The 72089-nt window shown below is 42.6% G+C and overlaps 1 protein-coding gene across 1 annotated transcript; it reads right to left on the bottom strand.

Moving 5' to 3' along the window:
• Positions 1-21649: 21649 nt before the first annotated feature.
• LNX2 (ligand of numb-protein X 2) lies at positions 21650-63298 on the bottom strand. The gene is made up of 9 exons (XM_065421073.1): positions 62898-63298; positions 56768-57015; positions 55535-55734; positions 42513-42881; positions 37750-37890; positions 32733-32910; positions 30572-30803; positions 24578-24736; positions 21650-21785 (listed from the first exon to the last, which is right to left on the bottom strand). The coding sequence occupies exons 1-9, from the start codon at positions 63296-63298 to the stop codon at positions 21650-21652; spliced, it is 2064 nt and encodes a 687-aa protein (XP_065277145.1).
• Positions 63299-72089: the final 8791 nt, after the last annotated feature.

Below are 72089 nucleotides of genomic sequence, written 5' to 3'. Positions count from 1 at the left end.
TCACTCTAATTTAAGGTTTCGCGTGCCAGTAATACATGTTAATGTTTTTAGAAGGTCTCTTTCTATAAGTCTATAATATATAACTTAACTATTGTTGTATGTAAAGCAAATAAGGTTTTTTAAATGTTTAAGAAGCTTCATTTAAAATTAAATTAAAATGCAGAGCCCCTTGGACCAGTGGCCGGGACCCGGACAGTATGAGTGCCACTGAAAATCAGCTCGTGTGCTGCCTTTGGCACACGTGCCATAGGTTGCCTACCCCTGGACTAGATGATCTCCTGAGGTCTCTTCCAACCCTAATCTTCTATGATTCTTGTGTCAACAATCCACATACTGAGGAGTAACCACATAGGCCTTGACAAGATCGTTGCAGTTGTGCTGTGCCATTATGGTCTTCTCTGTCAATAATCCACGGAGTCAGGAATCCAGAGAGAAAAGAATACATAGATAGTCATTGACGCAATCTGTCTGTTGAGTCAATGATACAGACCCTAAGAGCAGATTTACACAATAGACCATAATAGCTGTGCAGGAGCTTTTCTTTGTCTCAGTGGAAAAGCTGGAATACAGTAACATCTTAGATGGACACTCCGAAGTTTTTGCTGCTGTTCTATCTTGTTTCTAAATTTATTCTATTTCAAATAAACACATAAATCCAATTAAATGTAAAGATAGAACTGAAACCCATCGGTGCCCCAAAAAAGTATGGATTTGCTCCTCAAATGGGTTTGAGTAGCCCACATCCACCTATGTGCCTCTGTTACAGCTAACAGCATCATTTTCCCTAACTTTACTCTTGGGAGAGGGACCAGAAAAAGTTGTTTGTTCTTTTTGTCTCTTGTTCAGCCTTGAGCTGCAATTACTATTGATGAAAGCAAGAGTTCAGCCACACATCACTATAAAACTGAGAACTGCTGAAAACAAGACCTAGTTGTATGTGGGTGGCAACTGAGCTTGCTGATTCTTGAGAAACTGTTTACAGCCTTCAGCAGTTTTGCATAATAAATGGAAAATTATCAAAATGTAGGCCCCTCTCAAAGTTCCTGAGCCTTCCCACACCGACCCCCACACAGGCAGAAATTTTCAACTGGCCGTAGTAAGGGGGCATAAACTATTATTGATTTGTATTACTGTAGCACCTAGGAGCCCCAGTCATGGACCAGGACTCCACGGTGCTAGGTGCTGTACAAACGCAGAGCCCAAAGAGCTGACAGTCTAAGAATGAGGCAGGAGACAACAGATGGATACAGACAGGCCAACAAGGGAGCACATGGAAACAATGGGACAACCGTGGTCAGTATGCTAGGCAGTAGTCTCAGCACACCAGCAGCTTAACTTTTGTCAAGTTTTTTGTAGGTATCACGGCAAAGGAGAATTTGGAGGAGGATAATGAGGCAGCTCTGTGGATATTTACTGGGAGCTCTTCCTAAGCATGAAGGGCAGCATGAGAGAAACCACAAAGGTGCTGGTGTGAAAATGTATCCAGTGGGCGATGGAGGCTGGTCAGAGGCCAGGGTTGACAACTTGATAGTGAGTGAGAGATGATAGCTAGGATGGGGATAGGCTGAGAAGTGCCTAGACAGTGAAGATAAGTTACTTATGTTTGATGTGATGGAGAAGGGGGAACCAATGGAGGGATGCAAAGCGAGATGGGAACCAATGGAGGGATGCAAAGCGAGATGGGAACCAATGGAGGGATGGAAAGCGAGACGTGGTTTGGTCAAAGCAACAAGCTGGGAAACTGATCCATTTTGGATGGATACGAGTGAAGCAAGATGGAATTTGAATAGAGGATGTTGCAGATAAGGAGAGCCTGGATGAGAGTTATAGCTGCATGGATGGATCAGAAAGGCCATATCTTAGAAATGTTACGCAGAAAGAATCTGCAAGATTTAGACACAGTCTGGATGGGAGGACCTAGAGACAGGGTGGAGATGAAGATGACACCAAGGTACAAGCCTGAGTGCCAGGGAGATTGAGAGTGTTGTCCATAGTAATTGAGGATTGGGGAGGGGGATTAGGAGCTCTGTTTATGCCATGTTGAAAGACTTCAGTTGCCTTCAATGCCTTTGACTAAGGTACCAATTTCTTAAAATAAAATAAAAGATGCAGATTAAAAATAAGATGCACATAAGGGCTGAACTCACACCATTGGGACATATTCTCTCTTCAGTCTTTGCTCAGATCTCACATTGACGTGAAGAGGAATTCTACAGGCAGAGCAAGGGGGCAAAATAGCACATTGTGTCCTTGCACTGCAAACATCTTCGAACAGTGGGTGCCACCCAGGAGCATTCAAGATACCAAGATATAAAGTGGTCACTTGAGGTACCCAGAGGTGTACAGAAGCTGTAAAGCACTGGCTCTTCATCCAGCCATTTGAGCAGGCAAGAAATTCATGTAGCCCATTTACAATAAAGCTTCCTTTGGTTGGGCCAACCTTTGACGAGATGCAGAGGGGTAGGAAAGGGAGATTATATTCAAAGGAATTCTAGAGGAGCCAGTGTTTTGGTTCATTGGCAGATCTGAAAAATCAACAAAAGAGTTTGGGTCAGGTCAACTTAAACCAACATTTTTTTGGAATTTTCAGCAAATTGAAAACATTTCATTTCAGGTCGAATGAAAAGTTTTGTTTAGATTTCAGGCATTTTTCATAAAAGTAAAGGGAAAAGTACTGGAGTCACAAAACCAAGCAAGAGGAGAGTGTGGTGGGGCCCCTCTATACCCAATAGCCCAGCAGTTTGGGCACTCACCTGGGATGTGGAAGACCCACGTTTAAATTTCTGCTCTGGGGCAGGGACTGGAACTCAGGTCACCCCCCTGCCAGGGGAGTGTCTTAATCAGGTGGATGCTCTAATCACCGGGCTATTGAGTGTAAGGGGGGGCACCACGACTGCCGCCTCCTCCTCCATTTGGTAAATGGTCCCTAGCACCGCTTGCGAATCTAGCCTGAAAAAGTTAAACGTTTCATTTGGACAGTTCCCCATTTTAAAAAAACTTTCAACTGAACCAGTTTGCTGAAATCAAACACACATTTGCAAATTATTTCAATCGACCCAAATCTGCAAATTTTGGCAAAAAAGTTTTGGCCAAAAAAATTCACCTGCTCTACTTTAGAGCTCAGTGCTGAAAAGAAGGCAACATTGGAGCAATGCTGGATGCGACTGAAAATGCCACCCTCGCAGTACAGCTCACTGAAACGGGATGGAGAAGCAAAATCCGGCTCATCAACGGTCAGCAAAATCATATACAGTTCAATGAAAATATTTAGTTCCTTCCATCCCCTGTATTCTAGTGTAATGTTTCATTTGAAATATCTGCTTTGCAGCTGGGAGCCTGCTTCCGGGCTAGCTCTCTTGGAGCTAGTGGCGCACTAAACGTAACTGTGTAGCCAGGGTAGCACGAGCTCACTGCCCAAGTACGTACCCAGGGTATGGGGGAGTTTGTATTCAGGCTGTTAGCTTGAGCTTCCTCCTGCGCATGTCGGTCTGTCCATCTGCCCTGGGGAGCACACTCCCAGCTGTGGCCTAGACGTACCCAGGTTAGGGTTATCTTTGTGACTGGCAATCCCCACATAGCATGAGTGTGGAGGCTCTTCCCAGAGACTTTTAAGCAAATATTTGCGAGGGGTGTCTGCATCCATCCTGCCTTGCACTGTGGCCTCTCAACTCCCACAAGCTACAAAGACGGGGGCTAGGGCTGTTCGCTGATGGGAGCCTCTAAGGAACACAGGTGCTCACAGTTCTCAGCTCTTTCAGAGGCCTGGCTACTGAGGCGCTGCTGCGCAAGCATTCAGAGTGAGAGTCAGCGCGCTGAGCAAACTCGACAGGAAGCGGATTTTTTTTGGAGAGTTCAATACATAAAACGTGGAATTGTTTCTCAGTGTCAGCAAACTCCTGCAGAGCTGAAGTGCCCTGTACATTTCAACACCAGAGGACTCTCTAGACCAGGGGTAGGCAACCTATGGCACGCGTGCCAAAGGCGGCACGCGAGCTGATTTTCAGTGGCACTCACACTGCCCGGGTCCTGGCCACCAGTCCGGGGGAGGCTCTGCATTTTAATTTAAATGAATCTTCTTAAACATTTTAAAAACCTTATTTACTTTACATATAACAATAGTTTAGTTATATATTATAAACTTATAGAAAGAGACCTTCTAAAAATGTTAAAATGTATTATTGGCACACGAAACCTTACACTAGAGTGAATAAATGAAGACTCGGCACACCACTTCTGAAAGGTTGCCGACCCCTGCTCTAGACTCTAGCTACTTAGTGGGAAATGGGCTGCAATAAAAATCAGTGACTGAGCCAGCAGTGATGTCCAGAGTGTTTATGGGTTGTTTTTTAAGCACTTCATGGGCGGGTGGGGAAGAGAATGGGGGCCACAAGCCTCGTGGAGGATGCTTGGGAAGGCTAAGGCAGCATGATTTAGTGGATAAGACACAGAGTGAGAATCAGGACACCTAGGTTCTTTTCCTCGCGCTGCCACTGCCCTGCTCTGACACCTCAGGCAAGTCATGTCATTGCTCTGTGCCTCAGTTTCTTCCCCACCCTTTGTCTTGTCTATTTAGAATGTAATCTCTTTGGGACGAGGACTGTCTCTCACTATGTGTTTGTACAGCACCTAGCGCAATGGGGCTTGAGCTTGCGTAAGGCATCGAGGCAGAACCATAATGATTATAATCCTAGGCTTTGAAGGAGTGGAGGTTGGAAGCATGGTGAACACTGAGTGTCACAGATGGATAGTGCTTCTGAAACTCTTAAAACCATTTGCTGTTGAATGAAGCCTTGGGTGCATTATTGAAGGGCTGTGATGAGGAGCTGTCTCGCTAGACCACGTCCCCTAATGGTCAGAGCACTGGCTAGCAACACTGGCTAGTGGTTCAAGTCCTGGGTTGGCAGGAGAGGAACTGAGGCCTTCCCATGCCACCGGCTTCCAACCCAGGGCTCCAGGGCAGGCAATTCAGGTGTATGACCTGGGAAACAGTATCGCCTAGTCTCTAGGACCCACCAGAAAGGAAGCAGGAGATTCCCTCCTCCAGCCATGAGCAGATGCTCTGCTGTCTCTTCTGTGGTGGTTCTGAGATGAGGTCTGCTTTGTGGCGGCATGGGGCTCCTACTATATTCCAGCAGGAGCTACCAGTGCAGGTCTGCTCCATGGCACTGACGGCGCTTACTGAGCTGTGCTGCGCCCTTGTAAGCTCCACTCCCATTGAGAGCATGCCCAGCAGGCACGGCTGGGCAGAGCCTCCTGTGACCAGAGCTGCTCCTTAACCCCTCGTCCCCCAGTGTGGGATGAACAACTCATCACAAGGGTTAATCTTAGATCGCTTTAGTACTTCATATTCTTTTCCTTTAGGAGCTCAGCTAATTTCTGGGTAACGATCAGTCCTGAGGGTGTACAGTATTGTTCTGTCTTGGGACAAGTTTTTTCGATATGAACATTTTCATTGTGTCCTGAATGGTCTCTGAGTTGTTTTTTTGTTTTGTATCTATCTTTGTCTTGATGATGGTATTTTTCTTTTCTTTTTTTTAAAGCATCTCAATTTAATGTCCCATGGGAAATCTGCCACCCTGCCACAGACCAGCTGGAAAACTGTCTCAGAACTGAGAGTGGGGAAAATGCTACCTATTGAATCAAGGCTTCTTCCTTCAGCCCCAAAACATTTTCTTTGGAGGGCTCCCCTGAAAGTACTGGCCAGGCAGACTCATTCCTGTTTAACATGCAATATCTGGCCAGATAACATCCCAAAGTAATATGGCTGCAAGCTACACGGTGACTGTTACATTCCTCAACAATTTTGCATTCCTTTCCCTTGCATTGCATTTTCCAGTTAGAGATAAGCAAGTTGCAGAACACCAAGAAAAAGAAAATTTGCTGTCGATGGAGGTTGAGTTTCACTGGAGATACAGGAATTGGACACCACCAAGTCTCTTGAAACATCTCTTTTGCTCACACATTAACTCACTGGATTTTTCAAGATATACAGTGAAATCCATTTGTGCTTCTCGGGTCAGATTCCAGCTATTTTTCTCTGCATCACAATACTCTGGTTTAGTTTTCTTTTTCAATGTCACTTTTTTTGTAGGTCTCCTACCCCCAAACTACAGATAGGAAGAGAAAAGCTCATTGAAATAGTGAATGATTTGTTAAACCGTTACATGTTAAAACAAGATACACCCAGCATTTTAGGAAATACACACAAAAAGGGGTTGCATTGTGTGAATTATTTTCCTATTTGAAACACAGAATCTCTCTCAAATGGCTTTAAAACCCATATTGTGGTAATGTATCCAGTTTGTTCCATTAACTACTCACAGAATCAACTGGAGAACTGCTGTTATTAATTTCAATGGAAAGCTAAAATGTGGTTCATTTTCTGTAATTGCAGGCCCATAGCCTAAAGAGCCAGCAAAAGCTTTTAATCTGAGGCATTTTTAGAAGGGTCTGATCAGAATTACATTTAACATCTTCATAAGGTGAGTAATTATGAAAGCCTCAATAACAAAGATAGTCAAAGAGCTGCACTCGGTATGATCTAAACTTCCTATACTGTAACCAAATGGCTCTCTTACCCACCCATCCACCCACACATACATACAATTACATAGCACATGATCTGGAACATTCAGAAATATGGCTTTGTTCTGTTTTGGGATGAAGCGGTCTCCAGAAGATTATTAGCACATAACCTCAGCAGGCCTGGGAAATGCACCACCCTGAGGTAATTACTAGTAGAGAGATTTACCTGGGTCTATAGGTCATCCTAATGCTTTCACCCATCCTTCCTGCTGGGTCCTGTTACTCCCACATCAGTTGAGCTTTCTTACTTTCCACCTACTACTATCGTTATCCACCACTGCTTGGGCTGCAGAAGAAGCAAGGGTTCTCCAGGGAGATCAAACATTGCTCCATAACCAGCCACAAGAGGGTGCTAACGTATACTGCTTGGTGGCAGCACAGTTGCAGAGGCTGTGAATGTGGACTGAGCCATGTTGTCACCCCAAGTCTACCTGCTCTGCTGGACAACACTGGGTTTTGATGTGTGCTGCAGCAAACCCTCCAAGGTCTGGTTTCTTGTACAAGTGTGTGCTTTGGACAGAAGAAAGGAAAAAGAAATCCTTGAAGTTAATATACAGTTTGGAAAGGGTGAGCTAAAGCAAACAGCACAATAGACAAAAGTTACAGGTTGTCTAAAGGCAATAAAATACATTAAATCATCCTAAAACAATGCTATTTGCATATATTAAATCAGATCGCTTCATTAAAGTGTCATCCAGTAAAGGAATATAAGCGCAAGATTGCTAATAAATCTCACATGGCTGGAAATACACAAAGGAGAATTTCTTACCTACTAATTCCTTTCTGTGGCCAGGTAACTCCAGTCTACACCAATGGGTAATCCCTTCTTCATATGTCAGGTGGGTGTATTGATCCTGCATCTCTGAGTCTCTGATTAGTGCTTCCCCAGGTAGGAGCTGTGCTGTGCTGGAGAGAGCAGGCAGTGGCCAGACTGAATGGGAAGAGAGCAAAGCTGAAGATACAGAAGGGAGAGGGCAAACCAGAGGAAGCACTTTTGACTCCGGGGGATTGGGACATGCAAATAAGCATCCTTGAAAAAGCCACGGCTACATAGTCCCCTGGACTGATGGGCCTCAGGGTCTCCACTTTGGATTTCTCTCACCTCACCTATTGGTTCAGCCATTTTTAGTTTAGTTCTGGGCAAAGGCCCTGGGGTTCTGCTAGGACAAACAACAGCCCGGAGTCATCTACTTGTAACCACAGCGACTTCCAGAGTCTTGATGAGGAGCAATTGCTGTAGGGTCCCTATGGCAGGCAAGATGGGAAAGCTCCTGGAGTGGAGGGTGGCTGGGGGAAAGGAGAGTTCTGAAGAATCCTTCCCTTCTAACCAGCAGGGCCCAAGTGTGCTGTGCGATTAAAGCCAATCACTGGAGAAAACCCACAACCCTCACTCCTTCAGCAGCTGGCAGGGAGGGAAGGCAAAGACTGACTAAAAGAAGTGCTGGGCTTGCTGGTGCCATGGAAGGAGACGGGGAGGAATCTTTGACAGGAAACATTATCATGCCGGGCCCAGACTGGTTTTGCTGGCTGGGGGCGCTCTCAGTTTGAGAAATTAGATCTGGAAGAGGCTCTGAAGGAAGCGGGCCCCTGACACACTCACCTATGCTGGGAAGAAGTGCCAGGGAAGGCTTCTTTCATTCTGAAATTCAACATCCCTGAAGAGACAGTCCTTTAAAAGCAATTGCTGTCAGCTTCATTTGACCAGAAATGTCCCCAAACCAAGGACAAAGCCAAAGGCCACTCACAGCCAGTGCTGAGCAGCCCCTGCAGCTTGTAGCTAGTTTAATGGCATCCTGTGCAATCATAGAATCATAGGACTGGAAGGGACCTTGAGAGGTCATCTAGTCCAGTCCCCTGCACTCGTGGCAGGACTAAGTATTATCTAGACCATTCCTGAGAGGTGTTCTTTTGTAACTGGTGTTTGGGTTAGTAATGGCAGCTGGCCTTGGGTGACTGTTGTACTGTTATAATATGTTTACAAGTAAAGCATTTTATAGCATCAAGAAAGTATATTGCTATCAGTGTATCTCATCAGACAATCATGATTTGGAACAATAAAGCTAAACCCATGATCAGGAACAATTAGGAATTACTAAGCAACCAGAGGACCCAACCACATGAGCAACACCATCAGGGACTCATTCACCTGCATGTCTACTAATGTTATATGTGCCATCATGTGCCATCAATGCCCCTCTGCCATGTACATTGGCCAAACTGGACAGTCCCTACGTAAAAGAATAAATGGACACAAATCAGACATCAGGAATGGTAACATACAAAAGCCAGTAGGAGAACACTTCAATCTTCCCGGACATTCTATAACAGATTTTAAAGTAGCCATACTTGAACAAAAAACCTTCAGAAACAGACTTCAAAGAGAAACAGCAGAACTAAAATTCATTTGCAAATTTAACACCATTAATTTGGGCTTGAATAGGGACTGGGAGTGGCTGGTTCACTACAAAAGCAACTTTCCCTCTCCTGGAATTGACACCTCCTCATCTATTATTGGGAGTGGACTACAGCCATCCTGATTGAATTGGCCCTGTCAACACTGGTTCTTCACTTGTGAGGTAACTCCCTTCTCTTCATGTGTCACTATAATAATGCCTGCATCTGTAATTTTCACTCCATGCATGTGAAGAAGTGGTTTTTTACCCATGAAAGCTTATGGCCAAATAAATCTGTTAGTCCTTAAGGTGCTGCCGGACTCCTTGTTGTTTTTGTGGATACAGACTAACACGGCCACCCCCTGATACTAAGCAACCATTATTCCTCTAGACAGTTAGGTAGAGCAATTCACACGTCAGTAACTTCCTTATATGAAGCCATACTGTGAATCATCGCTCACCCCACCGCCATTTCATAAGTCGTCATGTCATTCATAAGTATGTTGCATAGTAATCAAGCCCCCACCCTCCCCAAGCACTTAACCCCACCCAAATCAATTAGCTCCATTCCCCCCACCCCCAAGCACAGCCATAGAGGTATTATTTCCTCTCTTCCATTGGGCCATGGAAGTCCAAATGTAGGAGCATGAAGCATCCCTGACTTCTGTTGCCCTGGTGCATCCAGGTCCAGCAGTGGTAGATGCACTTTCTGGCTGCGGGTGCTGATTCAGTGTCCCTTGATGTCATAGGTCCATTCAGGGGGGAAATGGCTGATCTCTTGCATCACAAAGATAATGAAGAGTGCAACAAGCCACAGTAATGAGGACAGCATTGATGACGTTGCAATACAAATGGGTCTGTAGACACCTCCAATAGGATTTCCATCTACCAAAAGCCCATGCAGCAACCACTCTACGCTTGATGAGAGTGTAATTAAACTGTCTTTTGCCAGGGCCTCTAAAATCCAGGTACAATTTCATAAGCCAAAGCTGAAAAGGAGTACATGGGTCCCAGAATAACGGTGGGGACAGTAACTCCATTTATAACAATGTCATTTGGTGGGAATAGTGTCCATGAATGTAGACTCCCGATCAACGAAAAGCCCTGGCACCATGAACTTTCTGAGTGCAGCTCACGTTGACGTTCACAAATCGCCCTCTGTAATCCATGAGGGTCTGCATAACACTGGAGTAGTACCCTTGGCAGTTTATGTACTCATGTGCTCCTTGAGAAGGGCAAACTATGGGCACATGAGCCCCATCAATGGCTCTGGTGCAGTTTGGAAAACCCCATTCTCTCAAAGCCAGCAATTACCTCAGGAATATCTTTTATGCCCAATACCCTTGGGTACACCACACACCTGATTGCCTCCAGGTCCGGTGTAACCACTAGGCGAACTAGGCGTCCGCCTAGGGCGCCAAGATTTGGGGGCGCCAAAAAGCGGTGTCCAGTGTCATGGGAGTCAGCTGAGCGGGGCAGGGTGGGGAGCAAGACCTCCATAACAAACCCACCCCCACAGCGAGGGCGCCACGCAGGATGGTCAGTGGGAGCCTGTGGCGGAGCAAGGAGGAAACAGCCGGCCGGGCGCGGCAACCAGTGCGGCCAAGGGACAGAGCCGTTGGGGGAGGGAGGATGCGGTCCTGAGCTCAGGTGAGCTTCGCCCTCCAATGCACTGTGCCTGGGGCCAGGTGCAGCCGCCTCCTGGGGCGAGGGAAAGTGAAACTAAACCCTGCAGCACGACGGAGGGGAAAGGGCTGGCACAGGTGCTGCTTCCAAACACCGACCCCCCCCCCCCCGGTGGCACTGTGCCAATGCGGGGAGCCGTCCCTGATCCCCAGGGAGATCCTCACCTGCTCCATGGGAGAGCCCGGCTCTGCCCTCCTTGCCCCTGGGTCCCTCCCGGAGGACAAAGTTCTCAGAGCCTGGGAATGTTTAGAGACCCTGCGAGCTGGGGGCATTCTCAGCCTCCTCCTTGCTCATAGGTTCCCCCGGGCCAGAAGGGACCGTTGTGATCATCTACTCTGACCCCCTTGTATTAATTCTAATGAACAATGCCACATTATGCAGTATTCATTTTTGAAGGGTTATAATAAGCGATGCTCCGGGGGGGAAAGTGTGTGGGTGGGGGCGGCGCAAGGTGGAAGTTTCGCCTAGGGCGCAAAATATCCTTGCACTGGCCCTGATTGCCTCAGAAATGTCTGCCACCACTTTTCACCCAGTCGACTCTTCAACACCAAACTGGTTGGCAATCAACCTGTAGCAGTCTGGGGTAGCCAGCTTCCTCAAGGCGATAGCAACCTGCTTCAGAACCAGCAAGGGTGCCCTCAGGCATGTCTTCAAGCTGGTTTGTCAGGGCAAGCTGCTCACAAAGCTCCAGAAACGTGTCTTTCTTCATGCAAAAGTTCTTCACTGCTGGTCATCTCAGGTCTGCATGACTATGTGATTCCACCAGTCTATGCTTGTGGCCCTGCACCAGACACGCAGGTCTATGTAGGGGGCATCAGTGGCTATACTGTGTACTGAGCAGCATCAGCCAGTGCAAGTCTGCCATGCCTGGGTACATGTCCTCCTCTGCCGCCTCCTCCTGCTCCATCCAAAGTGCTCTCAGGTGCCTTTGGTGGGTCGGAAAATGCTGCCGTAACGTCCACCATTACCTCATGGAAGCTCTGCCCATTTTCTGACACAGGAGAGAAAGCGCAAGCAAGAGATCTTCTTGAAAAGGGGCCTCCTCCACGTTGCTCAGCAGGCTGGGTTGGTGGCTGTTCCTGTAACATGGAGGGTGGGCAGTAAAGTTTTCCCACCAGAGCACTACCTTCAAAGGACGAGAGCAGCCACATTTCCGGAGAGTGCTAGGGAGTCTGAGATATGGTTGGTTTGACTCAGGTCTGTGTGCTGCAGTGTGGATGCCAGAAAACCAGGTTTGAGCCTGGGCTAGAAAATTCTTAACATAAGGTTAAGAATCAGTGTAGATGCTCAAGCCCTGGGTTCTCTAATGTGCATTAGCTGATGCGAGTCCCACTAACCCTGGGCTTACATTGCAATGTAGACATGCCAAGTATCATGTGACTACCTGTCAGGTAGATAGTGCAAAGTTTTTGGTTCCGTGAGAGAGACCAGGGCCTAGGACAGAACTGGCAGGCAGTGCTCCACAGAGATTAGCAGAAGGCAGCCACCTAGGGAAGATTAGCAGCCAAATCTCCAGACTGGGACCAGCAGACATCCCTGCGAGAAGGGGGGCTGCAGCAGGAGGAAGATCTGTGGGAGACTTTGCAAGGGAGGTGGTATGAAGCCCGGGGAAAAGATCCAGAAAGACCTTGGGAAGCCTGGTGTGAGGGTGAAGGGTGAATACTGTTTTGTTTATAAACCAGTCCCCGCAGCATGGGGCTGGAACAGCAGTCGTGCAGCGTGTGAATACCTGACAGGCAGAGGACAAGAAACGGGGCACAGCAGGGCACTCTCAGTGTGGACGAGGACATCCACCCTCTCACAGGCCACACTGCCTTCCAGTGACGGAAGAGTGGCCCATGCAGTCGGCAGCATCTTATTTATGGAAGCAACAACTGGGTGGGACTTTTCCATTGGCCAATCCCTGAGGAAGGATGGGCTCCTGCCATGCTCTCTCAGGTTGAAATCGTTAAAGCATTAGCCACGTGTATAGTGCTCGGGGGGAACCCTTTGGGGAGCAGCTGCAGCAGGAGATCACCTGAGGGAGATGAAGGAGAGAGCAGAGCTGTAGCTGGGACTCTCACGGGCAAAAGGAAGCTAGCAAAAGGGGTGAGGGCGCCATCATAGCCTCAGCTATTACTTGAGGGCTCTTGGAGACACTGGCCTGCCCTGGGTGGTGGGAAGCGTGAGCCCCGGGAGAGGCGCAGCACGTCTGCATGCACTACAGGAGGAGGAAGCACAGGTGTCCTTGCTGAGGATCCCCAGATAATCTTCTGGCTTTGCTGCTTCTCTTTGTCCATGCCAGTCCCTGTCAAAAGGGATCTGGTTATAAGTCTTCACTAAATTAAATGGTGACTACACGGCCCTGGCCCCAAGGCTCAGAGCAGGCTTGGGAGCTCTCAAAGGGAAATCGTATCTGAGCAAGTGGTTGAAGTCCTTATGTTGCTCTGCACTAGTGACATTCCAATGTCCCTCAGTGACACCCCTTCTTGGAAACCACGCTAAGTCCACCCTCCCAGAATTTTACTTAAAAAGGAAAAGGAGGTGGAGGGCAGGACCTCTGGACGGTTAAATACATTTAGTTATTTACCATTGTACTTGAATATCTTGCTTTTCATTTCAGCTTTCTCAATGGGGGGAGAAGGGGAAGGAGATGGAGAGAATTAAAAAAGCCAGAGAACTTACAAGTGAGGATGGAGGATATTTGCTAGTTCCAATACAGGTAGGAGACAAGATTTTCAAACCTGGGTACATAGTGTCAAACTCCTAAATCTATGAATAAGGCACATAAATAAGTGGCTTTTTCAAAAAAGTGCTGATCTTCAATGGGAGCTGCCTGGCTCTTTGGGAAATCAGGCCACTTAGTTAGATGTGTCCAGAGCAGTAAATAAATTACTATGATTTGAACGTGTATATTTATTTGTTTTTCCTAAAGCTAATTAAGTATTTTAGGAAAAAGTGTGAGAGTATCACACTTTTCACAGCAGACTTACTCAGTCCCGGCAAGCCTGGGGACAAATTAAGACCTGGATGGGGGTTCGGGGTAGGCAGCAGGAGCCAGGAGTGATGGGGTTGGGGGGGCTGGAGGAGACAGTGCGGGGCCAGAGCCTGAAGTCCCATGACTGGAGGATGGGGATGGAGCCTGAAGGTGCACGGCCAGAGCCTGGGGCCAGCTCCTGTGCAGCCAGAGCCTGAAGCCCTGTGGCCAGAGTCTACCACCCCAGGGTGAAGCCCAAATCCTGAGCCCCACTGCCCCTGGGGAACTCACCAGCTGCCTGCTCCTCCAGCATTGTGCCCCAGGTGTCTCCAGCGGGGGGCAGGGCCCAACCCCTGCTTGCAGCCCCAGCAGCAAGGCGGTGCATCCAGGAACAACAGGGAAGGGGAGGAGCCACTGCTCCACCCCCCACCACAGCCTAGTGGGCTGTGGCCGCAAGAAAAGTCCCTGGTGACCTCATGTGGCCACATTTGAGAAATGCTGGCCTAGAGGGCCTTGGGAGCCTTTGCAGCACCCATTTCTTCAAGCTTGGTGCAAGTTTTCTAACATTTTGACTGGCAAGTGTTGGCAAACACAAAATCCTGGTTGGAATTGTAGAGATATTACAATGGCTGGAACACACTTCTCAAATATGTTTAACAGTAAAAGAAAACAAATGCTATCTCCAGTGGGGTATTATGAAGTGGGTGTCTGGTCCTGAGCACCTAAAGCTTTTGTTGACTTCAGTGGGAGCTAAGGACATTATCTACTTTGCTGGATCAGGTCTCAACAGACAAAGGTGGATGATTCCGGCAGTGGAGTGAGATCCACTGAAGGGCTGTTCTTAAGGGAAATGGGGTCGTTTGCCCCTGTTTTTCAAAGCCAGACACTCTCCCCTAGCGTCTCTCCCTCACATTGGAAATCTGGGAAGTAAATGAATAAAAATAATAAAATTCATTCCCCTCTGTTGTGCTGTTTCTAATCTGTATATACACAGAGGACTTCAGGGTATTAATTAATTATTTTTATTAATTAATTTTTTAAATTAATTAATGGAGATATCCTATCTCCTAGAACTGGAAGAGACCTTGAAAGATCATCGAGTCCAGCTCCCTGCCTTCACTAGCAGGATCAAGTACTGTTTTTGCCCCAGATCCCTAAATGGCCCTCTCAAGGATTGAACTCACAACCCTGGGTTTAGCACTGAGCTATCCCTCCCCCCAGGGTAGAGATGGCATGTTCCCCAAAAGCTACATTTTAAACTTTAGTGGATATTTCATAATATAACTTTTTGTTGTGCCACTATGAAACTGATGCCCAGTCCAAAAATGTAATGATTGTAAGGCTCAATTGTACACCAAGTGGTTGTACTCTTTTTATTATAATCTGATTAAATGCTTCTCTTCAGTAACATTTTGCAATCACTATAGATCAAATCCTGGGACCAAAGCCATCAACACAACTAGCTTTGGTTTGCTAGGATGGAAGAAAATGGCAAATTCAGGTACAGGTAAATTGTGTATAAGCATTGTATGTTATGTAAACCTGCTAACCCTTCCTCACATGACTTCAATGGAACTACTCATGTGAGTAAGGGTTTGCAGGAAATCCGGAGTGTGTGGTCACTGGCATGCTTAATAATGGTTCACTAAATGTATCAAGCATGGGAAGTGGATGACCATTCTGCATGTCAATGCCTAGCATAATGGGGCCCTTCTCCTTTAGCGAAGTCCCTAGGCATTACTATAACTACAAAGAATGACATTGTTTGTCTCAGATTGATCACAGTATTATTGCTTTTATTGAATTTGATGAAATCTTCTCACATTCCTTAGTGGTAAAGATATCATCTCCATTATGTAAAACATTTAGTTTAAAACTAAGCTGGATTAAGCACTAGAAGGTATAATGAAGGAAACAATCTGGACTAGCTAATCTAATATGACATTTTCAGCTCTAATTTCTACTATAATTTGGTGTTCCTATCTATGGTATTTATCACTGATCTTCAAAGACTGAAAGTAGTATCCACAACATATATGATATTCATAAAATATGCCCAGTATTCCACCTATAGACAAGAGCTTGCAGATAAAAAGATGCGTATGGCCCACTTGTAGTCAAACTACATTCCTCTTTCATGATCTTTGAACTCAGGTACTCAAGAAAACCAAATATACCTTCTGAAGTATTGGAGGTTTTACACCACATTCACCCTCATGGTATCCAAATGCCTCACAAATAGCTCAATGCAACATCAGTTTTAAGCGGAGGCTGCTAGATAGCTTCTCAAATGTATTGGCTGATAATATTTTAGTGTTGTGCGAATGCAGATCTGAATAAGCAAATAGTTACGATTCAGATCTTTTGAGGACCCTTTACCCCTGTCTTAATGTAAACAGAAGGAAATCATTTGAGAGTGCACATCCTTACTACAGATGTTTAAGAACTGAACTTATCAACCCAGCCACATCTGCAACCAGAAAACAATGCCAAATACTGTTTGTGGGGCAACAAATTCCATGAATGGCCTCAAGCTTGGGGTCACACTTGTGCCATTTCAAAATATTACAGTAGCTAACCTACCTGGCAAGCCTCTAGATATCTTTGAGTTACCAATTGTCTGGATTTTTTCTCAGCAGCGATATAACAAAGAACCAGTCTTTACAATCAAAATTGTTGTTTATTAGAACACTAGCAATTGCACTGTATATGTCAGGAGTTGGCAACATTCGGCATGTGGCCCATCAGGGTAATCTGCTGGCGGGCCACGAGACATTTTGTTTACGTTGACTGTCCACAGGCATGGCCCTCTGCAGCTCCCAGTGGCCACGGTTCGCTGTTCCCAGCCAATGGGAGCTGCGGGAAGTGGCACGGGCTGCAGGGACGTGCTGGCCGCCGCTTCCCGCAGCTCCCATTGGCTGGGAACGGCGAACTGCAGCCACTGGGAACTGCGGGGGACTGTGCCTGCGGATCGTCAACGTAAACAAAGCGTCTTGCAGTCCACCAGCGGATTACCCTGATGGGCCACGTGCCGAAGGTTGCCGACCCATGGTATATGTACTGTACTAATTATTAGTCTTGAGAGGCTGGGGCACTAAGCAATCCTGTACTCACATCCTATGTGTTATTGTAATAATTGTGGACAAAATATGCCTTGGGAGGTATCATTTGAAAACTAATAACTCCCTGATCATTAATATTCTTGGATGATGTGTATATGCTGGAAGTATGACTATAATGTGTGTAAAACAGGTATATCAGAGGGAGTTGTTAAACATGTCCATCTTTGACAAAGTAATGTAGATTTGATTCTCTGACCAGCCTGATATCCAGGCAAAGACAATGAAGGTCCATATTTACATATAAAGCAGAAACAAGACCATCGAGACAGCGGGGGGAGATTGCTGAAATGCAAATTGTTCTGTTTCCTGCCAACTCAAGTGGGGGAAGAAAGAGCATGGAGCTTCCTTCACCACCAGACTCCATGTTGCCATCCTCACAGCTTGAATAAACTTTACTTTGGAGGGTAACCCTCAGAAGAATCCATTCCAAAGGTTTACTGGTCTATAAAGACGGGGGGGGGGGGGGGGGGCTGAACCTCAAGTGATAAGCAACTGAATCAACGGATTGTATACAATATTATGGTATTATAAGAGTATATAGTGTGAGGTTTTTTTCTGAAAGCTAATGACACACTGGTGATCAATATCATTGTGCAATGTATGGTATTAACATAATGTAAGAGTTATGGATATTCACTGATATTAGGCTGTACAGTCGGCCGAGATACAAGGGAGTTTCACAGTCATCTACCTGTCTCCTATGTAAATTAAGCATGGTGGAATCAGAAACAATGGAAGCCCCATTTATACTGCAATCATACAGGGCAGGAAACCAATAGGCAGAGAAGAACAGCATGAGGTCATCCTGCCTCTCGAAATAAAGTCATTGAACTTTGGAAGATATAAGCAAGGACAGAAGCCATCTTTGGCATCCATCACTAGACGGACACAAGAGGCCAGAGCTCTTGTAAGTTGAAAAAGATGGGTCCTTCCCCCAAGGGGGAAAGAGAGGGTTAAGTCTTTGGAACTGAATATAGGTGAGAAACCTGCTTAGATAAAGATCTTTCACTTAAGGAGACAAGGGAAGCAAGCACCTTGTACTTTTGTGGAAGGTTCTGACTGAAAGTCAGCCATGACTGGGAGGAAGGGCTGGTGAGAGAAGCCATCTTGAACAAGGCCTGTACCTTGCTAAATTAAGTTTTAGATTTTTAGATGCGTGTTTTCATTTGTTTGTTTGTAACCTGTTCTAAATTTATTCCTTATACTTGAATTCACTATATCCAATATATATTTTGTTAATAAATTTAGTTCATTTATAAACCAACTTAGTGCTGTGTTTAAAAGGTAGGGTGTGCTCAGACCAGTTAAGTTAATAAGCTGTGATGTGTTCTTGTGTCTGTAGAGGAACAAATGAACCATATTATTTCTCTTAACTGCCCAGAAGAGGGCTGGACATTGTAGAACACACAGTTTTGGGAAAATAGGGGATTGGAAGTGTGTTGGGGCCACCCTGCAAGTAGTAACCCAGGCTGGTGGAAGCCAGAGTGGGGCTGTAAACAGGCTGCTGGGGTCAGAGCTGATGAACTCCGCCTCCACTCAGGTGTGATCTGCATGCTTGTAGGCTGGTTGTGAGCATCCCAGGCTGGGAACTAGAGCAGTAAGGCATTGTAAGGCACCTATGGATGCAGGGCAAGTAGTGTCACAACCCCTCACTGGTCTGGAATTGCATCCCAGAACTTGAAAGTGGCCCAGGCACATAATATGAATATGAAGAGAAAAATATCTTCAGTATTTAACGAGACTCAAGTGAAGATCACTACGGTGAAACTTGCCTTGTTTACAGTATTGTTTGCTATACAACAAATCTGGAAAGTGGGTTTAGATTTGCATGCATTTTAGAAGAACTTTCAGTTTTGCAATATTGAATTTTTCCCTCAGTTGTTCTTGATTCAAACAGAAATTGATCCAGTGAAATCATGACCCTGCAGATTTTGCTTCATTAGTATGCCAGGAAGCAAAATAAACAGTTTTATAATCTTAGCTAAAGAGCCATATGATTGCTTAGGCTGTTACTTCTGGGAAGACAAAGTATACAGATTACTAGGTCCAGGACCTAATGGAATGGATGTGTGTGTGTTCAGATGCAGCAGCTGTATCAGTCTATACATCAAAATCCTTACCCTTCACACTAGAGAGAAGTGCCGGAGTTGATATATTGGCAAATTCTGCAGATCTTTTTCTTTTTTTCAGGTAATCTCTTATCCAGTGTAAGGCTTCCTTAACCTTCTATCTATTGGACCACGTCCGATCAAGAACCACAATCTAGGATCTGGCCAGCACATCTAGTGAGGGCTTAATCAGATCTTAAAAAGGTTGCTCTTCATCTTTCTTAGAAAGAATGACTCCTGCTTGAGGGCATAAAACTGTCTTTCCAGCAAGGTTGTGTTGTGTTTCCCTGTGCCAAACCTGGCTCATGGCAGAGTCCTCTTGATGATCAGCACCCTGGTGGTAGAGTACTAGAATGTGTGGGTTTTCCATCATCTTCTGAAGCTTTTTGATATTACCCACTGCTGGAATGCGAGTTAGACAGATAACTGAGGTGTTCCAGTCTGGTGAGTCTCATATTCCTATTTTCTTATGAATGTGCTCTGAGATTTTTCTGTAAAGTTCTAGAACTATAACTTGTGTTTAACCAGAGAGAGAAATATATCCCTAAACTGAAGGTGATGAATTCATTTACATACATTCTTTGTAAAGAGACACAATACTGAGCTGTTAAAATGGGTAGAATGGACTTTTATTTTCATTCATTCTTCAATAATACCACACAATTAGAAAGCAACATCTGAAAAAAAAAATCTTGAAATAATTTAAACAGAAGGCACAGAAGAATAAACCCGATAAACTAACCACAAGATCATAAGAGACCCCCCTCCCTCCCCAAAAAAACACATTAGTTTAAGAGAGGGAGCCCCTTCGGAACAAGTTTCTGTCACAAGACATTGTGATCAAAAGCTATTGCCCAGTGGAACAAAATATATAGCACAACTTAAGCTTAACCATGCTTTCATGATACAAAAGAAAAAAAGGGCAAAAGTTTGATTTTTGCTCAGATTTCGAGTATGATGTCACTTCAAATGAAATATTTTAAATCCAACACACCGGTCACTATATTTCGTAAATGCTATGCAAAGACGTAGTTGGCAAAACTTTGCATTAAAAACAAAATATACAGTTAAACTATTTTTGGATGGGAGGAAACTTGTTCTCATCTCAGCTAGGGATATCAAAGAAATGTAGCCTCTGACTGCTTCAAAAACAAATATTTTCTATACAGTAATATACTGCATGGGCGATTGATTTGTGTCCTGATAGTGTGAAAGCAAACAAACATCAGACACCACAGAGAGGAATAAAACTACTTCATTCATAAGAGCTTTTACATTTTTTGCAAGAGATGGTAGCTTTATTTTTTAAACAAAGCTACTGGAATCAGTGACATGCGATAATATGCCCCAATAGTATAGCTGCTAAGTCTGAAAATAAAGTTCATGCTTCACAATTGAAATATGCAGTGATTATGAAATACATTCGCTGATAATTAATACCATCATTTTTACAACAGAGAGGTCATTCATAAATTAGTTCAGATTCTGAACTTGGTTTCTAAATGGAACGCTTTTTCAAGTATGCAGAACATTAACAATGTACAGATTTTGCTCCAGATCAGCACATTAGTTGGTGTTCTTTTACAAAAGGACGCTTATCCTGCAAACGTTATGGACAAAGCAAAACCTGCAAGTGATAGGTTTGCTTTAAAAACGCTAAACATAATTAAAAGTTATAAAATATTATAGTTGTCAACAATCGAGTGGCAAGTGTTTGCCAAAGAAAAATGATTTCTCAAATACAAGACAGATCTTTTCAACATTTTATACGAAGGCATTGTCAGCAAGTAATAGAATAAGTAAAACTTTGCAGCTCCCTTTGCACTTGGAGTCCAGCCTCCTTACTTTTAAACGGTAATGTACACTGTCATAAACAGCTTTCTTCTTTTTTATTTTAAATACCTCTCTGATTTACAGGTTGAGTCACAATAATGTTTCTACATAAGAATAACAAGAGCTACTGACAATCACAATATAAACTGTAAAAATGGTTTTAGTAAAAATGTTCATCAAAATTTTCTGACATAGCAAAACATTCATTTGGAAAGTAAACTCTAATACAGCAGGCCGTTCGATCAAAAGTGACCCAGGCATATTTATTGTTGCCAGCATTCTGACTGATTACTTCCATATTCCTTTGCATTATAGGATACAAACTTTGTAATATATTAAATCGTTTTCTAGCAAAGAGTCTGATTATTGCACTTTATAAAAATTCCAGTAATATCAGGCTTTTGTCCTACTCTTTTGTGAACACTGATGACCTGCAACAAAAACCATGGGACCAAACACTTTCTTATGAGTAAGACATACTGGAACAAAATGAAAATATTTACAAAAAATGAAAAATGCATTCCTTTTTATACCAATTTTGATTCACAGCAGCAACGGGTAGAACTTTAATTGCATTACTGACATGAACCTTCTCTCAAGGAGGAGAGAGTACATAGCTTACCATTTTACGTTTCAATTTGGAAAAATATTAAGAGAAACTAGAAATACCACAGAATTCTTCTGCTGACTGTCAGACTATTACTGTCTGGGAAGGCTTAATGACAATAACATCTTAACGTGCATGTGCCAGCTCTTAAACAATGAGCACAACAAATTCGGTAGATATGGCTGTTTCAAGATGGCAACATACGTACAGTAAAGAGATTGAGAATCCCCCCCTTTAAAAAAATGAATGTAGCAGTTTTTGGCCCTGCTTATTACCAGCTGTATCAGTAGAAAAAAAATGGAGGCTTTATACCAGCCACGTAGAAAATCATCTGCTTGAACCAAAGCGGTTTTACAAATCTATATGAGGCTTCCAGGCCAGCAAACAACAGTCAAAGTTACTTTGTTCCTCTGCTCCTTCAGCATAGGAACTAGTGAGGAATGGCTCATGCCCACTGTGGATAGTCCATTTACAGCGACAATCATGTCACCACACCTAAAAAAGGAAACAAAATGGAAAGCAGCTGATGAAAAATGGTGCACAACAACTCTAACACAACAATGAGTAACAGATGGCATTTCACAGTTAGGGCCTCAGGTTTCTATTGGACTTGGAGTTCAGCTGCAAGAGCTAAAAGCATTCAATTAAAAAAATGAAGTCTGACCTCCCATTGTAATTAGTATGGGGAATTCTTGAACCCCTGGGGTTCAACTCTGGCGTAATTCCAACACTAGCTTTAAGAGTTTGCCTGTGGAAAGATACCAGGATTGATGCAAGAGTGGGAGAGGGAGAGAGAAAAAGTCATCATTTACCAGGGTTAAGTAGGGGATAATAAAAACATATCTAGACAGACTTACAATATACATGTTTATATGATAAAAACATATACATGTTTATAGGGTTATAACACACATTTACATATAATATGCATTTATTGTAGCTGGCAAAAGCAGTGACACCTATAGTTAAGATTGCTCAACACTTTCCAACATAAGACCCTGTTTTCAGTTGCTTATAACTTTACCAAACTTAACCATTCAAGATAAAGTTTCCTATGCCAGATGTCTGCCTCAGGGTGTGTGTATAGCTTGAATGGCTAAGTCTGGTAAAGTGACACACACACACTCTCTCTCTCTCTCCCCCCCCCCCCCCATGGAAACTTTAGCTTGAATGGTTAAGTCTGGTAAAGTGTCCATATAGGAAAGTTTCAACTAAATGGCTCATCTATTTCCGAAAATGAGGTTAGGGGAAAATACGTTGTTTTGCCCATGTTAAAAAAATTCCTACAACCATTTCATTGAGATCTACTGTCCCCATGCTTTGGAGCAGAGATTTAAAATTAGGCAGGGAAAGCACCTTTTGCCATCCATGTGAAAATTTGCCCAAATTTGGTCAAGTTATAAACATCTGACAAATCTCAGTTTGTACATGCTTGATAGACACTTGTTTGAGTTTACCAGCTACGTTCTCTTTAGATTCTTTCTGCACTCAGCATGCTCTATCTCAGCGGTTCTCAAACTGTGGGTTGAAACCCCCCAAAGTGGGTTGCAACCCCATTAAAAAGCCAGCCCCAAGGCTGGCTTAGAGTTGTTGGGGCCTGGAGCCGAAGCCCGAGCCCCACCGCCCGGGGCCGAAGCCCAAGGACTTCAACCCTGGGCGGCAGGGCTAGGTTACAGGCCTCTATCCCCACACTGCTCCTATCTGTGACTTGACAATATATGTTCTATTCCCACAGGGCTACTGAGCATGCTCCAGCACTGCATTGCAGGGGATGAGGAGTAATTTCCCTGCAAGTGGGTTGTAGCCCACGAAAGCTTATGCTCTAATAAATTTGTTAGTCTCTAAGGTGCCACAAGTACTCCTGTTATTTTTCCCTGCAATTGCATCTTCTGACTGTAGGGGACACCAGAATTCTGTCTTTTATTCTCAATATTCCTTTTGTTCCTATATAGGCAGGGTAGGAGGAAGCAGCCTGACTCAGAGTGGTGAGGAGCAGAGTGAAGGGGGAGAACATTTCCTAACTTTTAAGGTTACAAAGTCAAGAACTCAATGCTCTTTTAATATAGTTGTTTTTAATGTAATTGTATATTAAAATAAAAATAGTAATGTATAGGACCATAAAACAAAAAAAAATACACTATGCTTAGGAGCCTGAGAATGTTATTTTATTTGATATTCAAGGGCCTTTAAAACTTGTTAGGATCCTGGTATACAGTCATAATGTATATGAGCAGGGAAACCCCATTCTTAGGAATAAGGCATGCAAAATTATAAAACGAATTTTCTTCTTAAGCCACTTTGTAACGAAATAGAAATACAGAGATTATTACGTAGTAAACCTCCAAGAGTCATACAGAGCTCCCAAAACCACAGAGTATCACTCTTAGCAGCTTAGCTATTGCTATGATCTGAGTCATAAGATGGCCTCTAGTCACTGCCATGTCATTGGAAACATGCATCAAGCTGTTCTGAAAATAGATTAAGCCTTCCTTAATTTGTAATCATCATGATTCAGATCTACCCTGTATGTAAAACAAATATGGTACAATCTTCTACTCATATTATCAAACCTTCGTGATGTTCAATTTACAAACGAGGGAATCTTTAATAGGCATTTCAAATCCTGCATCTGGAGGGACCCTAAATTCAGCCAAAACAAACACCCTAAATGCCATATTTGGGGATCCTATTAAAGTGCCATATTTGAAAATTGGACCCTGCATGTTGATTGCCTCTCACAGTGATCTTGACTAGATACTGCTCTAGCCTCTTCTCCACCTGCTTCCCCACGCCTCTATTATAAAATGAAGCTCCTCTAGCTTTCGTAATCCTCCTCAAAGTAGGCAGAGAGCATTATACAACATGCTCACTTCCCGGCTCCAAATCCTGGGCAAGATATTCCCCCCCAGGCTGGGTCTTGGCCTAATGGAGGAGTCAAGGAATCAGTAGAGGTGATGGGGGAGATGGGTCAAATCAGCACTACTGCCTGATGGTGAAACGTGTTTCCAAAGAAAGGTGGGGGAAGGAAGAATGACTGGGACTAGATGCTCCCACAAGTTCTGACTGATCCCATTTCCCCCAGCCAAAAATCCTTCTGACTTCTCAGCACTGCACCTAGTAGACTTGCCAAGCTGCTATAGGGAGTTGGCCAGCTCCCAAGAAACACTGGCTATCAGTCAGTGGCCCAAGGATTATATGTAATGTAACAAATCACTTCATGCAATATGCCTTAGCATCACTGTCCATCCAACTTCTAATATCATTTAAAAAGATGCGGTAGTACTTACTTTAACCTTCCGTCAAAGTATGCTGGAGTTCCAAGAACAATCGTTTTAATGAAGAAAGGCTGGTTTGTGTGATTCTCCTCATATCCACCAACGATGCTAAAGCCCCAACTTCCTAAATTGCTCCTCCGTAGCACTACATCATGGCAGCTATGTAGGCTGCTGTGGGGTGAGGAGAAAAACACATGCCATGTAAATATTTTCACGTTATGTGCAACACTTGCTCTATCGCATCACTGCAATAAGCACGAAAGAGAAGGGGTAATGGTGGGTAAAGGATGGTAATTAACAGTGTTCCCAGGATGAATCATCTTGTAATATTTAACCATCTTTACTACTGTGTGCTTAAAATTACAAAAAAAACCTCTGGAGGTAAAAAAGTATTAAACATAAAGAATGTACTGTTGGAATTATTGCTTAAATACAGTTACATCTAGAAAGTGACACTTCTAAAATGATGTTGTGGGGTTTTATATTTATCCTCCCCCCCCCACACCCCACCAGCTTCCATATCCAATGTTTTATTTGCAAAACGAAAGATGATTTTTCTGTCAGTTTAGGATTTTCCATCTTGAATTTAGGATCTGAAAATCCATCTGTCTTCTTTCTGCCTCTTCCTGATTCATCACTACCAGTAATTAAAATTTTGCAATCAGATGACTGCCTTTTGCATCATCCAAAAAACTGAGTATAAATAATTCAGATTGCATTTGAGTAGCCGTATTGGCTTTGAAATACCTACAGTAGTGAAACAAGTAGTATAAAACAGGAGATATGACTGAAAAATGCACAAAGAGAAAATCTGTTGGGTAAAAATGTGCCATATTTTTTATTTATTTATATATATGTATATATTAGGGCTGTCAAGCGATTAAAATTTTTTATCATGATTAATTGCGTGATTAAAAAAAGTAATTGTGATTAATCATAATAGAATATCATTTATTACAATATTTTTGGATGTTTTCTACATTTTCAAATATATTGATTTCAGTTACACCACAGAAAACAAAGTGTACAGTGCTCCCTTTATTTATTACAAATATTTGCACTGTAAAAAACAAAAGAAATAGTATTTTTCAATTCCCCCATAAGAAGTAATGTAGTGCAATCTCTTTATATGAAAGTTGAACTTACAAATGTAGAATTATGTAAAAAAACAAACAAACCCTGCATTCAAAAATAAAAATATAAAACTTTAGAGCCTACAAGTCCACTCAGTCCTACTTCTTGTTCAGCCAGTCGCTCAAACAAATTTGTTTACATTTGCAGGAGATGATGATGCCCGCTTCTTATTTACAATGTCACCTGAAAGTGAGAACAGGCATTCACATGGCACTGTTGTAGCTGGTGTCGCAAGATATTTATGTGCCAGATGCGCTAAAGATTCATATGTCCCTTCATGCTTCAACCACCATTCCAGAGAACATGTGTCCATGCTGATGATGGGCTCTGCTCGATAACAATCCAAAGCAGTGCAGACCGACGCAAGTTCATTTTCATCATCTGAATCAGATGCCACCAGCAGAAGGTTGATTTTCTTTTTTGGTGGTTCGGGTTCTGTAGTTTCCACATCTGAATGTTGTTCTTTTAAGACTTCTAAAAGCAGGCTCCACGCCTCATCCCTCTCAGATTTTGGAAGGCACTTCAGATTCTTAAATCTTGGGTCGAGTGCTGTAGCTACCTTTAGAAATCTCACACTGGTACCTTATTTGCATTTTGTGAAATCTGCAATGACAGTGTTCTTAAAACAAACAACATGTGCTGGGCCATCATCCAAGACTGCTATAACATGAAATATATGGCAGAATGCATGTAAAACGGAGCAGGAGACTTACAAAACTCCCCAAGGAGTTCAGTCACAAATTTAATTAACACATTTTTTAACAAGCATCATCAGCATGGAAGCATGTCCTCTGGAATGGTGGCCAAAGCATGAAGGGGCATACGAATGTTTAGCATATCTGGCACGTAAATACCTTGCAATGACGGCTACAAAAGTGCCATGTGAATGCCTGTTCTCACTTTCAGGTGACACTGTAAATAAGAAGCGGGCAGCATTATCTCCTGTACATGTAAACAAACTTGTTTGTCTTAGCAATTGGCTGAACAAGAAGTAGGATTGAGTGGACTTGTAGGCTCTAAAGTTTTACATTGTTTTGTTTTTGAGTGCAGTTATATTAAAAAAAAAAATCTACATTTGTAAGTTGCACTTTCACGATAAAGAGATTGCACTACAGTATTTGTATGAGGCGAACTGAAAAATACTATTTCTTTTGTTTATCATTTTCACAGTGCAAATATTTGCAATAAAAAATAATATAAAGTGAGCACTGTACACTTTATATTCTGTGTTGTTGTTGAAATCAATATATTTGAAAATGTAGAAAAATATCCAAAATATTTAATACATTTCAATTGGTATTCTATTGTTTAATAGTGCAACTAAAACTGCGATTAATCATGATTAATTTTTTAAATTGTGATTTTTTTTGAGTCAATCGCATGAGTTAACTGCAATTAATCGATAGCCCTAACACACACACACACACACACACACACTATATATATATATATATGAGAGTCACTTTCCTGACTATCACCACACTTTTAAAAGTGGTAATGCATATGCAAAAGTGTTGAATTAAAGAATATTTTTCTTTTCACAGAAAATCTTTATTCAAATCCAGAGAAGCAGAAAATGTTGAGGTATGCCTAACCATTGCTTCTCTACATTAATCATGTTGCGCCATGCATTGTAGCATATAAGACATAATTAGCAGCAAAATACGGTTGTTTGTAGTATGTGAGCAATAAATGACTGCCAGCTCTTGTTAAGCAGAGTTATTTATCAGATTTGAAAGCAGTTTACTATAGCTGTATAACTCACAAGACATTATGACTGTTTTACAGGAAGTTACATACAGACATCTTGTACAGAAAAAACTAGAGGAAATCAATGAGGGCCTGATCCTGAAAGCCCTTTTTACCAAGGGAAGTGGCTTGTTACTGTGTGTAGTTATAATCACTTTAGATTTATATTATGGTTTCAATGCTGACTGTCAGATTTGGTTTCTCCCATGGTTAGTTGCAATGGGAGATTAACATGGGTCATGATGTGAATGCATCTGATATGACCCCATGTATGGTCACGCTCGAGCCATGCACACAAAACTGATACTGAACTCAAATCAATCCTGTAGGATCATCAGAGGGACTTTGAGAGCGACTCCCACATTGTCGCTATACTGCCTCGCGGGGATTGCATCACCATCAGTGAGGCGGGATGCCTTCAGTAAAAAGGAGACACAAAAACAGGTGCATGTTTCAAGACAGCCACTGAATGGACACATTCCACCACCCAAGAAGCTGAAGTCCAGAAAGAGCTTTGCCTCTAAGTCCCTTACCCCAAAATACCATTGTGGAAGGCTACAGAGTAACAAAATGGCGGGAAACGTCGATGATCTTGGAGAACCTGGTTCTTTCAGAACAACTCCCTCCAGCTACTGACCTCAAATGAAAACAATGGTGTATTCTAACTTGAGTGAGAGCTGAGGTGGCAAAGACTGATGACAATATGACCAAGTGGAAGCCGAGGAACGACTCCAGTTGTGAATGTGGAGAGCCTAGGCAAAACACTTGAACCCTACCACAGTGCCCCGTCAACATCCCCTACTCCAGAGGAACTACTCAAGATAAGTGACAACAACGATCTTGGCTGTGGTTTTGGAGCAATCTGCTATGATGATGACTTCAGGATTTCATTCTGTTACCATCACATTCTACATGCTCTCTGTGATTACATCCGCAAACCGTGGGTGTAATCCTGGAAACCCTTACTATTGTGCACAGTGTGATTGAAGTTAACAGGACTATGCACAGTATTAAGCACGATCCTTGATCGTAAGTGTTTCCCAGAATTAGGCCCACAGTTTGTCGATATAGCTACCAGAGAGTGAAGAATGGGATGAGAAGTTAAATCTGGTGATATCAGTCAGGCCAAAAGTTAGGAAAAGGAAGTGGGTTTGCTGCGGGTGTATTTGTGTTTGATAGAGTGGTGGCTGGTTTTCTGAATTATATGTGTGAGATTTGTGAATGCAGATTGATCTGTTCTAACTTCTTTCTGCATATGTGCCTAAGACCTGTGTGATAAAAGTCAATGATCAGTGAAGGTTATATCCTTCTGGGACAGTGTACCCCATAAAGCTTTATGGGGGGTGCTTATAAATGTATGTATGATATAACTGGAATAGGTTTTTGCTACATATGCAAAGTAACATATCTATGTAAAGGTTATGATCTACTGGTTATGTTCATCCTAGTTGTATGCAGGCACCATTTGTGTGTTCAAAGTTATGAACACTGGCTGTATAATTGCTAAGTAGCCTTTAGATTTCTAAGTAGCCTTAGTTAGAACATTTGGTCACTTCTTGGGAAAGGAATGTGCAAATTAGGTGCTAAATCAGGAAGCACTTAACAGACAAAAGAGCTTGGAAGACTCCAATCCACATAAGAAGTCTACCTGAGGACGTTCAAGGTAGCATGTGGGTAATGGCTACTACCTGCAAGTCCTGAGTCATGCATGGGCATGTGACTTGCCCATGTGATTCCAAATCTCCATTTTGTGACTGGATTCTACACAGGGTGAGGAGGGGGTCTCTACCCACAAGAGAAAGTCTATTTAAACCCCTGGGAGACCCCTCCATTTTGTCTTCAGCTGCGTAAAGAAGGAGCCTCTCCACCCCCCCCCCCCACCCCCCAGGATACTTGAAGGAAACTGGAACAAAGGACAGTAACTACAGGGGGTGTGAGTGATTGCTGGACCCAGGCTAAAAGGAGATTAGCCTGTAAAAGGGAGCATTCTGGAACTGGTGAGGATCTTATCTGTATTTAGTTTGATTAGACATAGATTTGCGCATTTTATTTTATTTTGCTTGGTGACTTACTTTGTTCTGTCTGTACTACTTGGAATCACTTAACTCCTACTTTCTGTATTTAATAAAATCACTTTTTACTTATTAATTAACTCCGAGTATGTATTAATACCTGGGGGAGCAAACAACTGTGCATATCTCTATCAGTGTTATAGAGGGCGAACAATTTATGAGTTTTCCCTGCATAAGCTTTATACAGGGTAAAACGGATTTATTTGGGTTTAGACCCCATTGGGAGTTGGGCATCTGAGTGCTAAAGACAAGCACACTTCTGTGAGCTGTTTTCAGGTAAACCTGCAGCTTTGGGGCAAGTAATTCAGACCCTGGGTCTGTGTTGGAGCAGATGGGAGTATCTGGCTCAGCAAGACAGGTGCTGGAGTCCTGAGCTGTCAGGGAAAACAGGAGCAGGGGTAGTCTTGGTACATTAGGTGGCAGCTCCCAAGGGGGTTTCTGTGATCCAATACGCCACATCTTCATTCTATGAAGTTATTCATTTGCCTTTCTAAACTTTGTTTTTTATATTAATATAGGGTGATTTGGGTAAGCGCTCTATGTTTCCTGTTTAAAACTCGGGCTTAACTTAGGGATGAAAAGGACAGCTTACATTCATCGGGGGAATTGAATTGGTTAGTGTTAGACTTTTCCCAAGGTTTCTGAAGGCATAATCAGTGTTTTCTATCTTCCGGCTGGCTAACAGGATACTTTTGCTGTACAATCCTTTGTAAATTGAATGTGGCTGCAATAGATTGGCAGCAATAGGGTGAAGCAGGTACTGTAACTAAGCTGTTCTCTGCTTTAGAGTTTAAATCAGTTTTAACATTATATTAATTAAAACTGCTGCAGCAACATAAAGTAAATCCCCACTAAAAATGAACTGTTCTTGTATCTGAACGCATGTATAAGAAAGAAACCCTTCAACATATTGCTTCAGCCCTATGTACGTCACACAAATATTTTATAGCAAACTGAAAAATGTCAGGAGAATGACACAGCCAAATGCAAGAGTTAATATTATAACAGCAGTGTAAACACGAGTTTAAACAGATCATTCATTAACTAGTACCTGGGAAGCCCCAGCCACATGACCCATGAGGGCGACCAGCTAGCATCATATTCATTTTCGCTGATTGTGCTTGGTTGTTCCTCATTAGTCTGGGTTTGTTCTTCAACAATCTGAACCTCCAATGTTTTGAGTGCCACCACTGAAGAGGTAGCACTGGCTTTGAGCATAGCCACTGCCTCACTATGACTTAGATTGGTCAGGTCAATGCCATTAATATTCAGCAACACATCACCTGTTTAAAAGGCATAAATAAGAGTGTAAGTCATGTGGCCTATTGAATACTTGTTTTCCTGTGCTAATACCTGGCCTGTACTTATAACACATTACTCAGTGTCTGTTCACGTCAATGTGTTATCTCCCTGGGCCTAGACAGTCAGAAACAGTAACTCTCAGAGCTGTGAACTGCAGTGTATTAACTCTACAGCCTCATACGGACAATTTAAACATTATAATGCGTAAACTATTTCACCGCTGCATATCTCAGCAGAAACAGAAACACTATGCTTGGCTAGCGTGCTCTGCTATCATGCAAATCAGAGGTGGAAATGATCTATTAGGTCAGGCACTGATCCTGCCTCAGAATAGAGCTGACCTCTATGGTATATCCTCCAGTGCTCTGTTCAGTCCACATTTAAATGACTTGAACACTGGAGCTTTCACCACTCCCTCTGGAAACTAGTCTCACCATTAGGGATTTTTTGTGTGACTTTTCCAGCTTTGTGTTCCTTTTCTTAATGTATCCCATTCCTCATAGTGGTCCCTCAGGGTTTAAAGGGAAGGGGGAAAAGGAACGGCAAAAGGTGTAATGTACCCAATGAGGGAGAGGGGAAGTCTTGCAGAAGGTAACACAGCAAGTGGGGCATGAAAAGAGTACTCCCACTTCCTTCCCCACATGCACACTTCAATCCTACTGCATGTCTGTGCTTTGCCAATTGGGAAAGACAAAACAGGGATCACTGGAAAGATTAATAAGGAAAAATCAGCTCTGAGGACGCAAGAGCATCTGTAAAAAGATTATAATGATCTGGAAAGAGTCAAAAATACAAAGATTGCTGAAAATGATTTTCCTTGAGAATATTTTAAAAGAAGGAGAGAGTCTCTGATTGACTGAGTGGTTACAGTATTGCTGCTGCTGCAGTGCAGAACAAATCAGCAAAATCCAGGACTCAGTTACACAAGATATGAGAATCAATCACTTTCCAGAAACTTGCATAGCAGGGAAGGCTAATTCCTTTTGCAGTTGCAGCTTTAACATCACATAAGGAAGAAAATCACAAGTGTTGCTTCGACAAATGGATTTTTAAATAATGTTTAGAAAAAGATACTGTGCACATTTGTATATTGCATTTAATGTTCCTACCTTACACTGTCATGAAAAATATCCTCCATTACCTCATTTTAAATTTGCACACTTCAGTTACTGTTCAGACTTTGCCCCTTATATCAGAATGGGCCCATAGGATTTCTAAGTCAGTGCAGTATTGCATGGGGTTGCATTACGTATTTATATGATTTAGGCGCATGTACAACATTTTACAAAAAATAAATCAGGAAAATGTCAGGCTGTACCTTAAGCATTATCGCAGCAGGATTACCAACGTCATCCACCCCACACCTGCTCCCACCCCCCAATACTCTACCCGATTCCTTTCTCAAAAGCCGGGGATAACAGATGCCCTGTCCCGAAGATCAGCAAGCTCAGTCTAGGTCTGACAAAGGATGGGGAAAGTGAATTACAGAAAGGACGGTCACTTGCTGAAAATGCCCTACTATTAGCACAGTTAAACAAGGTACCTGTGATCAGAACAGATCAGTTTAGCTGGGGTACTGAAGATATTACACAAGGACAGAAGTGGTTTCTCAGACAGCTACAGGGCCCAACCAATGTGACCAAAACCAAAAATAGGATGTGTGTACTGAAGTGAAAAACACTAGACAAGATTCTTAACTCATAGGGGGATTACAGTCAACTTTACACAACCATTTCCCAAGCCAGGGGAAAGAGTGGGATTGTACACTGAATTTCCATAAGTGGAATATTTGAGAGAAGCATTTATCATTGCTACCCTACATCTGTTGAGAAACTCTGATACCTTACAAAACAAATTCATGAACAGAATAATTGAAAGATGCACATGCTGCCATTTGAGTCAAATCCTACCTCGTTTGATCCTGCCATCTCTTGCAAGACAGCCATGAGGTTGCACGCTAGTAACAAAAATTGGCAGTTCACCACTTTTGCTGCCTCTGCCTCCTGCCACTGTCATTCCAAGGGATTCGTGTGGTTCTTTTTTCACAGTAATGTGCTTTTCTTGGCATGCAATACACTGGGAAAGAATCTGCAAGAATACAACAAAAGATACTTTATTTAAAAAAAACTCAAAATTGATGCTTAGTAGGCTCCTAATCTATATTTAGGTAGCTAATGAGAGCAGCCTGATTTTCAAAGGTACAGAGAGTCTGCAGCCAGAGCCGTCCCTAGGGTATGGCAAATCGGGGCAGCCACCCCGGGCCCTGCACTTTTGGGGGCCCCGCAGCTGCCCCCCCGAATAGCCGAACCCTAGGGACGGCTCTGTGTGCGTGTCGTGCGGGGGCATTAGGCTGGCGTGGGGTTGGGGTGCGGGGGGCCAGGCTGGCCGGGGTTAGCAGGGGGCCTGGTGCTGGCAGTGGGAGTCAGGCCTGCACTCACCAGCGGGGGTTGTCCCGGGCCCCGAACCCTCCTTGAGACGGCCCTGCCTGCAGCCCCTATTGACTTCAATGGGAGCTGCAGGTGATCAGCACTTTTGAAAAATCAAGCCATTTATTTAGGTACCCAAATATGAATTAGGAGTCTAACTTTAAGCATCCATTTTTTAAATCTCACTTCTAATTTACTTACAATATGCTTAGAGAGGATATCACTGCACTGGACATTGAAGATCTGCAATGCCAAGTTTTGGTGCTGCTGCACAAAATCCATATGTTCATATGGCTAGCATCATGGCACTGAGGCCAGGTCTACACTACCGCGGTAGTTCGACAGCTGGCAATCGAAGTTCCGGGTTCGATTTATCGCGTCTGGTCTGGACGCGATAAATCGATCCTGGAAGCGCTCGCCGTCGACTGCGGTACTCCAGCTCGGCGAGAGGAGTACCGCGGAGTCGACGGGGAGCCTGCCTGCCGCGTGTGGACCGCGTCTGAACCGCGGTAAGTTCGAACTAAGGTATGTCGACTTCAGCTACGTTATTCACGTAGCTGAAGTTGCGTACCTTAGTTCGAATTTGGGGGTTAGTGTAGACCAGGCCTGAGAAACACAGGACTTTGATGTTTAGGTGGAAGTCACACTTACTAAGTGCATCATTTTTGTAAGTATCATATGGACCAAACTCTACAGACTCAATGTGAAATGAAAAAGCATATGTACTTTAAGGGTCACAAGCCGACACACCTTTTAAACAGTTTATTTTTATATATGCAATTTTTTTTTCTTTTGCAGCTTGTCTCCAGAATCAGGTTTACCTATGTTTGGCTTCACACCATCAGGAGGGTTTAAACCTGAACTAAGGGCTTGTCTACCCAGGGAGTTATTCTGCAACAGCTATCCTGATTAACTCCATGTGTGGACATTCTTTTTCTGGAATAAGATTGCTTTATTCCCAATCAGTTTAATCCACTTTGGAAGTAGATTAGACTAATTTAGCATAAAACACTCTTGCTCCAGAATAAGTGTGTCCCCACAGGGAGTTATTCTATAATAGCTATTCCAATTTAAATTCACCTTAATCCAAATTAACTTGCCTATGTAGACAAGCCCAAATGTATTTTATTTGCTTAAATGCCTTCATCCTCATGTACTTAGTGATATATTCAAAGCATTCCACATTTACCTCCACTGATCATCTCAAATCTACAGAAGATTTAGAGGTAAGCTAAAAATACAGAAATAAGAAATTACACCAGTTAATCTTCCAGTGGCAGTTATATCACCTCCTCCCCACATATGAAAAAAATGGTACCCTTTTATATTCCCACTAATACTAAACCACTTCTGGCATTGTGTAGAGTGGCAGACACATACCACTGTACACATATTAAATGCAGCTTATTTTTAATTCCATCAGGCTTTGTGGCCATCTACTTGCTGGTGCTGTACAATTATGTAAACAAAATTCTTTAAGACAAAAAACTTCAAAAAAGACCCCGGCTTAAGAGAGGAGTGCAGGTGAACTATATGATGAAACCCCCTTGGCCCTTTTCTGAAACCTCTCACATTTTTGGAAGAAAATTCTGGCAAAAACCTAAAGTGCTCACAACTTAAGTGACTGAGATTGAATTCGGTTATCAACACCGTTTGTTGAAAAAGGATATCAAGGATATCAAGGAGGCCTATTAAAGGCCTGATACTCTAGGTGATTATATGAGTCATTGAATTTGAAGAGCCAGAAGTCATATTTTTGAAACTACCAAAATGTCTGAAGCATAAGCTCTGAACAGTATTTTATTTTTGTAGTAGGTCTTCTGCATAATGCCACACTAGATTCATGGAGTCTCTTCATTCTGTCCTTCACCCCATCATATAAAATATAAGCCAGCCAGTACCCATGCAGTAGCCACAGCTCTCTTTCCTTTGATTCAGGGAAGGGAAAACATGACTTTTTCCACCACAGGCAATGACAATCTGTTTATATTACTCTTGGGGGAATTCTGCGCCACTGCACAATGCAGAATTTCGCAGAAATTAACGAGTGCGCAGAATTTCCTTTCCCCTACAGAAATGGTGCTAGCCTCCACTGGACCTGGCAGAGCCCAGCTTGCACATAGGAGACACCTGGGGAGGCGAGACGGTGGGAGCTAGAGGGTTCCTGGCAGCTGCTGATCCCAGCATGCCCTGAGGGAAGGAGAGGGCAGCGTGCAGGAAACTCTGTGCAAGCCTGGGACTGAGCATCAGGCTGTTTCTCCCTCTGGATCCCTGAGCTCTGGGGGGTGAGGAGGACAGGTGTTTGCAGGGCCGGCTCTAGGCACCAGCAAAGCAAGCAGGTGCTTGGGGCGGCAAATTTGCAGGGGCGCAAGAATCCAGCATGGGAGCGGAGAACCAACAGGGAGCCCTGGGAGCTGTAGTTCGTTGGTTAGCTCCCTGCCTATAGAGCCAGCCCTGGAGCAGGGAAAGAACTACATTTCCCAGCATTCCCTCGGCCGCAATTAACAGGAAAGGGAGGGGGAAGGAGTGTGGAACTGAAACCTCATGCTGCAGCTTGCTGTAAATGGTAGGGACAGAGCCAGCTCTAGGTTTTTTGCCGCCCCCCACCCCAGCCCTGGGCTCCCCCCGCACCCCTGTGTTGCCCCAGCTCTGGCCCTCACCTGCACCCCCCTGCTGCCCCAGCCCTGGCCTCTCCCCCACCTGCACCCCCTGCCGCCCCAGCCCTGGGCTCTCCCCCCACCCGCACCCCCTGCCGCCCCAGCCCTGGGCTCTCCCCCCCCCCCACCCGCACCTCCTGCCGCCCCAGCCTGGGCTCTTCCCCCCCGCACCTCCTGTTGCCCCAGCCCTTGGCTCTCCCCCAAAGAAAGAATTGGGTGGACTAAATGGACATTGCACCTCTCTATCTGAAGCCTAGCAAGGCAGGTACGTGGATCCCACTAGAATTTAAAATGAAAAGTAAGGGAGGGGAGGCTCTACTAGACTGGGCAGCTTTAGATACAGTACCAGGCACGTAGGAGGATTTACACTTCTGAGTCATGGAAGCAGAAACTGACTTTTCTTTTCCAGATTTAGCTAATATTCAGAAAGGGAATCCAGCACCTGCCTTCCAGATTTGAACACCCTCAAAATTCAGGAGTGCTCAAGCTCAATTTGAGCAGCTGTTACTTCATTTCTCCCAAATCAAATATACTGATCCACTGTAACTTGCTGTAGAAAAAGTAGAATAAATTGAGCAAGAAATGCTTCCCAGTGGTTATTAGGACTAGAATTGCTATTTTCAACAGCCATTGCTTTTTTTTTTATTATTATTATTATTATTATTTTTTAAGTTTTAGTTTTATTTGTTTAAAAGGAAGACAGTGATATTGCATTGGCAAATTCCCCATAGAAACAAAGAATGGAACAAAAGAATAATAAACGCACCTCAACTTTTCCTCATTTACGTAGGACAGTCTTATAATATGCATCCAGATAGCCTTCAATCACACAAGCTGAAAATTGTTCCACTTTACTGCAGTTCCGTAACCATATGGGAACCAATCCTGTCTGTGTTCTGTGCACATCCAAAATTCCTGCGGAATGACCCGCCCTGGGAGCGAGTTACCAGTGACCCAGGGCTGGGGCGGCAGGAGGGTGCAGTGGCGGGGGGTTGGGGGGGGGGGGGGGGGGGAGTAGCAGCAGCCAAAATTTTTTTTGCTTGGGGCAGCAAAAAACCTAGAGCCAGCCCTGGGTGTTTGGAGAAGGGGGGGCTCCACAGTAGGGCTCTAGGGTGTGGGTATCTGGGCCAGGGGGGCCCCGTGGCTAGGCTCTGAGGCGGGGCGCGGAGTGTGGGTGTATTGGCTGGGGGGGCCCCCATGGCTAGGCTCCGGGGGGGAGGGGTTGTGGGTGTCTGGCCCCTTGGCTGAGCTCTGGGGTGGAGGGCTTGTGGGTGTCTGGCCCCCTGGCTGAGCTCTGGGGCGGAGGGCTTTGGGGGGGGGGGTCTGGCCCCCCAGCTGGGCTCTGGGGGGCGCAAGGGGGCAGAGAAACAGGAACTGGGTTGTCGTAGGGGTTTCTTTATCTCTCTACTCCCAAGGGAATTTTTGTGTGTCTGTATTGTTACAGACATGCCTGCTGACAGGTATTTTGAAATAAATTACCAAAAATAATTGAAACTGGCGTGATTATGTAGTGTTATTTTGACAAATAAAATTTGCAGAATTTTGCAGAATTTTTAATTTTTTGGCGCAGAATGCTCCCAGGAATATTATATGGCTGGTGGATATGCTCCAGCTCCTGGGGTCTTGCAGTTCAATGGCTTGCACAGCAGAAGTCCAAAGGATGCTCCTGAATGGCAATCCTTCCTCATGGTGGTAACATGTTGCCCACTGTCCCACACACGATTCCAGAGCTACAATTTTATCTCATTCACAAGACTTGTATGTGTCGCTGTAACCAGCAAATCTGAATACCATCAAATGCTAGTACATTTTCTTTTCAAGTGGAGAAAGAGAGAAACACTAACCTTATGCGAACTGTGTCTGCTGTGGAATAGCTGCTGCGCCTGGTGCTGGCTGCTGTTATGAGTCCCTGCTTCTCGGAGAATAGCGACTGTCTGCGATTTCACTGGTCTGGAGATTGTTAAATTCACCCTTTCCCCGCTAGCCTGAGGGACAGATGTGCAAAATGAAAATAATAATAAAGTTCTCACTGTATTGTTATTAATTAAGAGATGAGGGATGGTCTCGTGGCTAAGGTACTGAGCTGGGACTTGAGAGATCTGGGTTCAATTCCTGGCACAGCCTCAGACTTCCTGTGTGATGCTGGGCAAGTGATTTATTTTTTCCTACCTCAGTTCCCCATCTATAAAATGGAGATATTAATACTTTCTTTTCTCTCCCTTTCTCTTGTCTGTTCAGACTGTAAACTCTGTGACAGGGTCTGTCTCTATGTGTACATACAACACCTAGCACAACGAAGCCCCCAGTTTCAGTTCAGTTTCAGGCACTTTGGTAATACAAGGAAATAATAACAAGAAAATGGACTGAGTACACTGACAGATTATGATTTTATAGTTTTCAAAACTACTCAATGTTTCAAATCTTAATAGATATTTAAAAACAAATTATTTACCTAGAATAACTAACTTTGTAAGCAGATTCAGAAAATTTGTTGAAATAGTTGGAGAGAATATATAATCAGACCACCAAACTGTGTAGTTTTGGGGACTATGCAAAAACTCAATGGTTACCCTAATATTCCAAAATCCCAACACCAAGATCTCCAAATAGAAATCTGACCTCTTCAAAATCTCAATATATTGAAAAACTGACAAAAAAATAACACAAGATTATTAGAATTTCCTCCTAATTACAAGAGATATTTAAGATGAAATTTAAATTATCCAAGCAAATAACCCCCACCAGTATCACAAGTCTCCAACTGCTGTTGGAGTATGGAGTTAATCAAATAGTAAACAACAGTATTCTACATAGTCCTAGTGTTTAGGTAAGGTGGTTTACTGGATGAGTACATGGCTTAGAATCAGACCCCCGCCCCCACCTCCAGTTTTGCCATTGATTGGTTATGTGACCCTTGGGCAAGTTACTTCCTTTTTAATCCCCATTTTACAGATAGGGAAACTGAGGCACAATGCGACCTACTTTCATAAAGCTTTTTGACATCTAGTGATAGAGAGAGTGATAAGTACACAGTATCATGATCTTCCTTGATTTCTTCTATTAGACTCCAGACTACACTGAGATCACCTTATACATATGAATAGTCTTATAACTTTCAGTAAGCTATGGCACACACTGGAGGAGGCCAACACACTTTTCACTTCTGGCCACATCGGTTCAATTTCTAGGTTTCGTCTGAGGCCCCAAAAGGGGGTGGGTGTCTGCAGTGCATTTTGCACTATTGTGACTGAAAACACCCACTGTATTCACACCTACACACCATTGTAATAACAATCATACAAAATATGCCTTGTGAGGTATCATTTGAAAACTAATAACTTGCTGGTCAATAATATCATGGTAAAATACATGTAGCAACATTATATGTGAAGTTATGAATTCCCCCTGTATTATGATGTTAGCATATGTTCAAACTCACAGGGGCCTGACTAGGCAAAAGGTGTTAAATGGGTCTATCCTAGGCAAAGGAATGTGTGTTTACCTCAATTTACATTTAAGAAGTAAACAGGAGCCTTGAAACAGCATGAGGGGGAAATGGCAGGAGACAAGGCAAATCTGCATTTCAGCACGCACAGGGAAGAAAGAGCATGGAGCCACCTTCACCACCAGCCTCCACATCACCTTCTTTACTGTTTGAGTAAACTTTGCTTTGAGGGGTAATCCTCAGAAGAATCCACTTCAGAGGGTGACTGGACTATAAAAGTGAGGGGCAAAAACACCCCAAGGCATCTCTCGATCTCTTTCACTCACCTAAGTCGACTAAGGAGCCAGCCCTTTGACATAAGGGAGGATCCTAACCTGTGAATTTGGTCAGCAATGTTGCTGGAAACCTGTGGTAAGAATTTTACTTTGAACCAAGTCTAGCTTGTTAAGTTTAGCTACTAGAAAGCGTTTTATCTTTATTTCTCTTGTAACCATTTCTGATTTTAATGTCTTTTACTTGTACTCACTTACAATCTCTCTCTTTGTAGTTAAATAAATTTATTTTATTTTTTTAATCAAAACTAATCCAGTGTTGTGTTTAAACTGAACTGTTTAGGTAACTCCAGTTCAAGTAGCAAACTGTTGCATATTGAGCATTTACAAAGGCAATGGACCTCTAATATCTGAACTGCCCAAGAGAGGGATGGACAGTGCAGAACACATCTTTTGGGGGAAAATCTGGGATTGGGAATGTGTTGGGGCCACCCTGCAAGGAGTAACCAAGGCTGGTGGAAGCCAGAATGTGACTGGAGTGTTGCTGACATGCTGCTAGGGTCAGAACTGTAGTTAAACACAGACACTCAGGGTGTTGCCTGCATGCTGTTTGCCTGTTTGTGAGTGGCCTAGTTTGGGAGCTACATCAGTAAAGCACTGTGAGGCACCCAGTGTTAGGGGGCAGGCAGTGACACAACCTCTTACCAGTCTGGATTGCACACCGGAATGTGACAACTCTATAAAACTATATTATAAGATTCCAGGAATGTCGCTCTGTGTTATTCTGAAGCCTAAAATGGCTGTAAAGTCAGTTTGAAGTAATAGAATCAGCTACAAGCATGGTTGGAGCTCCTTTTGTACAGAATATCAGCAAGTTGTATCTTCACTGGGTTTTGCAGTCTGTTACCATCCAATTTTTAAGTTCTCAGCCATTTTGACTTCACAAATTACACCAGAAAGGCATGTATCTATGCCATGCCAAGAGACCCAGACCATTGCAATAACAGAGGTAACACAACCAGTCACCATCATTACTCCACAGGTAATTTGCATGCAACAATTTCATTGGCTGTATGAGGGAGACTGCACAGATACTTGGCCCAGCTGCCACACCTGCGCACCCAACTACTACCTGCACAAACCAACACAAATCTCCAAGCATAACCCCCAACAAATCAACAAAACCACCCCTCTGCACAACAACACAACCAGCATGCAAATCACCACCACTACCCCTCAATGCAGCACACACCCCTCATTTGCCACCCACACAACTCTCCCAGCCCAACACAACCCACACACAAATCAATGCAACCACCTGTGACACCTGGCACCCCAATATTCACCACTGTCATGTAATTAGGATATGTTTTGTGCAAAGTCTGCCTTGTGAGGTATCATTCTAAAAATCTTGTTCTGCTAGACATTAATATCTCATTGGATTGTATGTGCTACCGTCCTATGTGAAGTTATGAAGTTTGGCTATGTATGTGAGGCATGTGAAACATGTTGTGAGGTTGAAAAACACCCAAAAGCAGCCTTTCAGGTACAACAGTAAAAAGGACAAACAAAGTTAATGGCTTATTGAGGAAATGCACACAAGCACAAGGATTACCCCAGGAACCGTGTACAATAGAAACCTCTCAGAGATAGCAATGGGAACCGTTTGACCCACATCACAGCAAAAGAGCTCTCCAGCAAGTGGGAAGAAGATATAAAAGGGGGACAATGACATCATGGTGGGACCTCACTCTCCCTACAACAACACACCTGGAAACACCTGAGGGGCAAGGACTGAACTGTGGGAAGTGATGGTCCCAAGCTAAAGGGATTTTTAGCCTGTGTATGAAAACCTGGGAAATCCAAGGCACCTTGTGCCTTAAGAATCTGCCAGCCTCTTTAACATTCAGGGTGAGAATTTGCTAATTCATATTCTACCTATCTAGTGTGTTAAGCTCAGTTTGTGGTTTTGTTTATTTACTAAGATAATCTGCTTTGATCTGTTTGCTCTCACTTATAATCACTTAAAATCTATCTTTTGTAGTTAATAAACTTGTTTCTGTTTTGTCTAAAACCGGTGTGTAAAAATTATAACTTGGGGCAGAAAGTTGTTCCATCTCTCTCTCCACATTGAGGGAGGGGAGACTTTTATGAGCTTACGCTGTACAGTTCCCTGTGCAGTGCAAGATGGTATAATTTTGGATTTACACTCCAGAGGGGGTGCGTGCCTTAGCAACTGGGAGGTGCCTTAGCTGAGCCTTCCCATGCAGAGCTGATCTCAGCATCTTTGTGAAACTGCAGCTGGGTGTCTCCCTACCTCTGTGTATGCTGGGGAAAGAGCAAGCTTGGAGAGCTTAGCAACTTATCACAGCACCATAGTGCAAGAGGGAACCCAGGCTGGTGGATCAGACGGGCTCAGTGGTACCCCAGTTCCAGGTGCCACTCTGGGGGGAATCCGTCACATCACCCCCATACAATAACCCCAAATATCACTCTGAAGCCTAGAAAGTCTGTTGAGTCAGTGGGAAGGAAATGGAATTAGCTAAAATCATGGCTGGGAAATCTTTTTGTTTGGAATATCACTAGGTTCAATCATCACTGGGATTCACAGTCTGTTTCCATCCAATTTTTAAGTTCTCAACTGTTTTGTTTGTTTGTTTTTAAACACACACATCTTTATAAAATTACCTGAGCGACAGCACAGGCTTTCAGCTACTAGTAATGAGTAACATCTGCCAAAACCACTATACAGTTTAGGCACAATACACAAGTTGTTCTGAACTGTACTATGCCATTTTGGGGTGAAATTTGGCGATACATACAATAAGTGTCTTGACATATAATAAATTTTAAAGTTTCAGACTGAATAAAGTACCCCATTAGAGTTTACCTGGATAATCTGAGCAGCAAGTTCTGGTGTCCCATGTTTCAGGTCATGTCCGTTGATTGCGAGTACCCGGTCATTGCTGCAGAGTCTGCCATCTTGAGCAGCCAATCCCCCTTCCAAAAGGTCGAGGATAAAAACTCCTGGCTCATCTGTTCTGCGCACTAATTTAATGCCAAGCTGTTCACTGGAGTCTCGTTTATGCAGCGTCACCTGAAAGCCGTCTTCTCGCAGCGAAGTGCTGTCAGCATGGTTGTGTGTCCGGCTTCCAAATCGTCTCTCTCGGAGCACCGTGAGATGCAGCACCATGCAGGGCTGGGAAAGAACAGCTCGAGCATGGTTATGGGACACGTTGCTGATGTCAAAGTTATTGACCTGGAAAACAAGAAGTAAAACAATATTCATATCTGTTTACTTGTTTCTAGATGTATCAATAAAATCCTTGCCAAGTTCAGAGACCCTGTTACAAACCTCTAATAGTCTATACCTGGAATTATCTACTTATCCCACTGTGCTCCTTCCCTCTCTTCATTCAATTCTCTCCTAAATAAACACTTTATCAGCTGAGCCTACAAAGCTAACCCACATCAACGTTACACCATCACTACTGCAATTAACACTAACTTTCACCACATTCTAAATTACTGCCATCCTCTCCGTCTCCCAGTGCGTTTGCATCTGATCATCCTGGGTCTTTCACCCTGTATGCTCAGGGCAGGAGCTGTTTGTTCTATTTAAAGTGACAGCCAAACACATTGCTGTCACTTTAAATACGAGTAGCTTTAAAAAGAACGTGTAAAATTCTTTAAAGAAAGGAATTTTAAGGATGAGTTTATAATCTTACAACTTTTACAAAAAGTAGTGTTTCTGAGAATGGAATTGCAGTAAATGCAGGTGTTTTGTATCAGAAAAGTACAAGTTGGGATACGTGCTCAGATAGTCAACCAGTCAGATTACCAGATTGGCTGAACACTGATAAACCTATAAAATTTGGCCTATAGTACAATATGTTGTAGAATACTGTTTTTGACTACTGGACAATTCTAATTCATATTTAGAGTGTGAAGAAAATATTTATTTTTTTCATATATTTCAGCATACTTTATATTACTATACTTTAGGGCAACATATAAGTGTATCTGAATTATAGGATGTCCATTTCACAGTTTATCATCTTCATTTTGCAGTCCTAGAGCTCAGGAACAGAAATGTAAATGAGACACCATATAAGTACACAAGGAAGCAGAGACAGATGCTGTCTTGGATGCCAGTTCAAGACCATCTATATTAAGTCATGCACCTCGTGTACCATAAAAAACAGAGAGAAATTAGCACTGCTGGGCTGAAATACCAACCTCTGAGCTACAATCAAATAATTCAAAAGTGTGCAAGATGCAGAATATTAAATTAAGTCTATCATTCCTATTATCATATCTTTTTTTTTTTTTTTTTTTTTTTTTTAACAACTCCACCTCAAATCTGATCTGATTTTATTGACTTCTATCTGAAAACTATTAGAGCTAGACTCAATGCTGGAAGTGGTCTGAAGGCTTGGAATTTCAGCTAATGCTTTGAAAACATTAATCTTTAACTCTTAGGAATTCTAGAATATTGGCTGCTAAAATAGTAGGAATGGGAGGGGAAGAGAGATGGTAAGTCTGAATAAATTGACTTTAATAACTTTGGTAATACACAACACAAATTTTCTTCCTCTCCTAGGAAAATGAGAGCACCTTGGAGTTTCATGCTACTGCTGCGATCTTGAGCAATTCCCTGTTTCCACATTCAGAATGACCACAGCACCATTAAGTGGAGGAAAATATAAGACTTAGGGGAAAAAAGCATAAAGTCAACATTTTTTCAATATAATTGGACCATTGTAGCTCTTCTTCAACGTGGAAACAAACTGTTTACGCTAACAACAACATGAGACTCAGACTCTCAGATGTCTCTGGAAGAGGGAAACATTGAGGAGGTACAAATATTCACTAACATGTTCTTAAAGAGCTCTGAAGCTAATGCCAAGATTTCCAGAAATGAGTGCTTAACTTTACACATTCAAGTTTTGAAACCCTTGGCCTTAAGTTTTACATGTCTGATACTGAAGAGCAGCAAAATTTTTGGAACTATAAATGTTAAATCAGATGACACCTTCACTTTAAAATTCTGTAACTCAACACTCACCAGCGCTACAGAAACTTTGGTGGGCTGGTATAAATACTTTCGGGCCTGTAAACTGTAAACTAGAGCTGGGGAGAAAACGTTTTTCCAGCCCTGTAAAAATTTGAGATTTCAGAAATGCTTCCCATTGCACATTGGGATAGGACTTCTTGAAGCTTTTCACAAAAACAAAACAAAACAAAAAACAAACAGGGACACAAACAGACTATCCTAGCAGGAAGGGCACTTACCTAGGACGTGGGTGACCCAGGTTCAAGTTCCTGCACTAAGTCAGGCAGAGCAGGGACTTGAAGCTGGCTTCCTCACATCCCAGGTGAGTACCCTACCCACTGGGCTACTAGCTATTCTTTGGGTGAGTCTGTGTCTCTGGGTTTTGACCCGGAATTTTGTCCTGGACCTAAGAAACCTCTCCTGAATGAAGTTTTATACAAACCAATATACTTCTGTGAAAAGGTTTCTTTCTGATTAGGATTAATCCCAAGGTAAAAAGTGCAATATATTTTTTAAAAAATCAACAGTTAAAATGCAGAAGTGTTAGGGTGAAACCCTGGTCCCATTTAAGTTAATAGCAAACTCCTGTTGATATAAATGGGCTTAAGTTTTGCCCTTACAGCCTGTATTGTTAATTTAAAAACCAAACCAAACCCTACAGTACATAAACTGCCAGACCTGTTGACTCACTACTCTGATATGCACTAATACAATAACTGAGATATCTGAGCCATTAATGATTCTCTTCAAAAAGTCATGGAAGATGGGGGAGATTCCAGAGGACTGGAAAAGGGCAAATATAGTGCCAATCCATAAAAAGGAAAATAAGGACAACCTGGGGAGTTACAGACCAGTCAGCTTAACTTCAGTACCCGGAAAGATAATGGAGCAAATAATTCAAGCAATCAATTTGCAAACACCTAGAAGATAATAAGGTGATAAATAACAGTCAGTATTGATTTGTCAAGAACAAATAATAGCAACAACCACCTAATAGCTTTCTTTGACAGGGTAACAAGCCTTGTGGATATGGGGGAAGCAGTAGGTATAGTATATCTTGACACCGTCTCATATGACCTTCTCATAAACTAGGGAAATACAACCTAGATGGAACTACTATAATGTGGGTGCATAACTGGTTGGAAAAACATTCCCAGAGAGTAGTTATCAGTGGTTCACAGTCAAGCTGGAAGGGCATATTGAGTGGGGTCCCACAGAGATTGGTTCTGGGTCCAGTTCTGTTCAATATCTTCATCAATGATGTAGATAATGGCATGGAGAGTACACTTATAAAGTTTGCGGGTGATACCAAGCTGGGAGGGGTTGCAAGTGCTTTGGAGGATAGGATTAAAATTCAAAATGATCTGGACAAACTGGATAAATGGTCTGAAGTAAACAAGATGAAATTCAGTAAGGACAAAGGCAAACTACTCTACTTAGACAGGAACAATCAGTTGCACACTGAAGTATTGTGTCCGGTACTGAGCATCATATTTCAGGAAAGATGTGGACAAGCTGGAGAAAGCCCAGAGAAGAGCAAACACACACAAAAAGATTAAAGTTCTATAAAATATGACCTGTAAGGGAAGATTGAAAAAACTGGGTTTGTTTAGTCTGGAGAAAAGAAGACTCAAAGGGAACATGGTAACAGTTTTCAAATACATAACAGGTTCTTACAAGGAAGAGGGAAATAACTAGTTCTTGTTAACCTCTGAGGATAGGACAAGAAGCAATGGGCTTAAATTGCAGCAAGGGTGGTTTAGGTTGGACATTAGGAAAAACTTTGTAACTGTCAATGTAGTTAAGCACTGGAATAAATTGCCTAGGGAGGTTGTGGAATCTCCATCATTGGAGATTTTTAAGACTAGATGACCTCTTGAGGTCCCTTCCAGTCCTACGAATCTCTGATTCTAGGAATATAGAGTATTTTTGTGTTGGCAGAAATGTTTCTAGAGGATCAATTCAGTACGAACATTTCCTGCAGTCCCTAAAACAATAAATACACCTGATACAGCAATGAGATTTGACAGAGAAAAAACAAACAGTAGAAAAAAAATCAAAAACATCTGCCTGTAACAATGAATTTAAACATTAAGTAGCTGAGTCAAATCCACAAAAAGTAAGGGAAATTCATAGTTAAGGTTGAAACTTCAAGGTACAATGGGATGAGTTAAGGATGATGTTGTAAGGCAGTGGTTCTCAAACTAGGGCCGCCGCTTGTTCAGGGAAAGCCCCTGGCAGGCCGGGCCGGTTTGTTTACCTGCTGCATCCGCAGGTTCGGCTGATCGCGGCTCCCACTGGCTGTGGTTCGCCGCTCCAGGCCAATGAGGGCTGCAGGAAGCGGCGTGGGCCGAGGGACGTGCTGGCCACCCTTCCTGCAGCCCCCATTGGCCTGGAGCAGTGAACCGCAGCCAGTGGGAGCCGCGATCGGCCGAACCTGCGGACGTGGCAGGTAAACAAACCGGCCTGGCCCGGCCCGCCAGGGGCTTTCCCTGAACAAGCGGCGGCCCTAGATTGAGAACCACTGTTGTAAGGGTCTCCAAACATTCGGTGATTTTACCATATCATCGGTACATGTGCTGCAACACTTAAGCACAAAGAAGCAAATGAAGGAAAAAGTTTAGAAAAAAAAACCCCTTAATAAATGTATCATTTTAGTAAATGAGTGCTGATTCAAAATAGTCCATAATGGGCATATTATTATTTACCTTAGTCATTTCAATCTGTAAGTTTCAGGAGTGAAACAGACAAATATAACCTGGTAACAAATCCTTGAAAACAGGAATTTATAATGGAATCTCTGACAGATATTTTATTCCAGGACCTCTTTTGATAAGTATCTAAGATGTTTCAGTTATTAATCTGTATTACAATTGGTAACTAACTTCTTTTGGTTGATAGATGACATTTCTTAACATAAGTGAAATGACCACCAATGTCATATAGGCCTACAAAAGTAGAGTTTATATGGGAAATATGTTAAAGGAAGCATATTTTTTCTGTTCTCTTTCAAAAAATGTGCCATGAAAGAGAAACCTGAAATGAAATACAAGTTCAATTTAAAAACAAACCAACCAACCACGAACAATTGTTTTTCATCCACAGAGTAATATTTTTAAGCCCTAGTTGTCCTTGCTTTAGAAGGCATCAATGGTCTACTTCTTATACACTACTGTGTTAATTCTAAAACATACTAAAGCAAGCTGGGTGTGAAAGCAAAACATCTATTTCTGCCACACAGACCTTCTAAGTGAAACACAGAGTATGTGAAAAAGTGCCAAACACCTTCTTTTCAGCGTTTAGCAGATGACACTACAGGAGCTCGAAGTAAGATGTCCTTGAACAAAGACATATTTCTCTTTACTCTTCTCTGCCAAAATAAAGACCTCCCTCAACTGTGCGTTATAACATCATGTGATACGTAACATAATGGTGCATCAAAAAATCCATAACGCCACTATGCAACACTGTAATCAGCAAGGGATGAGGTGTGGAACACACTGTCAGAAGTCTTAAAAGAGCAACACGCCAATGCGGAAACTACAGAACCCGAACCACCAAAAAAGAAAATCAACCTTCTACTGGTGGCATCTGACTCAGATGGTTAAAATGAACGTGCATCAGTCTGCAGTGCTTTGGACTGTTATTTAGCAGAACTGGTCATCAGCATGGAACCATATCCTCTGGAATGGTGGTCGAAGCATAAAGGGGCATATGGATGTTTAGTATACATGGTACACAAATACCTTGCAATGCTGGTTATAACAGTGCCGTGCGAACACCTGTTCTCATTTTCAGGTGACACTGTAAATAGGAAGCGGACAACATTATCTCCCATAAATGTAAACAAACTTGTTTGTCTTAGTGATTGGCTGAACAAGAGTGGACTTGTAGGCTATAAAGTTTTGCATTGTTTTATTTGAGTGCAGTTGTGTAAAAAAAAAAAAAAAATTCAACATTTTTAAGTTGCACATTCTCAATAAAGAGATTGCACTACAGTACTTGTATGAGGTGAATTGAAAAATACTATTTTTTATCTTTTTTACAATGCAAATATTTGTAATAAAAATAATATAAAGCGAGCACTGCACACTTTGTATTCTGTGTTGTAATTGAAATCAACATCTTTGAAAATGTAGAAAACATCCAAATATTTAAATAAATGGTATCCTATTGTTTAACAGTGTGATTAAAACTGCGATTAATCTAGACTATTTTTTTAATCGTGTGATTAATATTTTAATTGTTTTACTTTCTTAATGCTTACATAAAATTACATACATTAAATAATATTAAGCTAGATATTTAAAATGTTAGGCATGTATTTCTAAACAATGAATTAATCAGATTTTTTTTAAAACCCTGTTGATATGAAATATACTTTACAATTTTATATAATAGTATTAAACCTTGTGGCCTCAGTCAAGTATTAAAGGTTACCTGAAAAAGAAAATACTTCTCCATTTGGGTGGGCAAGAAGTGCTAAAGTTCACCTTACAGTCATATTCAGCTTGCCTAAATTCCTCAGATAACACTTTCTGAAGAGATCTTCAGATGTCCACCACTGAAGCATGAACATATAACTGCATGCAACATAATACCTAGTTTTGGTCTGCAAAGGCCAAGCCGACTGTATTTCATGAGCCAGCTTAGCACCAACACAGGCCAATTCTAAGCAAGGAAGCCCTTAGGTCTTCCACAGAGTCTGGTTTGTGTCTTCTGCACCTCTCCACACCCTGCTTCTATATGCCCTTCTTACAATGGCAAGGGGATTCTACTGAACTTGCTAAGGCCTGGTCTACACTAGGTGTTTATGTCGAATTTAGCGCCGTTACATCGAATTAACCCTGCACCCGTCCACACCACGAGGCTATTTAGTTCGACATAGAGGTCTCTTAAATTCGACTTCTGTACTCCTCCCCAACGAGGGGAGTAGCGCTAAATTCGACATGGCCATATCGAATTAGGCTTGGTGTGGATGGAAATCGACGCTAATAGCTCCGGGAGCTATCCCACAGTACACCACTCTGTTGACGCTCTGGACAGCAGTCCGAGCTCGGATGCTCTGACCAGCCACACAGGAAAAGCCCCGGGAAAATTTGAATTCCTTTTCCTGTCTGGGCAGTTTGAATCTCATTTCCTGTTTGGACATCGTGGCGAGCTCAGCAGCACTGGCAACGATGCAGAGCTCTCCAGCAGAGATGGCCGTGCAATCCCAAAATAGAAAGAGGGCCCCAGCATGGACTGATCGGGAAGTCTTGGATCTCATCGCTGTGTGGGGCGAGGAGTCCGTGCTTTCCGAGCTGCGCTCCAAAAGACGGAACGCAAAGATCTATGAGAAGATCTCTAAAGCCATGGCAGAGAGAGGATACAGCCGGGATGCAACGCAGTGCCGCGTGAAAATCAAGGAGCTGAGACAAGGCTACCAGAAGACCAAAGAGGCAAACGGACGATCCGGATCCCAGCCCCACACATCCCGTTTCTACGAGGCACCGCATTCCATCCTAGGTACGGCCGCCACCACTACCCCACCACTGACCGTGGACTCTGAGGATGGGATATTGTCCACGGCCGCTTCCTCGGACATGTTAGCGGACGGGGAAGATGAGGAAGGAGATGAGGAGGATGAGGCAGTCGACAGCGCTTACCAAGCTGATTTCCCCGACAGCCAGGAGCTCTTCATCACCCTTACAGAGATCCCCTACCAACCCTCCCCAGCATGTAACCCGGACACAGATTCAGGGGAAGGATCAAGCGGTAAGTGCTTTAAACATCTAAACATTTATTTTTAACAAAACTGGAATATTAAGAATAAGAACAATGTGTGCTTCATGATTTCTTTACCCTGGGCGCTTAAGTATTCAGTTCCAACTATTTTAAAAAAATCTAACAGTGTCCGGTTGTGCATGATTCTGCTGCCCAAGCTACTCCACTCTTTAGTCCCTGCCACTGCAGCTATATGAAAACCTGGTCTATATGTCCGGGGATAGAGCAATAATCCTCCACGGACATCTCGACGAAGCTCTCCTGCAGGTAATGGGAAAGCCTGTTCATCAGGTTCCTGGGGAGAGCGGCCTTACTGGGTCCTCCGAAGTAGGAGACGTTCCCGCGCCAGGAGACAAGCAAGTACTCCGGGATCATTGCCTTGCACAGCATGGCGGCATAGGGCCCTGGTCTTTGCAGGCTTTCCCGAAGCATCCTTTCCTTCTCGCTGTCCGAGATCCTCATGATAGTTATGTCGCTCATGATGACCTGCTTTGAATTAGGTAGGGGACTGTTAGTATTGGGACTGCTTGCAAATTCCTTTACAGAACTGTAACCGCTGGTTTACAGCCACGCGGTGGAGGCGGGAGAGGGGCAGCATACAGGGATCTTTCCCTGGGACATCTGCGAGGGGGTGGGACAGGGCCAGAGTTCATGCTTGGCCGATTGCTGGCAGCAGAGACTGGCATTGCTTTCAGTGTGAAAGGAGGCCAGTGGTACTACTAAAGTTTTAAGCAGCCACAAGTCTACGGCTTACCATGTTTGCCTGCTACAGAGATTACGGTGTCCTGCCCCGCTTCCCAGATCGGCAGTGCAAAACCCCAGGCACTGAAGGCGAGGTCCGAAAATTCGACCTTGTCCTGAGTGCGCATGTGACAGGTGCGGTGCATGGTCTTGTTCACAGAGAAAGACTATGTTCTTTGTTCACAACTACATTTATGTTTCGGAGGAATTCACTACCTTTTTCTCATTCCCACAGCCACATCTGCGACTGTCTCCCAACCCAGCCTGGCATCACACTCCCAGAGGCTAGCGCACATTAGGCGGAGGAAGAAGAAGACGCGAGAGCACATGTTCTCAGAACTAATGGGCTGCTCCCGAGTCCAGGCAGCACAGCAGAACCATTGGAGGAAGAATTTGTCCCAAATGCACCGGACACACATGGAACGTGAGGAGAGGTGGCGTCAGGAAGACCAGCAGGTGACTCAAAAGCTGCTTGGACTTCTGAGGGAGCAAACGGACACGCTCCGGCGCCTTGTTGATGTTCTGCAGGAACGGAGGCAGGAGGACAGAGCCCCGCTGCAGTCTATCAGTAACCGCACTCCCCCGCCACCAAGTCCCATACCCCCCTCGCCCAGAGTCCAAAGAAGGAGGGGCGGCAGAGTCCGTGAAAACTCTCACTCCACCCCTGCAGACTGCTCAAGCACCAGAAGGCTGTCATTCCCCAAAATTTGAAAAGTCCTTTCCTGCCCGCCTCACCCAAGCCCCCGTCCAAGTTTCACCCCCCAGTTTCATGTGTGGTTGTTAATAAAAAGTACGTTTCTGTTCATTACTGTTTCAGTCATGTTCTTTTGAGGGAGAGTCTGTCTGAAGGGGGGGAAGGGGCTTGGGAATTGGACAGGACAGTCACCTTTAGCAGGGTACAGAGGCGGGGGCAGGTCCAGCAGCAGGGCACATACACAGTGCAGTGACTAGTTACCCTGGTCAGTCTGGGAGGTGGTTTTCATGTTCTGTGCGTGGGGGGGGGGGGGTTGCACTGTGACTTTGTTGCGGGGGAGGGCAGTTACAAATCTTATGCAGCGGTCCTTGTCCTGGATCACAGAGCCACGCAGCAGGGGATCTGTAACCCTCCTCCCCCTGCCATAAAGTCACATAGCCCCCACATACACGCAGTCCCGCTCAGGAGGGCTGGCAGGCTCCGTTGAAACAACCAGTCCGCCACTGCGATTCCTGTCATTCCTGGAGTTTAGAAGGATCATTTGCATCAGTACACTACACCCGCTCCCCACCACAGTCTGCGTCCCAGGTTTCAAACATTCCCGCGAAAACAGTAATAAAGACAACAGTGTTCATTAACAAAATAAAACTGATTTTATTTTTTTGGAAGGGGGTGGAGGGGGTCTGTAACTGGAGAGGATAGTCAACATTAACTGGGTAAAGAAACGGTCGCAGGTTCAGCTTCTCTGTACAGAAACTTAAAAGTCACTGGTTACCCTGCTCACTGTGGAACCTAGCTTTCAAAGCCTCCCGGATGCACAGCGCGTCCCGCTGGGCTCTTCTAATCGCCCGGCTGTCTGGCTGGGCGTAATCAGATGCCAGGCTATTTGCCTCAACCTCCCACCCCGCCATAAAGGTCTCCCCCTTGCTCTCACAGAGATTGTGGAGCACACAGCAAGCTGCTATAACAATGGGGATATTGGTTTCGCTGAGATCACAGCGACTCAGTAAGCTTCTCCATCTCCCCTTGAGACGGCCAAAAGCATACTCCACCACCATTCTGCACTTGCTCAGCCGGTAGTTGAACAGTTCTTTTTCAGTGTCCAGGGCGCCAGTGTAGGGCTTCATGAGCCAGGGCATTAGCGGGTAGGCTGGGTCCCCAAGGATCACTGTAGGCATCTCCACATCCCCAAGAGTTATTTTGTGGTCCGGGAAGTAAATACCTTCCTGCAGCCGTCTAAACAGACCAGAGTTCCTGAAGACGCGAGCGTCATGAACCTTGCCCGGCCATCCGACGTTGATGTTTGTAAAACGTCCCCGATGGTCCACCAGTGCTTGCAGCACCATTGAAAATTAGCCCTTTCTGTTAATGTACTGGCTGGCCTGGTGCTCCGGTCCCAGGATAGGGATGTGAGTTCCATCTATAGCCCCACCGCAGTTTGGGAATCCCATCGCGGCGAAGCCATCTATGATGACCTCCACGTTCCCCAGGGTCACTACCTTTGAGAGCAGTACCTTAACGATTGCGTTGGCTACTTGCATCACAACAACCCCCACGGTAGATTTGCCCACGCCAAACTGGTTCGCGACAGACCGGTAGCTGTCCGGCGTTGCAAGCTTCCAGAGGGCTATGGCCACTCGCTTCTGGACAGTCAGGGCTGCTCGCATCCGGGTGTCATTGTGCTTCAGGGCAGGGGACAGCAACTCACAAAGTTCGAGGAAAGTCCCCTTCCGCATGCGAAAGTTTCGCAGCCACTGGGATTCATCCCAGACCTGCAGCACTATGCGGTCCCACCAGTCCGTGCTTGTTTCCCGTGCCCAGAATCGCCGTTCCACAACATCCACATGACCCATTGTCGCCGTGATGTCCTCGGTGCTGGGTCCCGTGCTTTCTGACAGGCCTGTGCTACTCTCAGACTTCAGGCCCTCATCGCGGTGCCGTAGCCTCCTCACCTAGTTTATCTGCATCTGCCTCTGGGAAAGGTGGATGATAACCTGCGAGGCGTTGACAACGGCCACAACTGCAGCGATGGTTGCAGCGGGATCCATGCTCGCAGTGCTGTGGCGTCCGCGCTGTCACTGACCCGAAAAGTGCGCGAACTGATTTCCCGCTGGCGCTTTCAGGGAGGGAGGGAGGGAGGGCGGTATTGACAGACGGATGACGACAATTACCCAAAAGCACCCTCGACCCTTTTTTTTTACCCAGAAGGCATTGGCGGCTCGACCCAGAATTCCAATGGGCTGCGGGGACTGCGGGAACTGTGGGATAGCTGCCCACAGTGCACCGCTTCCAATGTCGACGCTTTCCCCGTTAGTGTGGACTCACAAAGTCAAATTACTGTCCTTAGTGTGGACACACACGTTCGACTTTGCAATATCGATTCTACATTTTCGATTTAAGAGAAATCGAACTACCCTCGTAGTGTAGACATACCCTTACAGAGTTTGCAGAGGTTCAGTGCTATCAGGTCTATAGGGTTTTTACACTGCAGTTCCAATTTTTTCCCATCTAGAGTCACTTTACAGATACTTAGAGCTTTTGGAACCATAACTGCCAGCTGCTCAACAACAAGAATTTCTACAACTTCAACAGGCTCACCATTCTGGCAGCTCATGGCACAGCCCTTGATTACCAGAAGGCTCTCATTGGCTGCTGGGGTTAGTGACTGGATATAGCATCCAATCAACACCTGCAATTGCTTGGTTTTGAACATAGCTTGGGTTACTTTTTGCCAACTCTGTCATAATACTCTGTGATAGTAAAAGGGCTGGTTTCTCTAATGTCAGGGAAGAAAGGTTTTATTTTCTGAAGTCCATGCTAATTTTAGTCCTGCTGGAGTGAGTGAGTGTGTAAAAAAGGTGGAATTGTCCAGAGTTGGCAATGAGGGAGGGTTTACTATGGTATGTCGGATCCAAAGGACAGAAATATTTAAAGTAGCTGAAAATAAAATTAAAGAACTCATTTAAAATAAAACAGAACCAGAGCTTTTAATACTTTCTTCTGCTATTTCCTCATTCTTCTAGATTTATTATATAAGTTATTTTATCTGTTAATTTTAAATAGGAAAAATAACCCTAATATTCATAACAGAACATTTCAAATCACATCAGTGAAGGACTTCACCACAACATTTTTTGTTTTTAAACATAATTGTTGTTTTCAAGTAATAAGGAATGGCAGGGAAGCTGCAGCTGGAAGGGAACATGACAAACTAGTTAGCATAATAAACAAGGCAAAAAAATCAATCCTGTAACTCACAAATGCAATTGCAAAAGGCAAATTAAATTAACTTCCTAACCAAAAATAACCTTTGCTTTCTTCGGAGGGGGTGCCTATACCTCAAAAGGAGAGGAGGAGAGCCTCAGACCATTAAAAATAGAAAATAATACACTCAGCCTTTCTTATCCATTTTAAAAGCTATTGAACAGAAATAATTATAGGAAGCCGAGCCCCATGAACTATGTAAATCATTGGTATCAGTACTGGAATAACAGACTCTGCTCAGTCTGAATAATAATTTGTTTTTAAACTAATATTGCAAAGCTAACATTTACACAACACAGATTGGCAGGAGAACTACCACCATCTCATAACATACTGTACAGCAATGATTGAATGCATGCAAGTAGATAGACAATTTAATTAGATTCCATACTTGAAGTATTTGGTCTCCAGCAAGGAGTCTTCCATCTCTGGCAATGATCCCATCTCGATAAACCTCTTGAATAACAATGTTGATCAAAGGAGTTTCATTGCCACCCACTATGCTAATTCCTAACTCAATATAAGGATTGGACCGGTGAATTTCAATTGTAGTGATTTCTCCTTCGGGCAAGGTAGGTGGCTGGTGGGTTGCTGACAAGTTTAAAGAAACAAATAAAGAAAGGTTAATATATTTTATACCCCAGTACATTTTCAACACTGCAAATTATTGGAGGACAATATAAGCACACCAGACGACAATGGTATAGTACAAATAAAACAAATTGGATTGGCTCCACTGTTTGCTGAAACACCTTGGTTTATCTAAAAAGATAAAGACCTAGAATAAGTGATCAGTATCCATGCACTAACAGAAAAGTTAGGTATTACTTTAAAAAGAGGATATTCAGAACCCTTTGGGACCTAACCTTTAAAAATAATTATCTTCTTTTTCATACATTTTCTTTATCAATTAGCTCTTCCTTAACCAGTTCCACAGGACAGCAACAGCTGTCACTGATTTACAAGGTCAAGGCAAGAAGCAAGCACACCTCCAAACACAAACACAGACAGCTACAATGGAAGAGGAGGATGCTAATGAATGGTGAGTACACAGGCTACAAACAGGAAAAGGAAGGGGAAAGACCACCTTCCTCTGTGGTAAGGCTCAGTGTTTCCTCTCTAATATCGCAGATGCTAGAGGTGTTACTGTTAGTTCGATGCAGATGGATGCAGGAGTTACTCAGTTGCCTTTTCGTTCGAACAGGACAGTATTCCATAGGTGGGAAGCCTGTTGATCCAGGGGAAAAAAATCTCATCTTAGAAACCAGATTCAGCAATTCTATAGAAAACATTGCCTCAATGTAGCTATCAGACCAGAACAGAGACATTAACATGCTCTACAGTACCAGATAGCGTTGTGTTATAGCAGTATGATAGTATTGCAGTAAAAATAACAGATAGATCTTTCCCATCTAATTGTGTTTTCATACAAGTGCTACATTTTCAAGTAGAGCTCTTCGGGGAGTTTAACTTTCCAATAAGAATCACTATAGGACAAGCACAGCAGCTGGAGACGTAGGGTTTGTTATTTGTTTGCAGGAGATAAACTTACAATTATGTCACTAAGTTTCTAGGTTTGATTTAGACAGATCAAACAGAGAATTATAAGACAAACATGACATACTGTCTGCTATTGTGCTCTCTTCAAAGGCAGGGTTGTCAAGGCCAGGCTCATCTGTCCATGCAGGAAGAGTAGTTGGTGTAAAGTTCTGATCCACTGGCACTGGTCCCGTCCCAGCATGGTCTGTATCTGGAGATAAAGTGCCTGGGTGATCTATCAGATTAGGCCCATTTTCATTCTCAGCTTCTGTCTGCAGCTTGCTAGACTTCCTTTTCTCCAGTACAACCCTTCGATGGGAAGCTCCAGGACACCTAGAGATAGACCGTCATGTTACTTTCAAATATATATGAAAAGTGGCCATATTACACAGCACAAAAAGCTTGAACATTCCAGTCCCAAATTTCCTGCAACCCACTTCCAAGGCTCTCCAAGTCCCCAGCACCCACTCCTTCCATGTTCCCCAGTCACCAGCACGCCTTCCAGTCTATGTCGTACCAGTCTCTTGCTCCCCTTCCAGGCATCCTTTTGTTTGCTGTCCATAGAATGTCCCCTTCCTCATTTCCAAGAATAGGTATCACAGTTCCATGCTACCCATTTCCTTACTCTGAGTCCAAGCCCTGCCCCCTTGTATGCCCCCTATCCAACTTCCCTCCACACTTCCCCTCCCATCACACCAATCCATGCCTGGAATAGGTAGTATATCAATTTGTATTGCTTAACAATTTAAAGCCTGCTTCTGAGTCAGCTCTATATGAGCATGGCCAAGGCTGTAGCCAAAAAACAACGAATAAAGTGGGGGTGGGAAGGGAAGAAAAAAAATCCTACATCCTGCTGTCACTTGTGTGTGCATACGTTTTCTGAATAGAGCATTTCTCTACCCTAGGCTAGTATACAGGGAGCCAGAACCAGGGCTTTCTTCAGCATGGTTAAAAAGACAGCAAGCAACAGATAATTTCAGTCCTTAAATTTACAAAGTTTCCTTTTAATTAGTATAAAGCCTTTTATTTTCCCAGCTCCTCTTGCTTCCTGACCTATGGTTGGGTTGGAAATGCACATTTTTCCTCCCCCCCCACCCGGTCCTTCCCTCAGCATTCCACAACCTCCTCTTTATAACTGCTTTAATGAGCCCCTAGTTAAGCTGTTCCCAATCTACTTTAGTGGTTTTTTGTCTGTGAGTTTCCTATGTGTTATTTATATGCAGCGACAACAATGTTATGAGCAACAGAGGGTCCTGTGGCACCTTTAAGACTAACAGAAGTATTGGGAGCATAAGCTTTCGTGGGTAAGAACCTCACTTCTTCAAATGCAAGAAGTGAGGTTCTTACCCACGAAAGCTTATGCTCCCAATACTTCTGTTAGTCTTAAAGGTGCCACAGGACCCTCTGTTGCTTTTTACAGATTCAGACTAACACGGCTACCCCTCTGATACTTAACAATGTTATGGTGATCTTTCATTTATATAATGATCTTACATTTACATAATGCTTTTCATGTACATTGGTGATCAGGTCTGGACCTGGGTCTTATGTCTCATCCGTAAGATGGAGTGTTGCCAACGCTCATGATTTGATTGTGAGACTCGTGTGTTGTGCTAGGAGAATTGTGTGGATTTGTGCAGGTGGCAGTCGGGTATTGCACCTGGGCCAAATAATCCCCCATCTGTGCAGTCTCCCTCATACAACCAATGCAAATGTGGCAAGCAAATTAGCTAGAGAGTAGAAAGCGGTGATTGGTTGAGTTACCTGATCTCACAATGGTCTAGGACTCTAGGCATGGCATAGATACATGTCATGATGATACTGCAGCTGCACACTTCATAGTGTAATTAGTAAAGTCAAATTGCTGAAAATGTAAACATTGGAAGGCAACAGACCATGAATCCCAGTGATGATTCTACCTGGTGATACTCTGAACAAAAGAGTTCTTAACCGTACTTGTAGCTACTTCCATCATTTCACACTAGCACAGACACTTTAGGCTTCAGAGTGACATTCCTGGAATCTTATTATCTAGATAAAGGGATTTATCATGCACAGTATGTGTCCATTATTCAAATATTGAAGCCACGCACAAGTTATGCAGGCCATTCCAGACAAGTGGCCAATACAAATTCCAGACCATACCACACACCTTGACCTATTTTGTTTATTCCAAATATTTTGGAGAAAAGCTATTTTTGGACCCCAATCTTGAAATCTGTTGTATATGGGTAGCCCGCAGTGCTCAGGCAGAGCCCTGCTGAAGTCAGTGGGTCTCCGTGAGGGCACAGGGATCTATCTTCACACAACAAGCTACATGATCAGAACTTCAGAATGTAAAATGCATTTTACTGACATTATTTTTCATATTATACTATCTGTAAAATCAGGCCATCTTACTTATGAATAATAGAAGAGGTGGTATTTGCGTTTATAAAAATCTCCAAAATGATCTAAAATAGATTTTCCTTAGATCAGGGTGCCATGTGTGTAAGAGGTAACGTATCATGACCTACCAGGACTAGGAGCGGCAGGTCAGCAGCAAACCCATGCATTGGCGGTATCTATTTGCTTTGGGAGTGCGGGGGGGAGGACCCAAAAAACCTTCGGGAGGAGGGGTTACATTGTGGAGATCTCTCTTCCCTTCACCCTTTCTTGTGCAAGCTCGGAAGCTGGAGGAGGGGTAAGAGCAGCGATAAGGACCCCTTCTCTCAGTAGCCAGGAGGGTCAAGAGTGGGAAAAGACACAGAAAGCTCCTTCACCCTTCCAGCAATTGGAGAAGTTTTGGAAGGCTAGAAAAACTTCAAATGCATCAGACACTTAGTAGCTAGAGGCAGATATGAAAGATGAGCCCCCAAAACAAGGACCAGGGACAGCATCCTTGTAGGAATCCCAGCCCTTTCCTCCTTCCCAGCAACCGAGTGAGCTAGGCTTTCACCAGGGCATCTTGTTGATGGGAACACAGCTTGTAACCTAGGTGAGAATAGGTGTTAAGCAAGGAACTTTCAAACTCCAAATCCTTTGGATTTTCCTTACTTTTGAATAGTAGGTTTGGCATTTATTGCAACGATTTTTTCTGTAAATCTTGCTGTGGTCATGTATGAATCTGCACATTAAATATGCTGGTTTCCAGCCACTGAGCAACTCAAAAGGTTCTTCTCTGGAAAAAGAGGCTTTTATTAAAGGTTTAAATTTAACTTTCCACAAAAAATTCCTTTTAAAGGAAGCTCTAAATGTTCAGTAATGGGGGATATGGAGGAGTGTTGTGGTACCTTCTGAAGTGGCTACACTTTTTAATACTGGATGGCAAGTTGTGGCTCAGCTTAAATAAAAATAATAATAAAAAAACCCCTAAGACAGGGCCTAAATCTGCACGTGAACCAAAACTGCATTGTGCTGGACCAAAGCTGTACCTTTCTAGAATGGAATTTGATTAGATCTGAAGACTCAGTAAGTTGAATTTAAATCAAATATTGCAGAAGTTCAGTAAGGTTTTCTTGGACCTGTGGTCAAGTAAATGATCTCTGATAAAGTAGGTACCAATACCATTGTTAGTTATTAAACATTAACAAGATTTCTAAATACCTCATGCTCAGGAAATAAAGTACAAGAGATCCTTACAAGGGCTGACTCTAAGGGGCTGTGGTTCCCAAGCAAATTTGATGAACCTGAAAAACTGATAAATCAAGGGGATTCTAAGTAAGCAATGAGGTAACTTGGGGTGATTATTGACCATGATATCATCAGATTTGTGCCTCATGCTTCTAATATCCTTGATAGAGTGGTTTGCATTTACCACACACTCGGGAATTGACTGGTGGATATTATGAAATTTCTTGCAGCCTTTCTGCTTAAATAAAGCCAATGACTATTTCACTGGAAATTTTAATTCTGAGTTTGAATGTTTTTAACAGTGAGGCTAACCAAGTATATTTCATTTCTTAGAAAAGCAGGCATGTTCATCCGAGTGCTCACTGAAGCTGGTTTGTAATATCTATGACAAAGATTACAACAGTACTGAATTGTACATTTATCTAACATTTAATAATCAGTAGTAGTATTTTATTGGATTCACCAATCCATATCAAATCAAATTCAAGCTACGCATTTATTGCACCTTTTATGCCAGTAGAGGTACTTTACATAAAGGTATTCCAATGTTTACAAATAAGCTATATTGAAAAACAACTTTATCAGGTATAAAAAAAATGTGTGAAGGAAGGTTATCAGTAGCACACGTCAACAGAAAGGGAATTCCATATGCATGGTGCACAGCAACTGAAATACTGTTACAGACTGATTGATGGGAATAAATAATGATTCCGTTTAAATTAGACCTCATTATATGACTTGTGCATTAGACACACAATGATTTTATATAGTGCTGAAGTGTGTATGCATGGTGTTTTACACCAAAGTGACAAGTCCCTGCCATGAGGAGCTTACAATCTAAATTTGACTCAATTGAGAAAGAAATGACAAACAATGGAAGAGGGCTAGGAAGGTTGAGGACAACAATAGTGAAATATCATTTGAACTTAATGTTTGGGATGCATCTTGTTACTTTCTCTGTTTTTTTTTTAAAAATAATGGATTTAATATATTAGGGTTATACGGTTAGCCAAATCAGATTTTTTTTCACCATCACGTAGGTTAGATGTGATCCTGCCCTGAATGAAGAAAAACAGTGAAAGTTGCTGTCAGAAAGCTGAATGCAAATTAAAAATAGTTATTTCACTGGGGGAGGGGGTTGGATCTTTTTCCAGAGAAAGGCAGAGATAGAACTTTATGGAAACCTCCACTTTCAATAGTGTATGTAATACATTGTTTAAAATGTAAAACACGATGCATGTGTAAAAGAGGCTTGAATGAAATAACATCTATGGGTGGGGAAAAAATCCTGGCATCAGATGCATTCCATATTTCTCTTTTATCAATCATCTCCCTCTCTTCATTTAATGCTTGACCATATTCCTCTCCTATTTTAATTTTAAGACTCCCCAAACCCTTTAAAATGTGACACTTATTAGGGGCTACATATTCACAAAGCTTTCCAACACACTAACTCATTATCACTTTCATACTTCAGTTCCTCACACCAAATGTGATGGGATGCCCACATTTTTGTCCATGACTCAAATTTGACTCTGCTTGGCCCCATTTCAGTTCATGAAATAAGAGTAATAATAAAACCCTCTAAATATTTTCTAAACAATATTTCAGGATATTTTCAGTAAACAAAAACAATGAAATGCCACCCAATGAAACAAAGAACGTTAATATTCTTATTACAGAAAATGACAGTTTACATTTAAGAGTGAAATACCACCTAGACAACACAACACAACAGTACTACTAGATAGTACTTTCCTTAATTGTGCATATAGCAGACATTGGGGGGTCAAGTTACATAACTTCATCCTTTCTAATTTGGTTGCTTGTATTTTTTTCCCCTTTATCTTGCTCTCCTTTCAATATTTCAAGATACTGGGGAGTAAGAGGGGAAAGAAATATAAAATTACCAGGTCTATTTTAATTTGTGTAGCAGAAGGCCCTAAACCTTCGAGTAATATCTTACAAAGAAATCTCAGAGACCATCACTTCACCAGGGTAGCAAGTACAGTATATATTCAGGCAGTCCGATGAAGTTTTAAGGTTTTCATCTCCATCCTTTATGGGTCACCAAGCGCTCAGAAATAATCCCTTTCAGTTGCTCTATAGCAGCCATTTTTACTCCTCACCCTATAACCATATTATAGCACAGTGCACTGCAGCTCAGCTCCTTTCAGGACTAGAGACAGACCACAGAGCAAAAACAAGGAAGATACTCCAGAATTTATGCCTCCCAGGTTATATAGAACAATTCACCCTGTCTGCTCATCCTGCAAAGTGCTAAGTGTCTTATTCCCATTCACTGGGAGTTGACGATGCTCCAAAACTCACAGGATGAAACATGCAGAAAAAAATCAAACCTTTTATAAGTGCATCTGCTACCCCTCAAAAAAACAAACGAACAAAATACACAAAACAAAACAAAAAAACACAGTTAAGTAATGAGCGACTGACCTGTTCCAGGAATAGATTTGTCAATAAACATCTTCTATACTGAATATTTGACAAAATTTGACTGTATAAAATCCACACAATTTAGATTGCTACTAAAACTATCCTAACAATACAAAAAGCTGTACTAGACAATCCCCTCCATTGCTCACCTGTTTTTGAGATGTGCTTCCAGCTCACATCGTTGCATTACCTCCTGACATACTGAAGAAAAGGGACACAAAACAAACAATTTGTCTAACAGTTTATGTACGAGAATACTGGATTTTTTGCAGAGTTTAAAATGAAGCTTTTTTCGATCCAATGGACAGAAATCCTTCTCCTGCAAAAAGTTCCTTAGGCACTTGTAGCAGAACGTGTGTCCACAAGGGGTGTCTAATGGCTGCAACAAAGGCTGAAGGCAAATATGGCAGACCAAGTCATCATCCACTTCATTCTGATAGTTGTACAAATGATTCTCCCTTGTCCAATGTTGCTGGCCACATTCAAAACATAGAGGGTTCAAGGAGGAAGTCTGCTCTATTGAAACCATCTCATCATTTGTAGTACCCATTGTACAACATATGGTGTAGGTTTTGTTTCTTCATCAGTTAGACTAGTTTTGTAGTCTTGATTTTTTACAGTAAGGTGACTTATTCTTATGCTCTTTAATGAAAGGTCATTTTTCTGCAACATACAAGAAAATTAAAGTTATTCACGCTGTGTTACAAATGAGCAATATGAAAACGCTGATTAGAACAGTTTAAATTGCTCCAGTTTATCAAAATATATATTGAAAATGCCCTAATTAGCTTAACGGATATACATTTTATTTTTCTTTCCAGAAATCCATCATTAAAGGGTTAAAATTAAACAAATCCATAACATTAATTTTGTATTACAATAGAAACATTTTATTGCTATGTAACAGCTGTAATGTAATACAATTCCAATTATTGTATAGCTTCTGCCTCCAAGAGGATTGTGGGTTAACAGCAAGGACATGTTATACTATTTTAGATTAAAACAAAACAATTAGTTTTACCGACTAAGAAAAATATATTCCATTGTGAGCTGAGGTTATGAGGCCAATTAATCAAATGTGTACTCTAATACACGAAGAAATGTGTTTCTTCAGCAACCTCAATAGCTGCTCAGTCTGTGGCATCCCATTAACAAAACACTGTCCACATGCCACATTGTGCCTATATGTTTTTAATTAGTGGATTACTGCACACTGAGGTTAACTCATTCTACCCAATATTATACATTTGATTCAAAATGTAATGAAAGGCCAGGAAAAAGGTATGGTGTAAACTGATTATAAATTGTGCGTAACTATTGACACCACACAATCAATATGTTTGATTTTACATCTAATGAAGTTAAACACACAGCACACTCACACAGAAAGAATTTACACCTAGCTAGGATACTTAAATGTCAGTCAAAGCCAATATTTAGTCCTTGCTTATAATAAGATTTATTTTCCAAACCTTAAGCATGTTAACTTTATTAATAATTAACGAGATGTACATGGTTAGGAAACAACACAGCCAAGTCACCCTATCACAGAAGTTTCAGTTCTACAATAGACCTAAAGTTCATACAAACACTGATTGGGCTCCTCACCAATTATTCCAATTTTCTCTCCCTTTACAAAAAAATTACTAACTACTTCTGCCTCCAATTAGCTTTGTGACTACAAATGTTTTTATTTAGATAACAAATCTAATGTATTTTAGGCTTTTTATTCCTCTACACAGCTGTTAGTCCTTCGAAATTTTCCTGCATTGCAAAAACTTTTTTTTTCTTTTTGCTATACTGCACATTCTAACCTCACACAGCCAAACAGAAGACTTTGGGCACATTTTGCAAGGATTACGATATTCTTTGATGCAAAAAGGATTAAACAGTAATTTGTAATTCAGGATTCTATACTGCTGTGGAAACTGATGCTCCTCGTTGCCCTATCTTGTAGTAGATAATATGCACCTTCTGCAAAGGATTTCATGAGGGAATAGGATAACAGTTCTTTGTTACTAGTGACAGTGAATGCAGAACTAGATGACATGGAAACCAGCATTAAATATATTACGTAAGAAATCTGACAAAAATCTGACAAGAAATCTTGTGTCTAGGGCCCTTCTCTATACAGAATGTAATTCCCTTAACTTTATGTCCAAACTGGTCAATAAAATAATATAGAAGATGTGAGACTTTTCTAAGGACTGCTCTCTACACACAAAATCAGTCAAAACATAAATGTTCTAGAAAACGTAGGATCACTTTCCAAAGAATAATTTGGGAATTTACAAAATTATATTATCTGACTGCTTAGTGTTCCAGGAACATCCAAACAGAATGCATCAGGTACCGCATGCTCTAACATTCTAGAGATTTCTATGGAACATTAACAGATAGCAGCAGCACAACAGCGGCAGTGGAGGATGAGTAGTGAAGCCATTTATAAGCAGATATTTTCTGACTCCAACTATTAATTACAATCAACACCATTTCCATTCTTTAAACACCCAAGCATATAATAAGCAGGAAAAATCTCAGTCAACACAGCTCAGGAAATGTCACTGGACCAATCTGGTTACTTCAACAACGTTGGCTCCATAATCAATGTCTTGACACCAGACGTCATGATTTCTGTGTTAAAAAAGGACAGGTCAAGTATCTCACTGGAGCTTATTAAAAACGTAAGTGACTTGTACTGCACTCCTTTACAGAACTCAGTCCAGCATCACATGATGAATATACCAGTAAGATACTTGATAAGGCAAAAGATGACATCATCAGCCTTTGGGACAGAGGATGATAAAAACTGGGTGACTGGGCAACAAAATGGCAGATGAAATTCAATGTTGATAAATGCAAAGTAATGCACATTGGAAAACATAATCTCAACTATACATACAAAATGATGGGATCTAAATTAGCTGTTACCTCTCAGGAAAGATATCTTGGAGTCATTGTGGCTAGTTCTCTGAAAACATCCACTCAATGTGCAGCGGCAGTCACAAAAGCTAACAGAATGTTGGGAATCATTAGGAAAGGGATAGATAAGATGACAGAAAATATCATGTTGCCTCTATATAAATCCATGGTACGCCCACATCTTGAATACTGCATGCAGATCTGGATGCCCCATCTCAAAAAAGATATATTGGAATTAAAAAAGGTACAGAAAAGGGCAAGAAAAATGATTAGGGGTATGGAACAGCTTCCATATGAGGAGAGATTAATAAGACTGGGACTTCTCAGCTTGGAAAAGAGATGACTAAGAGGGGATATGATAGAGGTCTATAAAATCATGATTGGTGTGAAGAAAGTAAATAGGGAGGTCTTATTGACTCCTTCTCATAACACAAGAACTAGGGGTTACCAAATGAAATTAATAGACAGCAGGTTTAAAACAAACAAAAGGATGTATTTCTTCATGCAACACACAGTCAACCTGTGAAACTCGTTGCCAGAGGATGTTGTGAAGGCCAAGACTATAACAGGGTTAAAAAAAGAACTAGATAAGTTCATGGAGGATAGGTTCGTCAATGACTATTAGCCATGATGGGCAGGGATGGTGTCCCTAGCCTCTGTTTGCCAGAAGCTCGGAATGAGCGACAGGGGATGGATCACTTGATGATTACCTGTGCTATTCATTCCCCCTGAAGCACCTGGCATTGGCCACTGTTGAAAGACAGGATACTGAGCTAGATGGACCTTTGATCTGACCCAGTATGGTTGTTCTTATGTAAAAAGAATTCTTAATATATGAGGAGCCTTTAAAAAAAACAAAAACACACACATCAGCACATAGAAGTGAATAAAAAAGTAAAGCAAGAAAGCTCTTAAGTGTACAAGTGTATGTAGGGTTTCCACTGTGCTATTCAGAACTATCACAAAAACCTTTGTTTTACAAAAGTGTAAGGTCAGGTCATAGATAAACATTATTTACTCAAGTTACACTTATGTAGACACACCTGAGCACCAGGGGGTGCTTCTGGTAATGATATTCCAGTGGGACTCTGAAGAATGACATACAGATCACAGTACTTTTAGGAATAATATAATGGTGTTCTTATGATGCTGAAGTCACCACGACTCATGGATAACTCCAGTACAATGGCATGAGATCTCACAGCTCTGGTGATAACCACGGCACACACACGGATCTGATCTGCAGCACAGATGTTAAGTATGCCTTGCCACAATCTGATCACCTCTTCCATGCTGAGGTCTGGGTCTTGTTCCACCTTTCTAACAGGGTGATGGACCCGCTTTGAGGTTCCACCCCTGGGGACTCATGGATTCTGTTGGGTTCCAGAACTTTAGAGCAGAGAACAGTATCCAGACATTGGATCAGTGAGTTGACAGGCTTGTAATACGTTACAACTACTTGTTGTCTAAGACTGTTCTTGTGCATATCCTTTCCCTATGCATCCTCCTCTTGGGTCACCATGGGTTATTGATGGACAGCATGGCTGACAGATGGCACAAGAGTGAATGAGACTGAAGTACTGATGGCAAGATATTGGTATTGAATCCATTACAACCTCAGGGATTTGTGATCTGTGGTGGAGACTAAAAGATCTTTTTTCTCATTCACCCTATTTTCTCTGAAGTCCCCAATTGAAGGACTGTTCTGATTACGGAGGCTACCTCACTAAGAGGCACTGCCTTCAACTGGTTTCAGTTTCTGCTGCCAATTTCTGCAGATAGGAGCAATCTAATAAATAACAATATATTATCTCTGATCTCATGGAGGCTGAGTCAGAGGAGGTAGCAGACCCTTCTTGCTTTCTTAAATATTATGTTCCTTTGCAAATGGAGGCTCCAAGAGAGAGCCATTTCCCAGTGTTGAAAGGATCCATTCCCTCCATGGCTAGTGAAAACCAATATTCAATATCCTATATCCAGCATGACTATGTACAACTGCTGAGATGTCTCCTAGAATTATAGTATCAGCTAAAGAAAATTGCAAACAAGTGAAAAAAAGATGGGGGGGGGGGAAGCAAATGTTTTCCAACTTTGTCTTTCAACACATATAATTCACCAGAAAATAAGTCTCCTGGGATTTTTGTGAGACAGCAGAATAGCACAGGTGACGCCCTTGTCCCTTTGGCAACAGCCTGTGACTGGATATCCAACTGTACAAAAAATATTTAGCAAGCTCTTTTTTGTCTAAAATTGGTCTTACTTATGGGTCTTTTGGTTCTGATTTACTGATATAACTACAATTCTCAGTGAATCTTCTCAAATTCCTGCATTGGCTTAAAATATTGTCTGTTTGGGTTGGGGGCGGGGGGCATAGATTTAAATGCCATGATTTTCACCTTTTTTCCTGGAGCAATACTATAAAACATGAAGTGAACAAGGCTCACAGCAATAGCTGCTCCCTCCCTCACATTAGTGTACTGTCCCCTTCATGCATGACAAAGAACAGACTATTACTTCACAGTTTAAAGACGACTATGTATTTCTAAATGAATGTCTGGAAAAATGTAAACTAGCCAGGTTCAAAATCTCACATTAAGAAATTATTGGAGGATTAGTTCTTTATTATTATTTATCATTTTTTAAACTGTACAATAGATTTTTCCCTGGTCCCAAAATACAAATATATTTTTAAAAATTAACTGTTTTACATTCTCAGTTCCTCTTAAAATGTTCTCATCCCAGAGTTTCCAGTTACATGCGCTACTCTGCACCTTTTCTTTCAACAAAAGGAAAGACCAAATGAGTAGCCTCTCAATGACTGCCACTGTTGCTCCTTTGCTGTACTCAGTGGCCTCCCTGCATGGCATCAGCTTCTCTCCAAGACAGACGATCCAGCTTTCATTGCTATATAACTAACGGATATAACAATTTATTTTGGAATGTACATTTGTTCATTAAATATAATTTATATAAAACCAATCAAACAATATCCAATTGAAAGCTATGAAACCAAACTGATACTGAAAAAATAACCAGCTCTATTCCCCCTTGTTCCAGGGCTGTTCTATGCTGGCCTGTTCCTACAGCCTCAGGGCTTCTCTAAATTGGGCTGGCTGCCAATAGCCCTAAGGTGCTACTCTTCTTGCTGAGGCATAGAGATGCCCAAGCCACACCCTCTTTCCCCAGCAGGTCTGGGTAGGGAAGGTGTAGGAGTTACTACGGAGGCTTTACTCAACCCAGCAGTGCCTAAATATAGGGCATCCTACTGCAGCCAGATAGAGGAAATCTGTTCCAGCAGGGTGATGCATAGCTGCTCTAACAAAGCCCAAGAGATAGCTAGATGAAATAATAACTACATGTACAAATCACAACGCCTCATTCATCAACATGTTGGGTCACAGGATACGTTGACTAAGGACAATATATGTTATAAGAGTCAAAATGTACTTTAAAGATTTCTGAATTCTCTTCTGTTCTGATTCTTGTACTGCACCCATCACCATGCTAGCTGAGTACGAGGTAGCTGTTAAGTAGTATTATACTTATTCTCCAAAATTACATAGGATTTTACATTTTCAAACCTTCATACAAATATAAACTAACCTTCATACCACGCAAAGGGCACAGGTAAGCACCACCCCTGTATTGTGTAGATGAGGAAACAGGGATAGGTTAAATCACTTGCCCCAAACTACAACAGAGCCAAGATTAAAAATGATAAATTCCTGGTGTCAGTTTCAGGGTAACCACACCTGTATCCCCCTACTCTGTGGGTCCACTCCAGGAGTGCCCAGTCAGGACTCCAGCCATCACCTGTCTCTGCGCAGGCACTCTTGTCCCACGCCCTTTTGACTGGGGGCTTTACAGGCTGCACAGATCCCTGCCTTACACTGTGATACCACCAGCAAGCTGGTCTGCCTAAACACCAATGTAATCCACACACCTCCTGCATGTGGTGCTCTGTCCCATCTAGTGGCACTGAGACCAATTAGAGAGAGATTAATGAGTCTGCTCTACAGCCTTAGCTAACAGCCATATGGCTTTTATCTCATGCAGTAGAGGCTCATGCATTTAGCTCCAGAGATCCGAGGTTTGATCTCAGCCACCGCCAACTGGGGTCCGTTGGTGTTACACCAGTGCCTGTGCTTTGCTTTCTCTCCAAGGGCTGTGAACAGTGTACTGCCAGCAGTTACAAGTTGCCACACAGTTCTTTCTAGGCAAGGACCTTTATTCCTATGGTAAAAGCATTATAGAGAAAACGTTTAAAAAAAAAAATCAAAGTACACTAAAAGCTTACCAGAGGTCACCATTAGTCTTATAGGGCTACAGTAGGCCAAAGGCTTCCCAATCCTTCTGAAAGGGTTGGGGCCGGGGCTGGCGCAACCCATTAGGCGACCTAGGCGGTCGCCTAGGGTGCTGCGATTTGGGAGGCTGCGACCGCGGCGGTATTTCCGCGGCGGGACCTTCCGTCGCCTCTGTGGGGGGGGTGGCATTTCGGGGTGGGACCTTCCGCCGCCCTAGCGGCACTCCTGGTTGGGGCCCCCCTTGGACAGAAGGACCTGTCCATTTGCTGGATCAGAAAGAAGTCCCCGAGTCAGTTTAAACACAGCCTTTTTATATCAAAACCCCTTTCTCTTTGTTGGTCTCTGGAAAACCCAGTTTGAACCAATATATGTGAGCCCCTGAGCGTGTGGTACCTCTTTGGAGATATTTACAATCCTGAATGATTCATCTTAATCATCCGTCATTGTTTTTGGTTTTTAGAGAAGCTGCAGTAATCCTCCCCCCAGAGTTGCATTGAATACCTGACCCACAGTGACGCATAAACCATTTATAAACTAAACACAATATGGTCCATACATATACTGCATGGGATTGCATTATCTGTCACACCTGGATCCCAGTTCAATGTTCAGTCCAATATCATGCTTAGCAGTAAATACAGTATCTAATTTGGTGACTCTGAAAGCTGTTTCAAGTAGGCAATAGTATGATTAGATAATTAGAGATGGCAGAAACTCTTCCATATTTAATCTCTTCATATTTTTCATTTCAAATATCTGGCGCTATAGAACAAGAGTTGTGCTCCATGTCAATTCCCACTGCCTACATTGCCTGTCAGCCTGACTCAGCAGGTACAGCTTCTGTTTTTATTATTTAAAATGTACAGTAAAAATACCCACGTAAATGAAGCAGAACTAGAAACAATGCTCTGATGGCTTTATAACATCTGTATTAATGATTCAGATATCTGGGGCTTCACTATATTCATATGAAGGAAAACAGATTTTAATGTAATTTTAAAGTAATCCTGTAAGATTTTACTCTGAAAATACTAAAAGTTTATCCCAATTCTAACTTTGGGTATTTATTATTAATAATTATTATTTGTATGGCGCATAGGAACCCCAGTCATGGCCCAGGACCCCATTGTGCTAGGTGCAGTACAATCACAGAAGAAAAATACAGTTCCTGTCCCAAAAGAGTAAGTATAAAAAAATATACAACAAATGGATCCAGATAAGGTGACTGGGCAGTACAAGGAAACAATGGGACAATATTGGTCAGCATGATTGGTTGTGGTCTCAGCACACCAGCAGCTTAACCATTGTCAAGTTTTTTGTAGGATATAAACTATTAAAATGCTATGATGCCACAGGAAGGAGTCTGGCAAGTCAAAAATCAATAACATTGCTGGAGAGGCAGAAGTGCTGACCAAAGCCCTGGCAGATTTCTGTTAAGGTAACAGTAACACTTTTAGTTAAATCTTTTCATCCAACATGAAAATTTTCAGACTGACGTTCAGTCCTATCGTATGCAGGAAAATTAAAATATTAAGTTCGCAAGAATAAGCAGGCCTTTTGTATTCAAGCAAATAAAATTACATCCCAATGGTAAGTTTTGTATTTGGTCAAAATTATACCAGAACCAAACAATGCTGGGCTCAAACTATCGATTTACATTGTCTTTTCCCCCTATGCTAAGTATCTACGTTCCATAAAAACAATGCCCATAGAATAATTATACTATACAATTAAAACTGTGCTCATAGTAGACTGCATTTGGACAGTGCATCAACCTCACAAAATTTCAGGAACACATTGCAGACAATGCTTTTGTTTTTATGCTTCAGGAATTCAGTCTTAGGGTTTTTAAACAAGTCACATCTCTAAGAAAAGTACTTTCAGCTACTTCAGCAGGAAGACAGTTTTACTGGGTAACAAATGAAGCATCACCTAAATCTGGTGAATGCAGATTATGGAAGAGTCAACACTACTGAAACTTGCATTTCGTATTTGTGGTGTGCTATGTTTCCATAGTAACAAAGAGCTACAGGCTTTAATTTAACCTCTCGAGGTCCCTTCCAGTCCTAGAATCTATGAATCTATGAATTACAGCAGCTCCTTTGAACAGGGGTC

This window comes from Emys orbicularis, chromosome 1, assembly GCF_028017835.1.
Source record: "Emys orbicularis isolate rEmyOrb1 chromosome 1, rEmyOrb1.hap1, whole genome shotgun sequence".
NCBI lineage: Eukaryota > Metazoa > Chordata > Testudines > Emydidae > Emys > Emys orbicularis.
Note: the sequence above shows the minus strand (reverse complement) of the source record. Positions and strands in the feature narration are given on the sequence as shown.

What these genes read in the sequence shown, in the direction of transcription:
- LNX2 (XM_065421073.1), bottom strand. Translation starts at nt 63,298, where the DNA reads ATGGGTACTACAAATGATGAGATGGTTTCAATAGAGCAGACTTCCTCC. An exon ending in GCAGACACAGTTCGCATAAG is followed by an intron (nt 32,911 to 37,749) that starts GTTAGTGTTTCT and finishes GTATTCTTGCAG; the next exon opens with ATTCTTTCCCAGTGTATTGC. An exon ending in AGATGGCAGGATCAAACGAG is followed by an intron (nt 30,804 to 32,732) that starts GTAGGATTTGAC and finishes CCTTTTAAACAG; the next exon opens with GTGATGTGTTGCTGAATATT.